The sequence below is a fragment of the Lycium ferocissimum genome, chromosome 7 (genome assembly GCF_029784015.1).
Source record: "Lycium ferocissimum isolate CSIRO_LF1 chromosome 7, AGI_CSIRO_Lferr_CH_V1, whole genome shotgun sequence".
In the NCBI taxonomy this organism is placed as follows: domain Eukaryota; kingdom Viridiplantae; phylum Streptophyta; class Magnoliopsida; order Solanales; family Solanaceae; genus Lycium; species Lycium ferocissimum.
In genome coordinates this window covers 23,502,486-23,573,634 of record NC_081348.1, presented here as the reverse complement: position 1 = coordinate 23,573,634, position 71,149 = coordinate 23,502,486, and the positions used below count along the sequence as shown (strand labels likewise).

General features: G+C 36.1%; 6 protein-coding genes and 1 pseudogene across 6 annotated transcripts; 4 read left to right on the top strand and 3 right to left on the bottom strand.

Annotated features, from left to right (window-relative positions):
• Positions 1 to 10,669: 10,669 nt before the first annotated feature.
• Positions 10,670 to 24,872, top strand: LOC132063904 (signal peptide peptidase-like 4). The gene is made up of 14 exons (XM_059456651.1): positions 10,670 to 11,011; positions 15,422 to 15,580; positions 15,690 to 15,801; positions 16,124 to 16,243; positions 16,406 to 16,557; positions 16,703 to 16,885; positions 17,297 to 17,331; positions 19,090 to 19,252; positions 20,088 to 20,141; positions 21,053 to 21,145; positions 21,262 to 21,404; positions 22,264 to 22,334; positions 22,836 to 22,919; positions 24,305 to 24,872. Exons 1-14 carry the CDS (start codon positions 10,868 to 10,870, stop codon positions 24,406 to 24,408), a joined length of 1,617 nt encoding a protein of 538 aa, XP_059312634.1. The 5' UTR covers positions 10,670 to 10,867; the 3' UTR covers positions 24,409 to 24,872.
• A 3,394-nt stretch (positions 24,873 to 28,266) lies between these two features.
• On the bottom strand, positions 28,267 to 33,193 carry LOC132062032 (uncharacterized; annotated as a pseudogene).
• Positions 33,194 to 34,973: 1,780 nt separating this feature from the next.
• Positions 34,974 to 37,676, top strand: LOC132063903 (aquaporin PIP1-1). The gene is made up of 4 exons (XM_059456650.1): positions 34,974 to 35,382; positions 36,393 to 36,688; positions 36,922 to 37,062; positions 37,402 to 37,676. Exons 1-4 carry the CDS (start codon positions 35,058 to 35,060, stop codon positions 37,495 to 37,497), a joined length of 858 nt encoding a protein of 285 aa, XP_059312633.1. The 5' UTR covers positions 34,974 to 35,057; the 3' UTR covers positions 37,498 to 37,676.
• Positions 37,677 to 44,867: 7,191 nt separating this feature from the next.
• On the top strand, positions 44,868 to 47,951 carry LOC132063902 (glycerol-3-phosphate 2-O-acyltransferase 4). Its single transcript, XM_059456649.1, has 2 exons — positions 44,868 to 45,562; positions 46,888 to 47,951. Exons 1-2 carry the CDS (start codon positions 44,930 to 44,932, stop codon positions 47,764 to 47,766), a joined length of 1,512 nt encoding a protein of 503 aa, XP_059312632.1. The 5' UTR covers positions 44,868 to 44,929; the 3' UTR covers positions 47,767 to 47,951.
• Positions 47,952 to 50,709: 2,758 nt separating this feature from the next.
• On the top strand, positions 50,710 to 57,984 carry LOC132063901 (ascorbate transporter, chloroplastic). Its single transcript, XM_059456648.1, has 11 exons — positions 50,710 to 50,953; positions 52,434 to 53,020; positions 53,455 to 53,562; positions 53,853 to 54,008; positions 54,341 to 54,556; positions 55,021 to 55,230; positions 56,094 to 56,231; positions 56,490 to 56,591; positions 56,680 to 56,745; positions 57,369 to 57,453; positions 57,552 to 57,984. Exons 1-11 carry the CDS (start codon positions 50,899 to 50,901, stop codon positions 57,647 to 57,649), a joined length of 1,821 nt encoding a protein of 606 aa, XP_059312631.1. The 5' UTR covers positions 50,710 to 50,898; the 3' UTR covers positions 57,650 to 57,984.
• Positions 57,985 to 59,344: 1,360 nt separating this feature from the next.
• On the bottom strand, positions 59,345 to 61,965 carry LOC132063900 (cytochrome P450 86A8-like). Its single transcript, XM_059456647.1, has one exon. The coding sequence runs from the start codon at positions 61,455 to 61,457 to the stop codon at positions 59,847 to 59,849; it is 1,611 nt and encodes a 536-aa protein (XP_059312630.1). The 5' UTR covers positions 61,458 to 61,965; the 3' UTR covers positions 59,345 to 59,846.
• A 2,991-nt stretch (positions 61,966 to 64,956) lies between these two features.
• LOC132063899 (origin of replication complex subunit 5) lies at positions 64,957 to 67,939 on the bottom strand. Its single transcript, XM_059456646.1, has 4 exons — positions 67,075 to 67,939; positions 66,566 to 66,982; positions 65,573 to 65,888; positions 64,957 to 65,462 (listed from the first exon to the last, which is right to left on the bottom strand). The coding sequence occupies exons 1-4, from the start codon at positions 67,908 to 67,910 to the stop codon at positions 65,412 to 65,414; spliced, it is 1,620 nt and encodes a 539-aa protein (XP_059312629.1). The 5' UTR covers positions 67,911 to 67,939; the 3' UTR covers positions 64,957 to 65,411.
• Positions 67,940 to 71,149: the final 3,210 nt, after the last annotated feature.

Sequence of the window (71,149 nt, the reverse complement as noted above, 5' to 3'; positions counted from 1 at the left end):
CCAACAAGGTTTTTAACGAGGCAACAAGTATAACATGTTACCTTATGAAAACAGGGAAAATTCTCAAAAGCGGAAGGCCTGCCCTTCGCTGGGGACTCAATAGTGTTTTCTCGACCATACTTCTCGGATAAACACTAGGGGACTATCATACCCACATCAAGGCTAGAATGAGTTCAGCACACCGAAGCAAATGAAGAAACGAAGAAACAAAGCCCACTCCGGAATGGTCTTCGAAATTTATGCTTCTTATTTCTGTGTAAACCCGAACCTTCTGTGTTAGGTTTCAGTGTAAGGACCAAACGATCAAAACGAATTATGTCCGGCTAGTATTTGCTATGGCAAAAACAGAAGGAAACGGATGAAATCCTTATATTATGTACGTACAAACACTTGCAATATAAAGAAGCGTTATGAAAAAATACGTCTCGGACACACCTTTTTATTAAATACCCTATACCGGGGACTATTGTCGAAATTCTGCAAAGGCAACAAGGTCACATTTAACCGAGCCCAAAATATTTTAACACCCTCGAATGGGGACTGTCGTCTCAAAATTTGACAGAAAGCAGGGATTCAGGTATCCGAACCTAATCTATTATAAGTAAACGGTCGGAAAAGGTTCAAATAATTTAAAAACCTCGACCCAAAATGCCCAATGTGATTCGGAGACGTCTGAATTCACGAAGCATAAATAAGCCCCGCGGGCAAACCATTAGATAAAATCCTCGGTCAAAAACCTACCGAATGAAGTAAAAGCCAATACTCAATGAGTTAAGACAGGCACAATTCGGACAAAAGAGGTAGCTCCAAACCTTGATTATTCCTTACGAAACAAATGGTTAAGGCAAATATCGTAACATACATTCGGATAAAATAATGAGGAAAACAACAGCCATAAGGGAAATATGTATTTCATATATAAACAGAGGCTTTACACTTAGACTTTTACACAAGACAAAAACAAAAACAAAAACAAAATGAATGCTCGTACAGGCTCTAGTCTACCCGGTATGGTTGGAGCCGGAGTTCTCAGAAACCGTTTGCTCGGAGTCTTCGAAGTCGGCTTCAAGGGCTTTCTTGGCCCTGTCCTCCATTTCTTTGGCTAAGAGTATCCAGGCCTGGAGGTCCCCCAACCCTTTTTCAACTTGTTTGAGGGTAGCCCTCCGAGATTTTCACCGCTCATACTCGATCAGAATTGTAGAACGAGCCTCGACAGCCTCCATATCTTTAAGAGACTCTTCTAGATTGGCCTCAGCTTTTTTCAATCTAACCTCTAGCTCGGACTTCATTTCAAGAAGAGCGATTCGAACTTAATTGACCGATTCAAACTCGGTCTGAAGTAGATGATTGGCCGCAGTAACCTCCTTGAGCTTGCTCTTGAGCTCATCACTGATCTGAGCTTGAGTCTCGACCTTCTCCTCAAATCCCCTCAGCTTCTCTCTCTCGGCGGCTCTCTCTATTTCGAGCTGATGAGATTTTTCTGCCGCCTTTTCGGCATCGGCCTTGAGCGAGTTAAGCTCACCTCGAAGCTGGGCGATAGTAGCCTCAAATTCGCCGAGCCTCATAGCAAAATTAGCATTTTCTCGGCCAAGGTTCATGTTATCCTGTTTCAGGAGCCGGTTCTTTTCAACCGCATTATTAGGTTCAGCCTTTAAACGGAGGTTATCAGCCTTAGCCGCCTCAAGCTCGACTTAAAGGTTCGGAGGTGGGACTGCCCGGCTCAGCCAGTCTTCTTTCTCCCGCAGGAGGAGTTTGAACTTCTCCGTCTCCCGGCCCTGAGTATCCAGCTGGGCCTTTAAGTCATCAACTTCGTGTTGGGCACGGATAAAGCCTTCATTAACGAGCACAACACTCTGTAGAAGAAGAAGCAAAATAAGTTAGGAAATTGATTAATAAGAGTAGAGAATTGCACATTAATATTATGGAAAAGCGAGCACGAAGCTTGCCGGTTGCTGCGTACATGCCTCATTTATAAGGCAACGCAAGGAACCCGCCATTTTTCCATGTCCGAATCTGAAATGAGAGGCCTTAGATAACTTGCAACCCCCACGGGATGGGATAAAAAACTACAGTCCTCGGGGATGGTGATCACGCCCGACCTCTCCCTTCTCGGTTCTACACTTGGGGCTGGGAAAATAACTACAAGGTTGGAACTCGCACCTGTTTCAGTAGACCGGCTAGCCGCCCTAGTGGCCCGAGGAATGGGAAGATAGCCAAACCTAGAAGCTTCCTCGATTGCAGGAGGGATATCTGAGAACATGTCATCGAGGTTATCGGACCTCGAAGTAGGAGCAGGAGAGACCGGAACGGCTCCATCAGCCCCGGTAGTTGCAGGTACCTCGGACGTGGTAGCTTGATCGGTGCTGGACAATGGGCCGATAGCCATTATAACCTCGTTGTCCAGGAATGATTCAGCCTTTTGATCAGCCTCGGTGTCCGAAGTCGGGCCAGATCTTCTAGGTCTCTTCACCAAAAGTGCCACTTCGGGCGAAGCATCACCTGAAATGTCGATTAATTCAATGGACCTTAGAGGAATCGGAAAAAGAACATCGTCTTCCCCACCTGTGTTCGGGGTTGGAATAGTAGTTTCTTCCCCAGCTGTAGTCGAGGGCAGAATAGTAGTTTCTTTCTCGGGAACAGAGGCGACGAAGGGACCCGCATCAACTCTTTGAAGAATAATATCGGGCTCGTATTCGTCCCTCAGGGTCCAAACATCACTCCTTGACCTTTTCTTTTGCTTCTGACCTTTGGCCGAGGGTTTTCTTTGCCTTTTTTCGGCTGCGGCAATAAGTCGGGATGATCCTGCCGTATCAAAGTCAGAAGCCGGTGTGGCAGGCTCAGCCGTTGGTGTGGATCGTGGCTCCACAGAGCCCTTGGGCAAGCCTGAATAGCAAAAGAGTTATAAAAAGAAAAAGCAAAATCGGAGGACGCGATAAGTCGAATCGCGGGAAGATTACCGTGATTTTGGCCAACTCATGCCACGGAACAGTCCGCCCGTGTCTATCCCCGCAGAAGGTGTTGGGCGATGATTGCCTCGACCCACTCGGTAAAGCTCTCGGACGGCGTCGGTATCCATACCTCACCTGAGATATTGAACTAAGTAAAAAAAAATAAAAATTAAACAAGTGTGGAGGAAAGACAGGCGATAACTTACGTATTATTTCGCTTTTCCGGAAGGGCATGTAATCGCCCGAATGATGTCTACTCCTTACCCGAAATAACGTTCCAACCACCCTCGATCTCATCCTCGTCGAGTTTGGAAAGAATTGGGTTTTTGGCCTTGTTTGGCGACCTTTATCACGCCCTCGGAAGATCCTCGGACTACGTAATCGGATGAAGTGTGTGGCCAGTGAATTCCTTTTTGGCATTATTAGACGATAGACGGAGAGCAGTGCCACGATCCTCTGAACAATCGACCCGATTTGAGCGCACATCGTATGTCCCGCACATCTCGAGAACAATCCTGGATCAATTAGGGGATCGAGTTTGAGGTGAACGGGTACGTGTAAACGTACATGAACCCTTCCTCATGCGTCGGTGTTGGACTTTGTCGGGGGCGGGGGCAAACACTTGTGCGGATCTTGCTGTCCCATCCGCATTCGGTCCGAACCCAAGAAAGGAGGTCCTCCGTAATTGACGAAGGGTACCGCCTCACGTCAAAACCCCTATCCGCAATTTGTACCGGCTTCTCAACGGCAAACTTATGATTATAATTGGGTTTGGACGGTATTATGTCCAGGGCAGATGGTTCCACAAAGGTTTTGCCTTTGGGTTTAGAAGTAGGCTCGGCACCCGGGGAAGAAACCGAGGGTACGTCCTGGGAAGCAGAATCGGTGTTGGCTGACATTTTATCTAAAAATGAATTTATGAAGAAGTTGGTATGAAGATTTGAAGGTTTGAAGATGCAGATGAAGATTTCAAGGCAAGAACGGAATAATGAATATGAAGATTTGAAGGATTGAAGACTCGGGTTGAAGATGCTAAGGTTTTGTTGCAAAAAACGTTGAAGATTCAAGCAAGGAGGAAAGCTAACAAAGGAGTTGAAGATCAAAGAAGTAAAAAATGAAAGTGGAAAGTAAAAATGTAACTTTGGCCTTTATATAGACGATTCACTGCGGCGGTTACATAGGTCGGCCAATCGAGAGACGACACGTGTATGAGAATTAATGGGACGTGACTTGAAGCGACGTGGGTTAAGGCAGTTTCCGAAGCTGGACATTCGGGGTGAGACACGTGGCCGAAGTCAGAAGGACGTGACATAACGGTTCCCACCTATTTTGAGGATAAGAACGAGCTTATAAAACCACCGGTTTTGGGACTTATCCACTTCCTGTCACTCCGATGAAACTATGATCCGGAAAGTGTGGGGACTATCTGTATACGGTAAAAATCGGGTCAATGTGTGACCAGTGAGACCGGAGTCGAGGATAAGTCCAAATGAGCACGAGCGTGTTCGATCTTTTTTTTTCACGGGGTGTCGTACGGATGTAATTGACCGAGACAAGATAAACGTGTCGGCTGGTCGGATAGGTAGAGCCTAAATCAAGGTGTCCATTGGTCGGATAACCGGTTGTGAAAGGTTACCACGCGTCATGAAACCGTTCTGTATTTATGCGAAAACGGCCGTACGGGGTGTTCAACCGTACGTGCCGATACCATATCTTTAGGGTTTTTTTACTCATAAAGGCTTTTGTATTGTATCTGGTTACGCATAAGGCATACCTATAAATAGAGGACATTCTTCCCTTTTTGAGGGGAGCTTTCTTTTGATATTTCATTATTGTAATCATTAAATACATAAGATCTCTCTCGGATTTTGTGGTGTTCTTCCTTAGCTTTGCTTATCCTTTAAATACTACTTAATATATTTTGCATAAATCATCAATCATAGCACACATACATATAGCACAAACTCGTATACATATAGATATAACTGTAAATAAATTCATTGACACTTCACACCAACCAAATAGATTAAAGTTCAATCACATATCCTATACCTCGCTTACAAATTTAATTGTTACCCAAAATTCGGGGTAAACAATATGAATACATGACTCCTTTTTATCATTATAAACTGTTAAAAACTGATAGAAAAAGAACGGTTCAACAATTCAGTAGAATCTTCATATGTTTTTGGACCCATGTTCAACATTGGGCTTTATAACTAGTTTTTTTCCTAAACCACACTCCAGTTCAACTATTTGAAAATCAAGGAAGAAAAGAAAAATGAAAAAGGAGCGAGGAGATAGTTTAAGAAAGTCATTTTCCAACCCGGGGGATTCATGGCTGAGTTGGTTGGCCATATAAAGATATCGGCTCGCGCTTGTTGGTCGAGGTTCGAATCCCCACAAACGTTATTAGACTTGTTCCCTTCCTACCCCTCAGTATCAACTAAAAATAAAAAAAAAATAAAAATAAAAAAGTATTTTGGTACTTGATGAATTCTTATATATGGTTTAGGCGTATACAAATTAATTGAAGATTAAATATTCTTATTCAGATTTCACAAAATCAAAATCAAAGTTTGTCAATACTTAAGAGATCAAACATGTAATTAACTCGAACGCAATAGACTCACCTATTACTAGTAATTAGTTAGTAGTAGTATTTTGATTTAGCTATTCAACCTCCCCCCACGCTCCCCCTCCCCCACAGCGTGATTTAATTTAGCCACTTATTTTACGTGACACATAAGTAAATCATGGGTTGTTGAAGGGTGTGAAAATGTTGTGTAGAATAAATTATTTTCTGGTAACCAAACTTCTTCTAGAAATTCATCCTATCACCATTTGGTAGTGTTTGGACAATACTTAACTGTAGGTGGGAAAAAGAATTAAAAGTTTAATCAGCCCATCCACCATGGTTGGGCTAAATTTTAGAAAAAGAAAAGAAACGAAAAAAAGGTATTAAAAATTTAGTCTAAAAATCGTATATAGATGTTAAAATTATTTTATTATGCGAAAATTTACAACCGCTGAACTTTAGTATTAGCGGATTATATTGTGTGCCGTTTTCAATTTCGTCAAATCCTACAAAAACTGTTTTGTTTTACTACTCACTCCGTTCCAATTTATGTAGCACCGTTGGCCTAGCCACAAAACTTTAAAGAAAGAAAAACTTTTAAAGTTTGTTATCTAAAACAAATCTTAGACATTTGTGTGGTTATAAATCATTTATTAGAAGAAAAAAAACAAATTAAATGAAATTATTTCTAATTGTAGATCTTTATCAAAAAAATTATCTCTAATAATAGATATATGATATTCTTTTTGAGATAAACTAAAAAGAAAACTACCACATGAATTAGGACGAAAGGAGTATCATTAAAGCTAAAAATAGTATATAGATGTTAAAATTATAGTTGGACATAAATTATACTATGACATAAGTTATGCGATTTACAAGGCTTAGCGGAATATACCCTTTTTCTTTTAATGGGGGTAGGGAAAGGTGAAAGTTACAAGTCAATTGTCACAAAACTTATTTTTTACTATTCATTCTAATTTATGTGGCATTGTTTGACTAAACGTGAAGTTTAAAAGAAAGAAATGCTTTTAAAATTTGTGATCTAAAACAAATCTTGTTGGGTTTTAATGATTGGTTGAATGGGAAACGAAGGGATGAAAAGATGGAGGGAAAATAAAAATTTTGAATTGTCCCTTTATTACTTTTTGGATGAAGCATTTCTGGTAACATTGGAAATGAAAAGAAAGTTAACGTTATATAGAGAAAACGCGTCTTCTTGCTCATAAAGAGTTGAGAAGAGGACTGCCTGGCTTATTTGTCGTCGTCGGCTATTTATTTTAGGCCGGTCAAATGATTTGATTGATAATCTTTTTGGACCAAATTTATTTCGTTTTAATTATTTAATTAATTAATTATTCAAATCCTGACCCGGTTAGTGACCCGGATCCGCGCATCTAACCCATTTTCTTTCCCGGATTATTTTAAATTTCCTGCCCGTTATTACATGGCTTTTTCTGAAAGGTTGCAAACTTTCAGAAACAGTGCCTCAAATGGCTATAAATTTCGTTTTTCCTCAGATTTTTTTCCTTACGAAATTTTCTGAACTTCTAAAATTCTCATTCTTCTGCACAACAAAATTCTAGTGTGATTTATTGCCTTCGAGTAGTTCGCTGTTCGCCGGCGTTTTAGGTACCGATACTCCAGTGAGTAAAATCGTTCTATCCTGGGAGGATATATTCCATAACCTCGGGTACTTGAGGGGAATAATTTCCTTAAGGACATACTGTACATTCAGTGGGCTCGATTTCATTCCTAAAAAATATATTTTGGTATTAATTTTCTGATTTTTCCGATTCGTTTTAGAATCTTTGGTTTTCGTTTTCATTTTTGTTTATTGTGTTTTCTACGTTACTGTTTCAAAGTACTTTTGCAATACAGATTTATAACAAATCTTACATATCTATATGTTTATAAATTATTTTATTAAAGGTAAAAGAAAAATTTTAAATCTAAATTATTGTTCATTGCAGAAATAAAACATTCTTTTAGAAATAAACTAAAAAAAAAAAAAAACCTACCAGGACGAAAAGAGTATTATTAAAGGTAACTTTTGGATTATCAACCAATAAGTTGCTAGGAAAAAAAGGAGACACGTGAGGTTGAGTACAGGTGATGGATACCTGAAATGTGAATCTCATCACTAAAACTCAGACCCATTACAATTATTATCGTACGGCTTATACGGATACTTTAGTTTACGGGTCCCATACGTAGCCGGTAACAACCACCACTTTTTACCTACGCGCTTACAAATTTTTTTTACATTTTTCTTATACAGCACGTCTATGAGATAACCATAAATTAAAGTGAGAAAATTTTACTGAAAAATAAAAGAGAAAAAGCTCTAATCCTTTTATTGCCGATTTTTCAGTTTCAATCAACAGAAAAAGATACGTATGATTCTGTTGAAAAGTTTGGCACGAGAAAATGTGATGGTGACAGTTTTGGTATTTGGATACAGGGTTTGTTTGTGTACGTATAATAGAACGATTGATTTTAAAAAGTATTGAAAAAGTTTCCCAAAAAAACAAAGAGTAGTATTTGGAAGTCAAAACAAAATGATTTTCGTGAACTGAAATACTCCATTAAATAAGTAAAGCTTTAACAAAATTAATGTTTGTAGAAGAGCATTTTCTTGAAGGTAATTCAAGCACACACAATGACCTTTTTGGAAATTATCCTGAAAACTAATTTATCATCAATCGTCAAGAACTAAACAACCATTTCAGTCACTTTAATTTAGTTTCTACTTTGTTTGTTGTATATTGTGAGTTTTTATTTTATTGCAAATTTTCATATGATTTGGCAATCTAAAGTAGAAAAGAAAATTGTCTTAATATTGTTTTGGATTAGGATTACTTATGTAATTGCAAAAGATACTACGTATACAAAAGTGATACAAAAGTGTACGTGCTTAAAACATTTCAAATGTAATAATTGCCTTAAATATTTCTCATGGTAAAATAATGCTATTTTCTCATATAATGTTGTACGATAGGTGATCATGATTCATGTGTGTATTATATTTTCATAGTCTCCACCTAATTGCTTAAAGAGGGAATATCAAAATATTAGTTAGATTATTTCTTTGGTTAACTTCGATTATGAACCGCATACTCTTCATGGCAAAACTCTCTCATCTTCATTCTTTAATAATATTCTTGTTTAGAAGAAATTTTTAGAAGATATACTTTAGTTCTTTCAGGCAATATGAGATGAAATGATCTTTTTCCAAGAACTTCATAGTTAAATTTTAAAATAAAAACATCAAAGCATACACACAAAAGAATGTTGACATAAAAACTGGAAATAGATAAATAACACATAAATAGAAGAGGCAATGCATCCTTGAACTTTATGAATTTGCATTAAAGATAAACCGACAATCTTACTTAACCTAATCACAAGCTAGCATTGCATGATGGGTGAAAAGAATGAGAGAGAGAGACACACACACACACACACACACACACACACACACACACACATTGTGTGTTATTAAACAAAACTATGAGAATTTCTTTTAATGACTACATTGTGGATGCTTTTCTGTGTTATTTATGAGAAGAAAATATCTCCTATTTATAGAGGCCTAAAACTTCTCCAAGAAAAGGATAGATTGACAGAATCATTTTCCACAAAGAAAACATCTACATCAAGAAAATATTTTTGAAGTAAAACACAATTATGGTAAAATTCAAATAAGATAGGATATTCAGGGCAAACCCTAACAAGCATAGCATGATAGCTGAAAAGAATGTTGTGTGTTATTAAACAAATTTGTGAAGGGGTAAAGACTCTGCTTAATTGTCCCATATGGTCAAGAGAGTCTTGATCATCATGAAAATGGAAAAAAGTACATTAGACTATTGCTAATCCGTGGAATTAAAATGACCAATGTGTAATACTACAAATCTACATGTAAATCGTTTTCTTTTTTCAAAAGAGTGCGAAGAGAAAGTAAAGATATTTTGTCCTATTTACTTTTTAGAAAACCCCTTTGTCCTAGAGTTTTATCCTCTTCTTAAGAATCTGAATTAGTTTAAAACATTTTACTAAATTGTCTGATGTTATCTCTTTTATGTCACATTTATTCTCATTCGACTTTTAAAATCATATATCCAACTATGGATTACTGGTCGAAAAAGTTAAAACATACCGTTAAATATAGTAAAAGATTTGTCTCTTTTATGTCGCGTTTATCCTCATTCGTCTCTTGAAATCACATTCAACTACGAACGGTAGGTCGAAAAAGTTAAAACATATTGGTAAACATAATGACAAACGATTTGTCTCTTTTATGTCGCGTTTATTCTCTTTCGACTTTTAAAATCATATTCAACTATGAATTTCTGATCGAAAAAGTTAAAACATACCGTTAAATATACAACAACAAAAGATTTGTATCTTTTATGTTGCGTTTATTCTCATCCGATTTTGAAATCACATCAAACTGTGAATTGCTAATCAAAAAAGTTAAAACAGAACATTTGGACATAGTTTGAAACCCCAAATCATGCCTTTTTGGATGATTTAAGATTTCATCCCATGGTTTGAAACCATGAGTGAAATTACATGTCCAAATATTGATATCAAACTATGATTTCAAATCGCATCTGCAATCGCCTACTAAATATGATTCTAAAAGAAACAGTTTGATGCACTTGAAGGTGTTCCATATCTCAAAGGCAAAGTCACCTTTCGTCAAGAAATGACAACACATAAATATACCCTTTCAATGAAAAATTCATACAGTGATAAAGAAAGGTTCCACTACACAATTGACTTAGAATTCATGACTTATAAGCCAAAAAAAAATAAGTTAATAAGAAAGGTTCCACTGCATTTTATTGAGGTGACTTCAAAAAAGCAAAAAACAGCTGGTCAACTTAGCATGGTCAACTACCTTGAAAGGACGTATGGTACACGCGTCATTAGCGAGAGTAGAGAAACCCACACGGGACAGAAAACTAAAAATAGATCAACAGTTATAAAGGGGAAAAGCAACAACTCATTACTGCTATGATTAAACCAAAAAAAGGAAAAAAGAAAGACCAAACAGTGCTTTAATTGAATATATTTTTTCTCATTTCTTGTTTTCACACATCATAGTACTATGGTACCATACGGTGAAAAAAGAAAGAAAAAAACTATAGTACTATCCCCCACACCTTCCACTTACCATGTCTCTCTTCACATCTTCCCCCAAAAAACAAAGTACAAAGGAATAAAAAACAACACCACCCATTTCACTCTTTACCTTTGATCTGCAAGATTTGAGCTAAAAAAAAAAAAAAAAAAAAAAAAAAAAAACGAAAAAAAAGGGTTCTTGAATTTCATGGAGTTCAAGAAAGTAAACAGTTGTATTTGGGGTGTTTTTGTTGTACTTGTGTTGTGTACTTCTTTGGTTAGTGGTGGTGATATAGTTCACCAAGATGATACTGCTCCAAGTAGACCTGGTTGTAGCAACAATTTTGTTCTGGTAACTTCTTGCTTCTTGTTTTAGCTGTGCCTTTTTTAATTTTTATTTCAAAGATTGAGTCTTTTTATTTTGCTAAAAGTTAGTAGTTCATTTTCTGGTTCTCTCCATTTGTTTGAATATGCCCTTTTGAGTAACTTTGTTCTATCTGTACTTTACTGGTATGCAAGTTAAATTTGGAATTGTAGGTGCGTTTTGTTGAGAGTTGTGATTACTCTTGTTTTTTTCCTCCTCTTCTTCTTGTGGTGTTTATGTGTGTCTTTTAACTTGTCTTAGAAGTCAAATTATTTTGTACTGAAATCAAATTGACCTAACAGAGTGAAATCGATATAGAGAATTCATATAGCGTTAATCAATTGAGACACAGTTGCTTGATCTCAATTGAGACACGGTTGCTTGATCTGTCTGGCTATTTATCAGTGCACAACTCATTGTTTTTTATTTCTTAGGTCAAGTGAGCCTTTTTTAGCTTGTAGAGGTTGGATTTTGTTTTGAGTCCTTAACGTTTATAATTGCTATTCATCTGCTATATGTGTTTAATTGTATTAGAATTTAATCAATTAAAGAGAACTATGGCATTAGCACCCAAGGGTGTGAGCTAACGGTCGATAAGCTGGATTGAAGAGACCAGTAGAGGTGAAAAAGTTAGGCGATTTTTCCACCTATCTAAATCTGGATGGATAAAGTTATCCAATATCTGTACCAGGCAGGTACCCTGCGACATAGTTGGAGTGCTCCAAAAACCACCTTTATCCAAATCAACATAAACATTATTTGGTTCATGTTTTCTTTGGTTTGGTGCTGAACTGCAGGGTCTCTCGAAAACTAAGTTGCTTGTAGCGATATGATGCATTGTATCCCTATTTTATTTTAAAAAAAGGGGAAGGATGCATTGCTTTGCTAAGCCCTCCCATCATGCACTCAATTTCTTTCCTCATTATCCTATGGCATGTAAATTAAGAAATGAGAGTTTGAATGAAGTGGCGCATTTAATTACCAAAAATGAAAAAAGAAGTGGCAAATCTAATTACCAAAAAAAAAAGGAAGTGGCGAATATAATTTATCGTAAAAAAAGAAGAAGAAGAAGAAAGAAGTGCTGGATATTTTGAATCAGTGGATGCAGATTATTAATGCACCCCTACACTTTTCTTAAAGAGGGTGCAAATTTAATATAATCTTTAGAATTTCTTTAATACAGTCTCACACATATAGGTTGAGCGGTGGGCGCTCCCACTTCCAGTTACTTGCGATTGCCCCTGATTGAGTGGTTTACCATTTAAGAGTTATGTAAAATATGACGGTACTTCCTCAATTCCTCTTCAGTAAAATATGATTGTACTTCTCCAGTTCTTCAATTAATATATGATTATAGTAAATTGAATGTTGAAAAGTGGAAAAGTTTGTTACCAAGATGTTATATCAAGACAAAATGTGATATGGAACTCTGCATCCTCAAGTTGAAAGTCCTTTGGTTAGACATTAAAAGTAATGGACAAACTTTCTTAGACAAGAAGCCCCAACAGGTGTTATACGATAAAATGACCCATCGAATATCATTTTCCCTTTTCCTAATCCTAAAACATTGACTATGTCTCTGCATGTTCCAGCATCTAAATAACATATACTTTTTTTACTCTTTTCCCAAGTCGATGTTGGTTAATCACTTTCAACAACATGGAAAGACGAAAAGTGAAGAATAACCACTCTCGTTAATATTGGTTCTTTGACCAATCTCTTCCTTCCACTTTGGGATGTAAGAGTTCAGGTGATCTTAATTTTGATGCAAGCCCTAATTGTAACGCTTGGCTATTGTGTCTTATGCCTCATATTTGATGATCTTTGCACAAAGTTATCAGTCCAAAAGCTTTGCACAAAGTTATCAGTCCAAAAGCATCTAAGGGGTGAACAAGATTGTACTGTGCAAAAGGTTGGTAGTTGTGAAGCTTTGTAAAGTTGCTTCTCTCCCTTCAACCTATCGGGGTTACCTCTTGGAACAAAACATTGCTTTTTTTGCATAGCCTGAGTTTTGGAAATTTTTGAGGATAGACTATCCACTTGGAAGAAACAAGTTTATAGATAGAGTGACACCAAGAAATAGTGTACCACATGGTTTTCTCTCTTAAACAATGTGACTACTAAGGAAGGTATAAAAGCAACTGGATAAACTGGGTAGAGTTCCTCTAGGAAGATAACTGCCAATAAGAATATCATTTTATAAGGTGGGACAAGGTGACAAGGTCTGAAAAGAGGTCGATTCATACCTTTGTTGTCTCCCTACGCTATTTGGTTAGGCAACTTTTCTCCCTTGGTTTCTTCTTGACAAATTACCTGATGTGGAAGAAAGAGACTAAATTAATTGGAGTATACATAATTAAGGCCTCCTCAAAAATAGCACTGCGGATACTACAGGAAGAAGAGGCTTTATGAAGGAAAGTGATAAATGCTAATAAGTATGGCACTTGATTATTAGACACTGTCATCAGAATTCAAATCCTTTACACAATTTTTACAATAGGGAATGGGCTACAAATTAAATATTTAGATGGATGCTTGGATTGGAATTGGACATGCTCCTGCTTGTGTGGAATCTCCTGAAATCTTTAATATAGCAGTAGAACCTGAGGCAACCTACAACTGTTGCTCAGATCAGATCTAAGTAATTCAAATACTATTTTTAGAAAGAATTGCTAAGATTGGCAGTGCGATTTCTTGCTTCAGCTGTTAAGCTGACTCCATAGGAGTATTACTGGGTTAGTGAAGGAAAAAAATCATTGAGATGGACAAAGACAACGAGGGCATCTTTATAGTCAAGTCAGCCTACAAAACTTAAGCTTCTGCTCCAAGAATAGACTGGTGATGGAATATGATTTGGAAACCAAAGTGTTTGCCACGGTAGCATGTTTTGGATGGATTGCAGTAAATGAGCCCCTTCTCACTCAAATTTAATGAAGAGGGTCTTTTCATTCTCTAACAGGCATTGCATGTGAAGCTAATATTGAGACAGTTAATCATCTCTTTCTTCACTGCTCAGTCGCAAGACAAATGTGGAACCTGTTTCTGAATCTATTCAGCTTCAAATGGGTGAAGCTCAAAGACTTAATACAAGCTTTGTGGAGCTGGAGAGGGGCTAAAACTCAAAGTATCGTAGGAAATTTGACTCACAATTCTTCCTCTCATATTTTGGGTGATACAGAATTAAGGAAACCTCAGATGCTTTGAAGTCGAGAAGGCAGCAAGGCCTCATGCTTTAGCTCTTGTACTTTTGGTGTAAAAATTGAAGTGTCTACAATACAGAACAAATGTTAGCCTTTCCTTCCCCATACACGGCTAAAGGGATACCCTATTTTTCTACTGTATCTCTCTTTCCTAAAGCAGCCTTCTTGGTGCTACAATCTATATAATTAATCTTACCTTTCTCACCTATCCAAAAAACAAAAAAGTACCTTTCCTTCCTCTGAAAATTAAAAAAAAGAAAAAGTTGTGCCCAATAGTACGGTCAGAAGAAAGCTGGGTCACTGGTATGGGCAGGTAAGATGTTATATTTATGCGCAGAAGGAAATTTAGAAGATGTCAGGGGGACTGTAATGTTATTCCAGCTTTTGACCTTGTAAAGTCCCTGCTGTAACTTGTTGACATGATTGAGGGATCCACTTGCCTGTTTTATTTGTCTTCACACATACTGTCTAAACCTCATGACCCGGCCAGTCTGTTGTACTAGTTGCAGCTGTGGAACCAAGAGCATCAGAAAAGGAGATGAGTTTAAAAATTTAGTTGCTTCTTAAGTTAAGGAGATGAACTTTATGTGTTTTCAGTAAAACATCGTTCAGTATGATTTTCCAATCAAAGGGACAGCTTTACTATCATCAGGTCGCCTGCGGCTTCTCCGTAGTATCACTTTATCACCAGATCCAATGAAAAAGACTTACAAAAGGATTGAACTGAGAGAGTACACCGTATTAAATCCTGCCTGTTGTGCAGAACCCTGATGGAATAAGATCTCGTGGAAATTACATATTCCTGTATTGCTTGACCATAATTTATTTTCCTAGATCATTATATGAATTGACCTGAATAACTCAGATGCCATAGTGTTGTTCCACACATATGTGCCATGCTATTTGGAAGAGAGATTTCTTGTCTTGTCGCATGGATTGGGGACTCGCCGACTCGGGGATGTTAAATTTGAAAAATTCTGTTTTCTCCTTTCCCTCCTTGTGAACTGTCTGAGAAACTCCCCAGCATAACAGTAATTAGTGTTACGGTTGGTTTGGTCAATATCACGTGGAAGCAGACCACTGTTTAGATGTTAATAGTTTTTGCTTGGTCAAATATTTTATTTGTATATGTTATTGGAGTCTCTTTGTCCCACACTAGTAGTTGGACATATTATCTAAATAGTGTTTCCTGGAATAGGTCAAAGTTCCGATCTGGGTTGACGGTATAGAAGTAACAGAGTTTGTTGGTGTGGGGGCTCGATTTGGCCCGACAATGGAATCAAAGGAGAAGCGTGCTAATCAGACAACGCTGGCCTTTGCAGACCCTCCAGATTGTTGTAGCACACCTAGGAATAAGGTTGTTTCACATTTATTTCTCCTGTTGAAAGCATATTTGGTTGGAATCCTCAAAAAAATTGTCATTTTGTATAGTGAACTCAAAATTTTAGGTTTCTAATATGTGATAGCTCACTGGTGAGGCCATCCTGGTGCACCGAGGTAATTGCAGTTTCACTACCAAAGCTAACGTTGCAGAAGATGCCGGTGCTTCAGCTATCCTCATAATAAACAATCAAACAGGTTCAATGCTCTTCCTAAGTATTATCTGTATTGTTTTCCATGTTCCATTATGAATTAGCTCATTCTTGATGGTCTTGTGGAAACTGCAATCAGCCAACCAACAGTCCTGATTTATTTTTTGAACCACAGGCAGTGCTATTTCCTTATTATCAAATTTCAGTGATCGATTTTGGTGTTGACTTGGAACGTCATTACAGTGTGTCCTATGGAAAAAACTAAAATCATCCGATAATTTCCTGTATTACCACCCTTGCTTAATGTCTTCTTGACATGCACATGCAGAGGGCTACATATAACTTTTGTTCTCTCAATTGCTATGTAGAGCTCTTCAAGATGGTTTGTGAAAAAGATGAACCTGACTTGGACATTGGTATCCCTGCTGTCATGCTCCCACAACATGCTGGCACAAGCCTGATAAAGTTTCTTGGAAATAGCTCTTTTGGTGAGTCCCATGGTATTTTACTAATTTTGTAGGTTTCTTTGGGAAGGGTGGGGGGACACAGCTTATAGCTCCATCGGCATAGTTAGTTGAGATTATTTGACATGGCTCTATCATTGCTGATTTGTTTCCGAAATAGTGATTAAAAGATCTTCCATCTTTCAGTTTCTGTGCAGCTGTACTCTCCAAAGCGCCCAATGGTTGATGTAGCAGAAGTATTTCTATGGCTTATGGCGGTTTCTACCATATTGTGTGCTTCTTATTGGTCTGCATGGCGTGCCAGAGAAGCTGCAATTGAGCAGGACAAGCTCTTAAAAGTAAAGTCACAAAGATTCCTCTCCGTCACCTCTTTATTTTTCCTGCTCTTTAGGCAGTATTCCATGTGTTTTACGATTTTGAAGCATGAAACTCACTGCATCTTTCGTTAGCAGTTTGGTTGAAATATGTATCTTTGTCTCACAGGATGGCTCAAATGAATGCAATGGCACAGAGATGTCTCGTTCTGGTGTTGTGCTGGAAATCAACATAATATCAGCAGTTCTGTTCGTGGTGGTTGCATCCTGCTTCTTGATTATGCTTTACAAATTGATGTCCTCCTGGTTTATAGAGGTTCTGGTGGTTCTATTCTCCATTGGGGGTGTTGAGGTATGTCACACCAAAAGGAGGAGCCTTAATTCAAGGGTAGCAATACATAAGATTTTACGCAAATAACAAGGCCCTAAATATGAATGGAAATCAGGACCTTTTCATTTCCATCTCTCAATACCTTTCATATTTGTTTTCAATATAATTTCATCCCTAGGTGATCCCTTTCATTGATCCATCTGAGTTAAGAACTTGCTAGCACATCATTCCCATCTCTCAATACCTTTCATATTTGTTTCCAATATAATTTCATCCCTAGGTGATCCCTTTCATTGATCCATCTGAGTTAAGAACTTGCTAGCACATCATTCACATATAGGAAAGATATGAATAGATTGAATGAGGTTAAGATTTTTGTGTCTTCATGCGGACAATATTTGAAATAACACTTTTCTCACATTGTGCTTACAGGGTCTACTAACTTGTTTGGTCGCTTTGCTATCATGGTATGTATCTTATTCGTGCTATTCATATATTATTTTCTTAGCTACAGTGCGTCAAATGCTCCACCAAGCAAAACCACGTTTGCACTGTTTTCAGGAGAATTTTCTTAGAAAAGTTTTCTGAAAGAACTGAAGATGTTTGTATAGTTGTTTTATAGAAGTTTGTTAGAAATTAATTTTAAAAAAACTTCTCCAAATATCTTTTTGATAAACTGTTCAAGCAAACACTACCCAAACTAGAAAAGTTAGCAAAGCTTTCCAGCTAAAATAAGCATCTCCCCTTTTGTATTATGTGGGAGGGTTGAGTAGGTTGGCTGATTTCATAGCCGCATATCATTGTCCAAGAGAAAACAAAGGAAAAACATCTCTTGCTTGACGCAAATGCTCATTAGTCTTACTTTTCCAGCTGGCACTCAGTGCTCTTCTTTTTGGCTTCAGAAATTCAGTAGTAAGACTGCTCCAAGAAAGACCACGAATGAAAATCAATCTGTAATTAGGCAGCTGTGCATGGAAAACAAATACAAGTTTCACATCAACTTATACCATTGCATTTTCGGCTCTTGTTAAAATTCTATCTAGGATTCAGGGCCTGAAGCCTAATTAGTTCGAATGGTAATAAATTATATTTAATAGGGATATGCCATCTTGTTCATCTGTTTCTGACGCTCTGTAATTTGTTCTGCAATTCTGGCCCTTATTAACACTGACCTGTGGTTGCATTGTGCATAGATCTTGATCATGTGATAACAAATACAAGTGACATTCTTGCAGGTTTTGGCGGACCTGAATGTAACTTTATTTTGTTGTCTTTCAGAACTTTTATAATAGCATGAAGCTATAAGTAAAAATCTGAATTGTTGAATAAGATTGAGAAGTGTTGTAATATAGGTCATGGCATGGAGCAATAAATAAGGAGTCTTTCCCAGAAGTCAACAAATTTAATGACAAAATGGAAAAGGAAATTTCTTGCTCTTTAACTTGACATGTTGTCCACCTCAATGTTTTACATCACACTTTTCAAGCATTAATCACAATTAGATTTTCTAATGGCCATAATCATACACTATGGTAGTAGTCACATTATCATTACATGTTTGTTCTTTCAAAAACACCGACCATTTATGAGTGGCAAAAAAGAAAGATTACGGTTGTTTTTTCTCAAAAGAAAACAAGATTACGGTTGTTGCTGTAAATCAGGCAACATCTGTTGTTTAAACAAGATCACAAAATACAGTAACATATGATGGTCCTTTCACTTAGTACTTAATGATTTGAGCATATGAGATGCCCCCGTTTCCTATTACTTATCATATCAGGTTTAAAGCATTCAATCTAGTTGATTTTTTTACATCCTTTCATGTGTAATGAGTCTATTAGTTCCGACCAGAGTAGTAGTTATTAAGGCTCCAGTTTTGCATGCTTTGGTGAAAAGAAGGATGAAAAGCATACATGGTAATGCTTCTGCACAGCTGTACTTTACAGTGAAGATCTAAGCCACATTTACTATCCTTTTGCATGCTTTTTATCCTTTTTTTGGTGGGGGGAAGGCGTACATAGAACCTTGTACTCTTTCAGATCACCCTGGGTGTGTGCTCTTTTGTCATAGTGCGTTATGGACATCTTGTCATTAACTGTGTTTGTTAGTCGTTGCTATTAAATTTTATTTTTATTTTCTTGAAATAAGATTGAAGAACATTTTACATACCACAACTCTGGTTGCTGGTGGTTCTTAGAAGTGTAGCTAACAGTCATTATATATAGTTTCAGATGGTTTGAACGTTTTGGACAGTCATTCATTAAAATTCCTTTTCTGGGACCTGTTTCGTATCTGACGCTGGCGATTTGTCCATTCTGCATAGCCTTTGCAGTTCTGTGGGCAGTTTACCGTCGTATCTCCTTTGCTTGGATAGGTCAAGATATACTTGTAAGCACTGTTACAATGGTGTACTTTTCCTTTGTCTAACATCATCTCAGTTTCTTGTATCTCCTTTGTTTCTTTTTTTTTTTTTTCCCTCTCAGTTTCAACCCTGACCGATTGGTTAGAGAGTTGCACTAATCTAACCAGGGTTTTCTTTTTTCCTTTTCTTTTATGGACTTGGGTGGTTGGATGTAGAACCACTTCTTACCCTAACAAACTTATAGAAACAAATTATTACCTGAAAAGACATACCTTATTCAACAAATTCCAGAGGAATAAATCCTTTCTGTGTGCTTCAAAAGAAAAAAAAGATTTTTTTTTTTGCAGTTAATGTTGTCTTAAAGATGGCACAATATGCTTAAAAAGAGTAGACATGTATTTTTTCCGATTGATTCAGTAGGTATGTGTTTAAAACGTGGTTATGAGGGATAAAGATGGAAGTAGCTTCTCTATTATCAGAATACGGGTGACATCTTTGCTCTTGATTTGACCTTCCTATGTGCTTGGATTCTTTTCATCTTTGGATTTCAAGAGAATATTGGCTTCTGCCTTTTTTTTTGGGTGTCCTTTTGTTGAGTTTTCAGGTTCTCTTCTCATTATCTTTTGTTCTCTTGGAACTACTGTACTTCTGGGGAAATTTCCTGTTTTCTGTAAGAACTTGATGAATTAAATCTGTAAACATTTTATTCTTTTCTGTACACTTGGAAATATGTTTTTTTGTTCATCCTGCGACGTGGAGGTGTGTTAGCCTGTTAGGTATATTTTTCAGTGTTGGATAGCTCTATTTTTGTTCATATTAGTAGTGGCTGAGATGATGGATTAACGATCTCTTTTTACGTAGGGTATTGCATTGATCATCACGGTTCTCCAAGTTGTGCAAGTTCCAAACCTCAAGGTAAAACAATTCATGCTGCTGGTTTTTATTGTGTTGCAGCTCGACAGTTTTATGTAATGTTTTGCTTTAGGAAAATGGTATATCCATGGACCTTCACTCGTTAGTGCTTGAAATTTTATTGTGGATGAGCAACGTCTTCGTATTGTCGTATCCTGTTCTTTACATCAACTATTAAGTAGATAAGTGCTCCTCAAAATCCTAAATTCTACAGAAGGCAACCTTTTGCTTCAGTGGAAATTCTGTTTTTGCTTTTCGATTGTCAACAACTAATAAGGAATGAGGAGAGATACGGAGAAAGTTGCCAAACACCTTTGACTGACTTCCTTATATATAGAATTAAAATACATAGAGTTACCACTGTGTAATCTCAAATTACCCTTAGATGGTTATTAATGTAACTCACTTTAGAGCCACTAAAATGTTTAATAAAAAATCAGCAACCTGCTCTATTTATATTTGGAGAAGAGGGTAGCTCAAGTGGAAAGCGCCTCCACCTCCAACGTTAAGGTTGTGGGTTCAAGTCACCAAGGGAGCTAATTACGATATACAAAATATTTGTAGAAGAGGTTTAGAAAGCTGAGAGCATGGGTTACAGAATTCATCGTTTGTAGTTACCCCACTTCTCCTCCTAATGGAACAATGCTTCACGGCTGGTTTTTCTGCAGTTTATGTTGTATCTCGTTTGTCCTGCAGTCAAACAACTATAATAAACAACTTTCTCAAAAAAAAAAAAAAAAAAACCAACTATAATAACAAGCAACAGTAACAACTAATAATTTGGTTCAGGAATAACCTTCTAGTGTGATTGTTTCTTGGTCCTTCGTAGACTTGAATTTTTGCTGAGTAGTCCAAAGATTATCAGTATTACTGGCTGTCTGACATTATCCCATTTATTTCCTTGACTGTATCAGGTGGGAACAGTTCTTCTGAGTTGTTCTTTATTGTATGACCTTTTTTGGGTGTTTCTTTCCAAGCCGTTGTTCCATAAGAGTGTGATGATAGTGGTAAGCTCTTTATTTGTTTATAGAGTTTCTTCTCTGTGTTGTTTGTGTACTTCTACCCTGCTATAACTACCAAGGACTATTGCTCCTGAAATGTGATCATTTTCTCCTGTGTGTAGGTTGCACGCGGTGATAAAAGTGGAGAAGATGGCATTCCTATGTTACTCAAAATCCCACGAATATGTGACCCTTGGGGTGGCTACAGTATCATTGGGTTTGGTGACATAATTTTACCAGGTTTACTGGTAGCATTTTCTTTAAGGTTTGACCATTGGGCTGAATGGAACTTGTTGTTTTTTACATAACGTGGTTCTATCATCTCCTATATTTCAATCTCCTATATTTCTTGGAGGCTTCCAATTTTTTTTTTTTTTTTTGAAGTTTAATTATTTTTCCATCCTCCAAAAGAGCCTGTTCAAAACATTGGCTCTAGCACATCTGATGGAAGGTTCTAAGCCCTATGGATGCCTCTGTGAGACCCATGGATGCATATAGGGGTGACAAAATTAGCCCTTGAAGACATGACCCACCGAACCCGTTCAAGTTTGGGCGGGTCAATTAACCCGCCCCAGTTATTAGCTCAGCCCATTTTGACCCGCCCAATTTAGCCCATAAAATTGGGCTGATGTGTAGCCCAAATTGACCCATGAGAAACCTTGTCAAAATATAAAAACATTCTTTTTGTTTGTACTTAATAAAGAAAAACAAGTTTTATTAGGTACTTAAAAAACTATAAAAGAACAAATAAAGATGTTAAAACATAGTAAGAATTGGGCGGGTTTGGTTATGACCCGTTTTTTAGCCCATTTTAGCTTAACCTATTTCAACCCAAGTAACTTTTGGGCGGCTCACATTTATTAACTCCACTTTTGACCCGGCGAAATTCATCCCAACCCGCCCATTTTGCACCCCTAGCTGCATAATTAAATTTCCATGTTGGACATTTCTGATTCTTCAGATGAGCAATTTAAGTAAATTTCAAGACTAAAAAGAAAGGTTGAAGGTTAGGTTATCATTTAAATGATGAATGCATGTAAGTTCAAATATTAAAGCAGTCAAAAGAAAGCTTTATACCCTTTTCTTGTTTTTGTTTTTCCCATTGATTTTACTCTTTGTTGCAGGTATGACTGGCTCTGTAATAAGAAACTTCGAGAAGGTTACTTCCTGTGGGCTATGATTGCTTATGGTTTAGGTATGGATTCTTCAGAAAATGGGAATAAACCTATTTACTTGACATGTAATTTTGATTGTGACCAAATGAACAGCATTCTTGTTGTCGATAAAACTGCATTGCTGGTTGGTGATTTTATGTTTCATCCCTCTCTCTTTCTTCCTTCTATTCATCTGTTCAGTCTGAAAGCAGGGGACTGTCTCACGGAAGTATGGAACTCGATCCTGGTTAGGTGATGAACTGCAGTCATGACGATTATGCCCATTTTCTTAATAAATAATTCAATCAAAAGTATGTTAATCAGTAGGAAAAATTTGAGGAGTGATATACTTGTCAATTGTCAGTGTCTGAGCTTGATATGTCTCTTTTACCATGTCAAGAGAAGTTAATATGTTTGTGTAAACAGCCGAAATATTGCATATCTTTATGTATTAGCATCCGTTGGTACTGTTGATCAGTGTTTTCGATTTAGAACCAATGCAAGCTTCCATTACCTGTTAATTCCTTTTTTTTCTTTTACAGGTTTGCTCACGACATATGTGGCTTTGAATTTGATGGATGGTCATGGTCAACCTGCTTTGCTTTACATTGTTCCTTTCACACTAGGTATGTTACAAGAAGCACAAAATGGCATCTCCTCGTGATGGAGCAGCCAAACCTATAACATCTGGTTGTTACGACAGAGTCCACCACCGCACACTAGAATCTACCACCACAAACACACATTGGGTGATCACCTTTGGGTCTGATCACTGTAAATAAATAAAATGGACATTGGACCTCACCCAATGAGGTGAGGATTGCCCAAGACTATGTCATTCCCTCAACTAATCCCCCCCGCCCAACCCCCCACCCCCTGCCCGCCCTTGGCCCTTGGGCTGGACATTATAAAACCCTTCCACAATCTATGATGGGCAAGTGTATTTTGTAACAACACCCTTCCGTACGTGTAACCTGTTCTAGGTTTTCTCGTGGACTGGAGATTTTTCTTTTTCCTTTTCTTTACTTGTTATTTTGATTTGTTTTTGTTTTATTTGAGAGGAGAGTGGGTAAAGAGAGAGAACTAGTTGAAGAGTGAATCTAGAATTGAAAAAGAGTATGTTCAACTTGCTGAAGAGTGGAATCGGAGCAAAGTCAATAGCTAGGTGGCTGAGAGAGATGAGGGACGCCCCGACCGATAAAGTAGGTTGAGAAACGGTCATGTAAATGGGAGTGTTATTCAAAGATAACCTGGAGGTAGCGAATTGTAAACCCCCAGTTTCCAATTTTCTACAAATTGGTTTCTGATATCCCTTTTCCCCCTCTTTTTAGAGGTTTATGGATGAAAAGAAGAGGTAAAAAATGTCAGCATCTCCAGTAAATTTTTATTGCAAATTGTTCACTTGTTAAGTCACAATAAGTTGCAAAATTAATATCAAAAAATTCTTTCTAGTCTCAACTCTGCCATAGACAAAAATCTGGTAGTTAAGTGGAGAAGGGTAGATAGGCGCCATTATCGCCTGATTTTCGAACTCTGTGGCACTGGTGCTCAGGGATTTCTCGATTATTTACAGAGAGAAAAAATGGTACCCATATCCGCCTCCTTTGGTTTTTTTTTTTTTTTTTTTGAGGAGGATATCTGCCTCCTTTGTGCTAGAGGTCAAGTTTTCTACCCAACAGATTGATGTTCCTTTGTTCCTTATACGCTCTGTAGCGACTTTCTGGTTCTGTGTCTGACCTAATTTCCCATACTTTCGTCATGCTTATCTTGTGTCGTCTCTGAGAAATGTCATATTCAAGGGAGAGTATGAACAATCACCTATCAACCCAAAATAAAATGAACAAATTGAGGGGAGTATGGATGCACTCTAGATTTATGTTCTGGTAAAGCTGTTGACATGGGACAATTGCTTCTTACATTTTCAAATTTTGGCTAAACAATAAAAGCGTGAACCTTTCGTTTTCTATGTTAAGCACTCATCATTTTAAACATCTGTTATTGCTCATGTTAGGGACATTTTTGACGCTGGGAAAGCAAAGAGGTGATCTCAAGCATCTGTGGACAAGAGGAGAACCACACAGGCCTTGCCCGCATGTCCGGCTTCAACCAGAGTAACTTGATAATAGACGAGCCAAATCTGTAATCCACTTATAACTCTGATTTCTCCAAATACAAGTTGGCGTACATAAGAGTGAAATTGTGCAAGAGGGTGGAATTCTGAAGATAGCACGATATTTAAGTAGGCTGCCCTTGTCAACACCGAGCAGACACTTTACGGGTATGTATCAAAGCTGAGATGTAGAGCCTGTAGTTTAAGTAGAGTTGAAAAGTCGTGTACTGCCTGTGCAGCTGCCTTGTAGCCTGCCAAGCTTCATGCCTTAAGCTGTTTATTAAATCCGTCACGATCAGGCAGTAGCTGTAATAGCTTCTTTGGAGGGAAACAAGTGTGCAGTAGTTTCATCTATAGTAGGAAAGACAACTTTTGTATGATACAACTTGTCTTAGCAACTGGTTAGCCACTTCAAAGTACTGGATGTATTACTAACTTGGGGCCTGTTGTGTGAAGAGTATGTTATTAATCTGTATTGCAAAAACGTTGAAACAGTAACTTAGAAATAATTTTTGAAAACAGAAAACGGAAAACAGAAACTAGACAGATTCTGGATTAACCAGTAGAAAACGGAAAAACAGAAACTGGAAAAGTAATAACAGTCTCTGAAAAATATTTAAGAATGAAAATCGAGCCCACTGAATGCCCCACTGAATGCCCCACCGAATGCACAAATACGTGTCCTGGGCGAAATTATTCCTCTCAAGTACCCGAGGTTAACGGAATATATCTTCTCAAGATAGAACGATCTTACTTACCGTGTATCGGTATTTAAAACAACGGTGTCAACGAACTACTCAACTACAGAAACTACACTCGAATTTATTTGTGCGAAGAAGAAGTTTTGAAGTTCGAAAATTCGTAAGGAAAAATCCGAGGAATCAAACGAATTTATAGCCATGGAAGAATACAAGTTTCAAGGTTTGCAACCCTTCGAATAGTCAATTTAAAAATGGGTGGGAAATTTAAATAAAATCTGGGAAAGAACTGGGTCGCGGGTCAGATACGCGGATCTGGGTCACTAACGGGTAGGATTGGATAATTTAATTAATTAATTAATTAAATAGTTAAAATTAAAGAAAATTTGATCCAAAAAGATTATCAATCAAATCCAAAGCCGAAGCCGAACCGAGCGACGATGACAGCGTGAGGGGAGACCCTCTTCTTAACCCTTTAGCAACAAGAAGGAGTACTTCTACTTTTAAGTAGGAGAACTTTTCTTTCCACTACCGATGAGGGACAAATGCTCATTTCATAAAGCAAGAGGGAATAACTCATTTTCCCTCCACTTCTTTTCCCTCCATTTCCCATTCAATCTATCAATTAAACCCAACAATCCCCCACATAAATGGGGAATGGCTATAAGATAAAGGAATGCACGGACAAGTGTGTAATTTACAAGCAAGGATTAATTGCATCTGGATAAGTAGGTTTCCCTTTGAACTTTCCGTAGTGAACATATGTCGGATATACTCGGTCAATCGGTAGATTTGATATCTTTGAACCGTCGAGCTTTGGTGTATACCTAGACAACCACATGTCACACAGTCAATCCTTTACCGTATATAGTTCTTACGGTTGTGTTCGTTTCAGCCACGAACACCCCCTGGTTTCATGAGTGTATAGAGAATGGGCTTTTTACCATCATCCTCTTTGAAGCGGCTTACACTTCACACTCACATAGGTGATTCCTAAACGTGTTATCGCGTAGATAGACTATTTGGTCAAACATGCCAAACTTAGAAACCATTAAAAACTTAAGCTTTATTAGCTTGTTAAAAAGCCTTAACGTTTTATCCTTGTTCCTGAACATTGTCTTCATCACGAGAATGGATTGAGTTATTTGACAATGCCGAACCGTCAATCACAGCTTTGTTTGATCTCCTAGCTCTTGGAATCTCCAGTCTGCTAGGTAGAGTTACCGCCATGATGACTTGTCCTAAGCCTTAAACCCATTCCTTAGATGATCTTTCAACCGCCTTTCTAATTAGGCCTTTTTTGTAGTGGATCCGACACATTATCTCTAGACTTTACATAGTCAATAGTGATAATTCCACTAGAGAGTAGTTGTCTCTCGGTATTATGTCTCCGTCGTATACGACGAGATTTTTTTTCGTTGTACATAACGCTCCCCTCGCCCTACCTATTGCCGCTTGACTATCACAATGTATGCATATAGGTCACGCAGAGGTTGGGGGAATGGAATATCTTCTAAGAAATTTCGAGCCATTCAAACTTCTTCACCGGCCTTGTCTAAAGCTATAAATTCAGATTCCATCGTAGAACGGGCGATGCACGTCTGTTTGGATGATTTCCAAGACACTGCTCCACCCCCAATTGTGAAAACATATCCACTCGTCGATCTAATTTGCATCACTATATCCCTCAATCACGACGGGATATTTGTTATAATGCAAAGCATAGTCTTGGGTATGTTTCAAATACCCCAAGACTCGTTTCATTGTCATCCAATGAGTTTGATTAGGATTACTCGTAAACCGACTCAGCTTGCTAATGGCACATGCTATATCTGGTCGTGTGCAATTCATACTATACATCAAACTTCCCGAAACTCGTGCATAGTCCAATTGTGAGTCACTTTCACCTTAATTCTTTTGAAGTGCAAAACTTTCATCAATTGGAGTTTTTGCAACATTGAAATTTAAATACTTGAACTTGTCAAGTACCTTTTCAATATAATGTGACTGTGATAATGCTAGACCTTGTGGAGTTTTATGGATCCTAATTCCTAAGATCAAATCAAAGAACCCCTAAGTCTTTCATGTCAAATTTGCTAGCATGCATACGCTTCGTAGCATTTACATCGACAATATCTCTACTCATTATCAACATGTCATCAACATATAAACAAACAATGACTTCATGATTTGAAGTATTTTTAATGTAAACACATTTGTCACGCTCATTAATCTTAAATCCATTTGCCAACATTATTTGGTCAAATTTCGCATGCCATTGTTTAGGTGCTTGTTTTATTCCATAAAGAGACTTAACAAGTTTGCACACTTTCCCTTCTTTACCAGGAACCACAAATCCCTCAGGTTGTTCCATGTAAATTTCTTCCTCCAACTCTCCATTTAAGAAAGTCAAGTCTTAACATCCATTTGATGGATTTCAAGACCATGTACGGCCGCTGCCACTAACACCCGAATAGATGTTATCCTTGTTACTGCGAGTATGTGTCAAAGTAATCAAGGCCTTCTTTTTTTCTATAACCTTGACCACAAGTCTTGCCTTATATTTGTCAATAGTGCCATCGACTTTCATTTTCCTTTTAAAAATCCATTTTGATCCTAAAGGTTTATTTCTAGAAGTAAGATCAACCAATTCTCATGTATGGTTGTTCAAAATTGATTCAATCTCACTATTGACTTCTTCTTTCCAAAATGCTGAATCACAAGAAGACATCGCCGCTTTAAATGTTTGAGCCTCATTTTCAAGCAAGAATGTCACAAAATCTGGTCCAAAGGAAGTATATGTCCTTTGACGTTTGCTACGCCTTGGATCCTCTTCACTTGGTGTACTTTCCTTTGGTTCTTCCCGCGGTCGTTTAGATCTTTCACTTGACGACTCACATTCGCTTTATACGGATAAATGTTTTCAAAGAATTCGTATTATCCGATTCAATTACCGTATTAACATGAATTTCGGATTGTCGGATTTGTGAATCAAAAACCGACAAGCTTTGCTATTTGTAACATATCCAATAAAAACACAATCCACAGTTTTTGATCCGATTTTTACCCTTTTGGGTAAAGGAACTTGTACCTTTGCTAAACAAACCCGCACTTTGAAATATTCAAGTTGGGTTTTCTTCCTTTCCATAGTTCATATGGAATAGATTATGTTTTGCTGTGGGGCACCCTGTTGAGTATTCGGTTAGCTGTAAGGATAACTTCCCCCCACAAGCCTACGGTAAACCGGAACTTATTAGTAAAGTATTCATCATTTCCTTTAATGTTCGGTTTTTCCTTTCCGCAATTCCATTTGATTGTGGTGTGTAAAGCGGCGTAGTTTGATGAATAATTCCATATTCTAAACATATCTCCCGCAAAAGAGATTCGTATTCTCTACCCCTATCACTTCTAATCATTTTTATCTTTTTATTCAATTGATTTTCCACTTCGTTCTTGTATTGCTTAAATGCGTCAATTGCTTCGTCCTTACTGTTAAGCAAATACACATAACAATATCGAGTACAATCGTCAATAAAAGTTATAAAATACTTTTTTCCACCGCGAGATGGTATTGACTTCATATCACATATATCTGTGTGGATTAAGTCTAAAGGATCTGAATTCCTATCAATAGACTTATATGGATGTTTAACAAACTTAGATTCAACACAGATTTCACATTTTGATTTATTACGCTCGAATTTACGCAATACTTCTAAATTAATCAATTTTCGCAAGGTTTTGTAGTTGACATGTCCTAAACGAACATGCCATAGATCATTTGACTTCAATAAGTAAGACGAAGCTGAATTCTTATTAATACTGTCAACAACCATTACATTAAGTTTGAAAAGGCCCTCGGTGAGGTAGCCCTTTCCTATGAACATCTCATTCTTACTTGTTACAACTTTCTCACTAGCAAGCACACACTTAAACCCGTTTTTGACGAGTAGTGCGGCTGACACTAAATTTTTCCTAATTGTGGGAACGTGCAAAACGTTGTTGAGAGTCAGCACCTTGCCAGAAGTCATCTTCAGAAGTATCTTCCCATATCCTTTAACCTTGGCTGTTGCAGTATTTCCCATAAAAAGCTCCTCTTCGGGTCCAGCGGGAGCGTAGGTTGCAAATGCTTCTTTCACAGAGCAAACATGTCGTGTGGCACCAGAATCAAGCCACCACTCCTTTGGGTTTCCAACCAAATTGCACTCCGATAGCATTGCACACAGATCATCAATGTCATCATTTATCTTTTCCACTATGTTCGCCTGACCCTTGTTCTTGTCCTTTTTCGGGAGACGACAATCTGGGGCTTTGTGGCCAGCTTTCCCACAATTATAGCAGTTGCCCTTGAACTTTTTCTTGGCTTGCTCCTTCTTTTGTCCGGTGGACTTCTTTCTTTTCTTACTTTTTGGGCGGCCTCTTCAACGATATTCGCTCCCATAACCGTTGAATTCCCACGCGACTTCTTCTCGGTTGTTTTGTTATCTTCCTCAATCTTGAGACGAATCACAAGATCTTCCAACTTCATTTCCTTGCGCTTGTGCTTTAGATAATTTTTGAAATCTCTCCACGAAGGAGGCAACTTTTCAATCATTGCAGCCACTTGAAATGCTTCGTTAACTACCATGCCTTGAAAGAAGAATAAGGTCATGAAAAATAAGTTGAAGCTCTTGAACTTGGGTCCAAATCGGTTCATTGCCTGTCATTTTATAGTCTAGAAACTTGGCAACCATAAATTTTTTCAAACATGCGTCTTCAGTCTTATACTTCTTCTCAAGTGCATCCCACAATTCTTTAGAAGTTTTCATAGCACTGTAGACGTTGTACAAATCATCCTCCAAAGCATTTAGGATGTAGCCCTTGCATAGAAAATCTGCTTGTTTCCACGCCTCGAATCATAAATTTTTCATTGGCGGATATCGGCGCAGTACGGGAAGGTCTTCGTTGGTGAACTTCTGCATACCAAGAGTGGTAAGCCAAAAGAACACCCTTTGCTGCCATCCTTTGAAGTTGGCTCCAGAAAATTTTTCGGGTTTTTCCACCGGTGGCACAGCAGTTCGGCTTGTTTCGCAATGTCGCAAGATAGTAGCGCTTTCAATTGCCATTTCCTTTTCACTGTCAAAATTGACAAACTGTTTTAATAATCAGAATAGCAAACTTTTCACAACAACAACGACGAAGTTTTTATGTTCTTCAAATCGTTGTACAAGTATGAACTTTAATATTCCAATGAAGTTTTTATATCTTCAAGTCAGAATACGAAATTTTATACGGAGTAGAAAACCACACGGGTTTTAGTCTCCAAAACAGAATACAGATTAATATATAAAATTTAATTTCCTTAAGATTGTTATTAATCTGTATTGCAAAAACGTTGAAACAGTAACTTAGAAATAATTTCTGAAAACAGAAAATAGAAACTAGACAGATTCTGGAAAAACCAATAGAAAACGAAAAAACGAACTGAAAAGTAATAACGATGCAAAAATATTTAAGAATGAAAATCGAGCCCACTGAATGCACAGTGTGTCCTTAAGGAAATTATTCCCCTTAAGTACCCGAGGTTAACAGAATATATCCTCCCAGGATAGAACGATCTTACTCACCGATGTATCGGTACCTAAAACAACGGTGTCAGCGAACCACTCAACGGCAGTAAACTACACTGGAATTTATTTGTGCAGAAGAAGAAGTTTTGAAGTTCAGAAAATTCGTAAGAAAAAATCTGAGGAATCAAACGAATTTATAGCCATGGAAGTACTGTTTCTGAAGGTTTGCAACCCTTCAGAATAGTCACTTTAAAAACGGGTGGGAAATTTAAATAAAATCTAGGAAAGAATCGGGTCGCAGGTCAAACACACGGATTCGGGTCACTAACGGGTAGGATTGGATAATTTAATTAATTAATTAAATAATTAAAATTAAACAAAATTTGGTCCAAAAAGATTATCAAATCCGAAGCCAAGCGACGACGGCACGAGGGGAGACCTTCTTCTTAACCCTTTAGCAACAAGAATGAGTACTTCTACTTTTAAGTAGGAGAACTTTTCTTTCCACTACCAATGAGGGACAAATGCTCATTCATAAAGCAAGAGGGAACAACTCATTTTCCCTCCACTTCTTTTCCCTTCATTTCCCATTCAATCTATCAATTAAACCCAACAGAGTAGGTGTTTATTTACTAAAAATTACGGTGTTGTTTCTTCTAGAGAAATCAATTTATTGGTAAGCTCCATTTACACTATATTTCTAGCAATCGTCATTTGGTAAGCTTGCTAAAGTTGAAAAAGGTCCTCTCTTTAGACTATGTTTAACATCCCCTGTGAAGGATCACACGGAAATTTTGTTCAACTTCATATACCAAAAAAAAATCAAGAAACAATGGTCAAGGAAATAAACTTGAGCCCAGAAGTGCCCTACTTCAATGTTGTAAAGGAAAATTGATTAGCACATAGCTAGGCAGGAAAAAACTAATTGATACATGGTGTTTACACCAAAGCAACGAGTGCAATATACATCTTGCATTTAATATCTTCACTTCATTTTGTGAAGTAAATTTCACTTAACCTTCTTCGTTTTTTAAGATATTAGAAACAGTACTTCCTTCATCTTTCGACCGAGACAAAAAATTCATTAATTCAACGGTTAAAAAGGAGGTGGGTCATTTACATGGGATTATGGAAGTTGTCATAAATAAAAGAGAGAATATCTCTGTTGCCATTTTGACCCCAAGATTTGATATAAAGGCACTTCCATCATTGTTTCTCTCTGGATGTTGTTATCCTTTGTGTATTCTTATTGTGAAGAGGAAATTTGCTGGTTCAGTCCATGACTGGTTGGGTTTTAAGTTGTTTGTTATGATGATTCATGATGATTTGGAATTTGGACCCTCATGACAAACCTGCTTCCACAACAAGGAGAACATCCAAAAACACAAAAGAGTTATTAAACAATTTATGACAAATTTAAAATTATATATTACTCATGTTATGATTTCAACATATGAGTCGTGAGTACGGTCACACTTAATAATTTTGGCTCAAACTATATATAATATGCGTACTTAAAAATTTTATCGGAACCATTTTTTTGAGTTTCCCATCAGGTGTCCGGCACCCGCATTGGAGCTCGATTAATCAGGATTCGCGCCACTTAGAGACCATCCAAGGGAAGCGCTTCCTACCAAAGATTTTTTTGTAAGCTGAGATCTTTGGTAGGAAAAGAAAGAACTCCATCCGCTGCACTACATTCTTTGGTGATTTTCGGAACTATTTGATTCTAAAGAAAAGTAAGTAACTAATAAGGGGGAGAACTAAAGCAATGACATCTTTGAGTAATTGCGATCAACGCTAATCATTACTATTGAGTTGCCAAAGGCCCCAAAGTTCATCAACGGCATGTGCGACCGTTGGCTCGAATTTCGTGAAACACTTTTAAATCTTTCTCTAACGGCCCAAAAGTCTTAAAAACTATATCCTCTCTACTTTATTAATAATTTCAACTTCCCACTCAAGGATCCTTTTGCTTTTGCTTGTCTTCCTTTTTTCTTTTTAATCAGATAAGGTATACGAGCAAAGGGTTTCTTTTAAAGAAGATTGAACGTTACAATTTGATTCAGTTTGTTTTCACTTAATGTAGATTCGAATTTAAATAATTTAAAACTTGTCCATTGTTTTACAATCCCTTGTTTGCTTTTAATGGGTCTGGTAAAATCATTAAGATGTTATCATCTAAAGATTCATGTGAATGTGATTTTTTCCCGCTATTTTATCCATTACAAGTACAACCCTCAATCAGTGGCGGAGCCACATAGCTTAAAGATGGTAACTTGGATATCCTTTGCTGGAACATTACAATGTATAAACAATTTTATATTTTGTGTATAGAAAATTATACAGTGTATGCATGTTAAATAATGTTCATATATATATATATATATATATATATATATATATATATATATATATATATTAATTGTTGATACTCGTGAGCACCCTTAAAGAAGCTTTTTGACTCCATCACTGCTACCAATGCTAACCTTCACCGTAGCCAGCATCACACAACCACCACTGTCAACCACCTCCATCAACATCTACTTACACCACTAGCGATCACTACTAACCACCTTCACCAGCATTCACTAGAGGTGGAATCTGTGACGGCGGAAATATCTTCTAACAGTGTTTCGCTTGAGGATAATTAAATGTATGTCTATGGTTATTTTCTTAGAACAAAGTGTGTATAAGTTAACATCGCTTAAAATGAAAATGCAAAACGAATTAAATTCTTAAAGCTCTATTGACCGATCCAAATCCGTGGGCAAGTGACAACAAGTTGACACACTTGGGGGTAAAATTATGTGCATGCCACTCACTAGGTGAATAGAACTCTGCACCAAATGATTTTGAAATTGTGAATCAGCTTTTGTTAATTAAAATAGTTTAAAATATCTATGGACGCCCTTCACTTTTACTTGTCCACTATATTAAAATTAAATTTTCATTTTTGTTTGTCCACTTTAGCATATCAAGAATTTTTTTTTTTTTCTTGTTTTACCCTTAACATTAATTAATTATTTCTAAATCATTCTCCAAGTCCAATTCATATGGGTATTATGGCAACATACATACTTCATTTATTAAATTTTAAGGGGCGTGTAAAGTCAAAAGTGGACAAGTAAAAATATACGGATGGAGTAAGATAAACAAGATTGGCCCATTACGTGGTGATTAGTACAAATTGTGAAATGGCCGTCAATGGATTATAACTTTAGAAAAAGGTCTGCAACATGAGTATGATAGCTCATCTTCTTCTTGACCCCTCACTTGTTTCTTTTTTTGTGCTATACATACTTTCCAGAAACATCCTGCCTAATGGGGCTCTTTATCACACAAAACGAAAGAGAAAAAGGTAAAAAGAAATGGGAGAGGACCAAAAAGACAAATATACTTGAGTACGAAAAGAAGAACTTACCTAAAACTTCCCTAATTCATTCTTTCTTTTTCTTCATGTCCTTTTCTTTTTCACATTTACAGTTTACTCCACCCTTTTCTTCCTTGTTTTACCAGCTAAGCATTTGCTTTCTATTTGCTTGTATATTGTTCCAAGCCCTGAATTTTGTCATACGCCTCAACACTTGTCTTATTACTTGAAAGCAAATATGGCAAAACGTTGATTCTTTAAGCAACTATTTTTATTTTCCCTATTTATGTCCTTATTAGAGTTAGCTTTTTTCCAAATATCAATATATTCACACATTAGGTGATTGAATTCACATAATTCAAGGATGGAATTCTATACATTACCTCGCCAACGAAAAGTACATTGAAACACAAAAATATAAGTCATCATTTTAACTTACTTGCCTCGAGAATTATAGCAATCGCATTTAGTAATTAATGATCAGAATTTGCTCTAAAGTAAATTTATGTTTTGTATAGATAAGCTTGAGCCTCAGAATGATAGTATAAAATATCAATGGAAGAAGATAATTTGTTACTTCAATCGTAACTAATAAATTGCTAATTTGTTACTTCAATCGTAACTAATAAATTGCTACCGACAATTGACAAATAAAACCTTGCTTTATGTAGACAAAGAAACTGAAATGGGAGTGTTGTTTTTTAAATAGAAATAAAATATATATACTTCACTTTGTTAAATTACACTAACATGGAATGATTTTAAATACATAGACTTAATTAAGTAACTTAGAAACTCAAATAGAATCCAAAATTGTCATATTCTCATAAATTGAATACTTGTTGACAAAATCTGAAACCTCAAGGGGCACAAAAGAAAATTAACCAAATATGAAGACCTTAATGCAATATTTATCATCAATTTTCCCTCTATAAAAAGAATCAACCCCCACTATCTTGACAACACACACACAAAAAAAGAAAAAGCAAAAGCTGTTTTCTGTTTGCATAATCTTGAAGAAAATTTTTGCAAGAATGGAAGGGAAAGAAGAGGATGTTAAGCTTGGTGCAAACAGGTATTCAGAAAGGCAACCATTAGGGACCTCAGCACAAAGCAAGGACTACAAAGAGCCACCACCAGCACCATTATTTGAGCCTGGTGAACTGCATTCTTGGTCCTTTTGGAGAGCTGGTATTGCAGAATTCATGGCTACTTTCTTGTTCCTTTATATCACTGTTTTAACTGTGATGGGTTACTCAAGGGCTAATAGCAAATGTAGTACTGTTGGTGTTCAAGGTATTGCTTGGTCTTTTGGTGGTATGATTTTTGCACTTGTTTACTGCACTGCTGGTATCTCAGGTATACATACATATCTCTGACTCTTTTTTACCTCCATAGTTTGTGTGTTCAGCTAGAGTTGTGTGTTTAACTTCAAAGTTAAGTCTTTTATCATTTTCATTAGTGATATTTTGCTTCAAAGATGAGAGCTTTAATGTGTCCTTTTTACCTCCATAGTTTATGTATTCACTTAAAGTTGTGTGTCTAGCTTCAAAGTTAAGTTTTTTTATCATGTTCATTAGTGGTATTTTACTTCAACGATGAGAGCTTTAATATGTCCTTTTTACCTACATAGTTTATGTATTCACCTAAAGTTGTGGGTTTAGCTTCAAAGTTAAGTTTTTTTATCACGTTCATTAGTGATATTTTACTTCAAAGATGAGAGCTTTAATATGTCCTTTTTACCTCCATAGTTTATGTATTCACCTAAAGTTGTGTTGTTAGCTTCAAAGTTAGTCTTTTATCATGTTTATTAGTGATATTTTGCTTCAAAGATGAGAACTTAATGTGTTTTTGTGACTAATGAAGAAGGAAACCCATCAAGTTGCATTCTTTACCAGTTTTGAGTTTCTTGTTAATAGAAGAATCCTGTAGAGTTTCATAATACATCAAAATTAACAGTTTCCTTTTGGACATTTGGAGAATAAAATTCTTTTGTTGTGGTTTTTGATGCAATGTTGTTATGGGCTTTTCAGCTATACTAATAGCAAATCTTTGTGCTAGAGCTGGATTAAATTCCAAGTTGTACCTTAGTCAAAGATGGTCAGATCCTCTGAACAATTGGTTCTTAATTAATTGAGTTTTGAGTTCTATTCACACAATCATGTTACTTAAAAGGTAATTACAAGCAAATATTTTTGATAAACGTTAAGTGGTAACCAAGTAAAAATGGTACAAAAACTTGCTCAAATAGGTTAAACTACATTAACAGTGCAAGAAATCTTTATTTGGCAGTGTATATATAACTTAAATACTTTTAAATTTGTTCTTTGTGTTCTGACCTTGAGAAAATTCTTGGTTTTGATGATCAGGTGGACACATTAACCCTGCTGTGACATTTGGTCTGTTTCTGGCAAGAAAATTGTCCCTAACCAGGGCAGTGTTCTACATTGTGATGCAATGCCTTGGTGCAATTTGTGGTGCCGGTGTTGTCAAAGGGTTCCAACCATCTTTGTATGAGATTCAGGGTGGAGGTGCCAATGTTGTGAGCCATGGTTACACCAAGGGAGATGGACTTGGTGCTGAGATTATTGGCACGTTTGTTCTTGTCTACACAGTCTTCTCTGCTACTGATGCCAAGAGAAATGCCAGAGACTCCCATGTCCCTGTGAGTACACTTAGTTGACTTCTCATTTTGAGCTGATTTACAAAATAGCCAGCTAATGTATGGGTTTTGTATATTTAAGTGTAAATACACAAATAATATACATATCGTATACATAAATATACATGTAATCAGTATTTTGTATATTTTGGCTAGCACCCGTAATAATTTCGGTTGACTGGCCAAAGAAAGCCCTTTATTTAATATGTATACTTACTCAATGTTGTGTTTTACAGATTTTGGCTCCTCTCCCAATTGGATTTGCAGTGTTCTTGGTTCATTTGGCCACCATCCCTATCACAGGCACTGGCATTAACCCTGCTAGAAGCCTAGGTGCTGCCATTATCTACAACAGAGAACATGCATGGGATGACCATGTAAGTTTTACTTCTATGCATGAATGGACGTTGTTATATTATTCGAATGGAGTATAAGTTTTCTTAAAAGATATAGTTATACTAGATAACTAAGATGAGTTTAAATGGAGCAAGATGCACGGTAAGGATTCATAGAACCAATGACAATGGCAATTTTCTTGAGATTGAGGCATAGTCGCTGATGTTTTTGTGTGGTTACACTAAATCTGTGCCACTATCGTAGTAATAACGAATGCAACCTTATTCCGATCCATTAACTTAAACTCCTAGCTAATGTGTTTGGTTTTATAAGTAGCTAATGTTTTTTTTTTTTTTTTTCCTGGTTTTGAATGAATGCAGTGGATTTTCTGGGTGGGACCATTCGTTGGAGCTGCACTTGCTGCCTTGTATCATCAAGTTATCATAAGAGCCATTCCATTCAAGAGTGAAAACTGAGGAACACCAAGGCTTAACTATGGGCTATGACTATGTCTTGTTTCAGTGTTTGGTTACTTTGCTATGATTGACAATGATGTTCAATGTTGATTATGTACAAAAGCTGTTGTAATGCTTTATAACTTATTACTATGTTGCTTCTTGAGTTGATCTTATTTATTCTAGCTTCTATTTGAGTATTGATTATTATGTTTGCAATCCTTTTTGTTTAGAGCGTAACTTCTATCAATATTTTCACAATCAGATCACTTAAAAAATAATAATTAGTAATTCTTCATGATAAGTAGTACCTTTTTAGATATGATAATAATTAATTGACTAGTTAATTTTACATCATTGTTAACTTTAGGAATTTTTACTTGTAGCTTCTTTTTAAGACATAATTATTAAGAATAACTACCCTTTCACTTAATTATAATTAGCAGCTACACCCAAATACATAAGTTGGAGTGGCTGAAGTGGTATTGGGCGAGGCTCTCCCCCTGCCCACCCAGGTTCGAACCCCCTAGCAACATTTATTTTCTTACATATTTTACACGAATTTGAATATATATGTATATTTGACATACACACTCAAATACACAACAACAACAACCCAGTGGCTCAAATACACATAGAAACACACAAAATACACGCGAAAATACACAGGCTTATGCGTGTATGTTTGCTACGCCCTCTAAATTAGAAAAGGTAGCTATGGTTGGTAAGTTCCGCTTTTAAGATAATTATTCCTCAAAGTTTGCCTTAACTTTATCATGTAGCACATTTTTAAATGTTCAAAAACTTGGAAGGCATCATTTTGGTGGGTAAAATGGGCCGATGTCTAAATTGGCTATATTGGAGCCCGTTAAAGTAGCCCAAAGTTTCTCTCTTTTAATTTGGACCAGACTCAAGATTCCAAATAAAGACTCATTTACATAGCCACAGAAGTACATGTAATAGCTCCGAAGTCATTTAGAGCCCGTTTGGATTGGCTTATAAGGTGCTTATAAGTTGTTTTTGAATTTTTTTTTAGTGTTTGGTATATATCTTGAGGGCAGGCAAAATCCATTTGAAATCATTTTGTCTTTATTTTGAAATTAAAAGTTATGCATGAAAAAAATAATTGAACCGTTTGGCTTAGCTTATCTAAAGCGAACATAAATTTTATTTGAAAAACAACTTATAAGATGGGAAAATATTTAAAAGCACTTTTTTAAGCCCATCCAAACAGGCTCTTATTTATGGAAGAATGACTAACCTACATATATAAAAGAATAGGTTATATTTACAAAATATGATGATATTTTTCAGTTTACAAAATATATTAATAAATTTGTTACAAAAACATGTACGAAATTTCTGCTCAAGTTAGGTTTTTTTTGTCAAAAATATTTTTCTAAAACATATATTTTTCAAAAATATTTTTTATTTTTTTATATTTTATTTTAATTTTTTTTTAAACAAATAATTTTTTTTAGCTCAAGACTTAAAAAAATCGCTCAAAATTTTATGTGTGAAATGTGTATATCTCGCTCAAGACTTAAAAAATTCGTTCAAAAGTGTATGAAATGTGTATATCTCGTTTAAGGCTTAATTTTTTTTAAAAAAAATTAGTTTAATTTTTAAAATTTTTCTTCGCTCAAAGCTTAAAAAATTCACTCAAATTTTTGTGTATGAAAAATGTATATCTCGCTCAAGACTTAAATAGTTCACTCAAAATTTAATGTATGAAAAATGTATAAAACGTGTATATCTCGTTCAAGGCTTAAAAAGTTCGCTCAAAATTTTGTGTATGAAATATGTATATCTCGCTCAAGACTTATAATTTCACTCACATTTTCGGTGTAAAATTCATGTTAGGTTTCTGAAAATTAATACAACTATAATAACATTGTATACAACTTTCATACAATATTCAAGGCTTAAATTTTCCGGTCACAATTTTGTGTATGAAAACTGTATTAAAAATTTCTCTCACAATTTAGTGTACGAAAACTGTATAAAGTTTTTTGCTCACACATACACATTTCATACACAAAAATTTGAGTGAAATTTTTAAGCTCTGAGCGAGAATAAAAATTCAAAAAAAATTAAAACATAAAAATTAAAAAAGAGTATGAAAGATGAAGATCCTTTATATTTTGTAGAACTATTGTTATGTTTTGTAAATAAGAAAAAATATCGTCATATTTTGTAATATAGAGTCTTAAAGTAGGAGTGTTATGTCATTTTATTTATAATACAAAGCTGATCTCCGACTCTATATCTTTTGTATTTTTGATAAATATGTGCTAAGATTGATTATAAGTTCGACTTTAAGGTTTAACTCATTTTTTGGAAAACAGATCAAGTTCAAATTCATTAGACTTAAAATGTTTTGAACTCAATCATGATTTGAAGCTCACCGAAGACTCAAGTTGCGGTCAAACTAGATCAACTTGACTTTTGTAAAACTTGAGGTGAAACCTAAAGAAACACGTTGAAAATTAATATCCTACGGTCCATGGACCACGGTATCCAGTCTCTTATTTATGATTCTTGAATATGCACCAAAACTAGTAGGTGCAAAATACCAATCACGTGGATAACTTAGAAATATGTAACAGAAGAGGTTGAATTAGAGAATTCGATTGCATTATAATATCTCAATTGAACGGATTATTATAGATCGCATAACGTGAAACCTATAAGGCCCAAAGCTTCAAGGAGAGTAACAAAAACCCATATACCCCCGATGCCCTGAAGCGCAAGTTACACTATCGAATAAAATTTCTCATACTTTAGACCCAAAGTAACAACAATTTTTTGTGCGGAGTGTCCTTCAAATGCACTGGTCTTTAATTTTTGGCCCCTCAAAATGGTGGTCTTTAATTTTGTCAATTTGGCCTAATATCATGAGGTTTGGGGTTCGAACTAGGGCTCAGTGAAAAGAAAAAAAAAAAAAAAGATAATTTCATAAGGCAGAATTTTGTAGCAAAGTTAAGCCTGTTTGGGTCAAAGTTAGGCAAAACTCTGTCTTATGAATCCAAACTCTACCTTGCAATTTTTTTTTTTTAATATTTAACTGAGCGGGGGTTCAAACCCGAAACCAAGGGGTTCTAGTGAAGGACAAAAATTAAAGACCACCAATTTAATGGGAAAAAATTAAAGACCACCCCAAAATAAGGACAATCTTGCGAATTGCCCAAGTAACAATAAGAACGTGTGAAAGTAGCTCAATTGGTTGGTTACCTGAATTCTTTTTTTTTTTTTTGCTCGCATTGCCCTTCATTTGGGGTGGTCTTTAATTTTTGCCCTTCAAATTGGTGGCCTTTAAGTTTTGCCCTTTGCCTAATACCTCGAGGTTGTGGGCTCGAATCCCCACGTTGTAATCCCCTTCCACTAACCCCACCCCCCCACCCCCAAACCCCCAATGTAATAAAAACAATTTTAAAAAAAATGTGTGAAAGTAAACCCATTAAGAGGAGTAGAAAATGCTGCCATTTATAATTGCAACCTTCCAAAGAAGAACTTCCCCGCACATCAACCAATTCAACTTATCATAATTAAGTAATTTAGTGAAGTAAAAATATACACTATTAACTATAGTTAAATAATAATTGTATATGTTCAAGCACATATCATGTATTCATTGGTCAGTGTAAATAACTGGTATCGATAAGTTTTTACCTTCCAACAGTAACTTAATTTTCAATGTTGATTTTTTTTTGTGCCTCGTCAGATTTGATATTAGTAGTCTATTTCGCCCTTAACTGCCTTTTCAAGTGTCAATTAGCTTTGAGAGGTCCAAGGATTTAGGTGGTAGCTCATATGCCTAACCACGGACAATCCATTTTTCAGCAACAATGTTGAATTCACGCACAAACATGCATATACACACATTAAACGCATATCATTGTTACACAAGAATAATGAATATAATGTTATAAAACTTCGCGTCAGTGGCTAAAATATTTGAATATATATATATATATATATATATATATATATATATATATATATATATATTTATTAGAAGAAAAGAAAAAGTTGAAAGAAAGACGGTATTAAAAGAAAATAAACAAGAAGGAAAAGGAGGATGAGAAGTGGATATTAATTAATTAAGTGAGGAGGCAAATGACATATATAGGTGGAAGTTGGTGGAGCTGGGAAGCTGCTGCATCCATATATTCAAGTCAAAAACCAAATTAGATATACATATATATGTGGGAAATATGTATGGTCGATGGTTGGTGCATCTAATAAAGTACTCATACAATAGTCAATTAATGAATCAACAAGAAAACATGGGGACCTAGCTTCCTGTTTGATCATCCATTTTACTGCCCAACTACTTCTAATCCTTTTCAACACTCAATTAGACTTCATATCTATGTCTCTCACCACTACCATTGGTTCTCACTAGTTCATCTAGTGATTCATTGTATTTTATACCTCATCTGGATGTCAACATATATAGTAGGACTTCCAAGATTAAATTGTTTTTATTTGAGCTGAATTTTTTCTTCGAGAACAACAATTCATTTCTTTAAAAAGAATATTTTTCGTCGTACATAGTAGAGCTCAAAAGACATAGTAGTATATATTTTCCTTCACTGAGTCTAAGCTTTCAAATTGCTTTTTGGTTCTTCTTATCTTTTACCGGAAACTTCGAGGTGCGCAAGGTAGTCCGGACATTACCATGTTAAGAAGTTGAATAAAAAATAATAAGTTCCCTTCATCTGTTTGTATTTGCACTATTTCAGAATTAAATTTTTATACCGTGAACAACGTAAAGAGTGTGTATATATATTATCAAATTGTTTTTTTAAAACGACTATAAGCAACTAGTTAAGCTAAATGAGTGTGAGCAGTAATCTGAAAAATAGGTAATTAAGTACTCCTAACTTGTTATAACGGATTAAGCTAATAATAAAATAAATGTACACTACCACAATATATAATCCTTGGACGAATTTTTCTTCGCATCTATAGCAGTAGGGCTCTTCAGTTAATAAATAATAAACTCATATGCTCTGTTGGGATAGAATGAGTAAATAGACACAAAAAGACCTAAAAGTCATCGTATTATTTGGTGGTAAAAGAAAATTGGAACAAGTAGCCTATGTTAAATAAATAGCTAGCCAACTACAAATACAAATAGAAACACCAACCTGAACTACTTATTAGACTTCCATGTACTCAAACAAAACCAAAAGAAGAATTAAAAAAAAAAATTAAAAAAAAAAAAAAACGTTTCTTTTTTTATCAATCCGCCAGTGGCTGGCATGTTGATCTTATAACTAAGACTTATACATAATAATTTCAACTTTACAAGGCTAAATTGAATGAGGAATAAGTTTATTGGAGCCTAGCTATAGATAATATCGTGTCGTGATGGTAAATTGATATGCCCAGGGTTTTTTGTTAAAGTGGATAATGTATATTTTAAGTAATTGATTCTTCTCCCCTTATGCGTTGCTCAGGATTTTTCTTTCTCAAACTAGAAAGATCATTTCTTAAAATAGTATTGCTCGCATAAGGGGAGAAGAATCAATTACTTAAAATATACATTATCCACTTTAACAAGAAACCTTGGGCATATCAATTTACCATCATGACACGATATTATATATAGCTAGGCTCCAATAAACTTATTCCTCTTTCTAGTAATTGGTTCTTCTCCCCTTGTGTGTTGCTCGGCATCAGAATAAAAACATTGCTTTATTCTGATGCTTCATTTCACAAACTTTTCTTTATTTATTATTAGCACGTATATATATATAAGGCAATAATATAACTACAAATGTTAATTTTTTGTATTAATTTGGCCCTTCAATTTAATATATTTACCTAGAACTATATATATGGAAAAGAAGAAAGAGAAAATGGAACAAAAGTTGTATATGTGATCTTAGCTTGCTACTATGAATCACTAACAAAGTTCAAGATTAAGGAGCTTAACTTAAACATCTTTTTATAATTGTGGTGTTCGGGTCAGCTTGCCTGCACCTCAATTAGTTCAAATGGTACCTACTATGTCCAAAGTCTCACTAGTACATGTACCGCGTAACTTTGTTAGATAGATAGAAAGTAATCACCTAGTGTTTTTGCCTCCGTTGAAATTTGCACCTAAGATCTTATGATTCTCAACCCACTTCGTTACTATTAGGCAACACCCTTGGTGCTTAGCTTAACACATGATTGCTCTTGTAATTTCATTTATTTTTCCTTGAAAAATTAAGGCAAAGCTCCACAAAATTTGATAAAATTTGCATTAAGTTAAGGATATTTTGGTCTAAATATGCTAAAAATTAACACCACTAACTTTTTTTATTTGAATGAGAGGTTCATTGATTTTTACCGAAGAAGAGGATAAATCTAAATAATTGCTGCACATATTAAAACATCTATTTTTCTGCATCAAGAATAATACTACTCCATTTACTTATGTACTTGGGATTACTACTTCAAGTTCATTGGCCAAAAAGCTCAAGTACACGATCAGTTTCAAAAATAATAAATGACCACCAAACATGACAGCTTTGCAATTAATAGCACCAACAAATTAGAAAGAAATAATGCTGATAATGAAATTGAAGGACATAAAAGTCTAGTCGGTTGAGAAGTGAGTCTAGAGTTGTCCCAAATCACACTCAAGAAATTGCCGATATGCTTGGCAAGAAGAAAAAAGATTATTGCTTTATTTACATCAAATTGGTGACATTGACAACAAAGAGGAGAACACAAAAATTCAATTAACATTCATACCTGAATATTATCTGATGTAATATTGAGTGTGTGAACGCTTTTTAAACGGTAATCCAATTTACTTTCTTTCACATTTCATAGTGATCAGTTCCTTTGTGTCATTATATTCCTAATTTAGCAAATTTTCTTAATGTCAAATCAAGCATGATTGCTTCCCAAAATATGTAAACACACGTCTTATTTCAACAAACTAAATTCATTTACATCACTAATTATATAGCATTCATCCAAATGTAGTATTTATAGTACCAATTTAACTTCTATTAGTATAAAAATCTCAGTTATGAATATATAAGTAAAAGTATTGAGAAAAAATTATGTCTGAAACTCTGAATTCACACCAAATGTTGTAGATAAGCTTGACTCTGGTAATTCAATAAATTTCATCAATTTTTAAATATGCAAGTCAAATATAAATTTAATTCTCATCTTCACAAAAGATACAAAAGCACAACCAAACACCAATATAGCATTAAATTCAATCAGGGACATTTCCGTCTTTTACCTAATCTTACCTCCAGAAAATTCCCAACTGTAAAAACCATACCCGTGTCCCACAAGGGACATTTCTGTAACTTCATACTCAACCACCTTCATTTAAATCAAGACCTTCCCTCTCCTCAACCCTCCATTATTATTCATACAAACCAAAAAAAAAAAACAAGAAAAAACTCTCTTTTTTTCTCTCTGTAACACAAAAATGTCACCTCCAAAAATCAAGAAAACCTTCCCATCAGTAACAACATGTGATACCACCACCATGAACAACCGCTCTGTAGCGGCTGATCTTGACGGAACCCTATTAATTGGCCGTTCATCTTTCCCTTACTTCATGTTAGTAGCCATTGAAGCTGGTAGCCTTTTTAGGGGTCTTATACTTCTGCTTTCATTCCCTCTCATCGCTATTGCGTATGTTTTTGTGTCTGAAGCATTAGCTATTCAAATGCTTATATATATATCTTTTGCTGGACTTAAAGTAAGGGATATAGAGCTTGCTGCAAGAGCTGTGTTACCGAGGTTTTACGCGATGGATGTGAGGAAAGAGAGTTTTGAGGTGTTTGATAAGTGTAATAAGAGGAAAGTCGTGGTTACTGCAAATCCCACTATTATGGTTGATCCTTTTGTGAAGGATTTTTTAGGTGGTGATAAGGTTCTTGGTACTGAGATTGAGGTGAATCCTAAGACTAAGAAGGCTACTGGTTTTGTGAAGAGTCCTGGGATTTTGGTTGGGAAGTGGAAGAAGTTGTCGATTTTGAAGGAATTTGGAGATGAAATGCCTGATATTGGATTGGGTGATCGTGAATCTGATCATGATTTTATGTCAAGTTGTAAGGTATTAGCACTAATTTAATTGCAACTCAATAGTTTATTTTGATTAATCTCTCTATTCTTATTTTACTTGTCACGTTTGTCTTTGCAAGTGTTTAAGAACACTTTATCCTTTGTTTTACACATTAATCTGTTTTTAATAATGAGAAGGATTAAATAGAAAACATAATTGGCCTTAATTCTTTCTTAGTTTTATAAAATAACAAGCATTTTAGAACGACTATTTCTGAAAAACATGACGAGTAAATAGGAATGAGAGGAGTTTGACATTATTACTATTCGAAGAGCGGGTGATTGTCTGGTGATAGAGAGTTGGATTATGATTTTATGATACTTTTTATCTAGTTTTTAAAGATGCAAAGTTTATTTTAAAAAGACTTAAAAAATTTGTATTTGAATTGAGACCGAAATAAATTAAAAGATTTGACCCTTGTACTCTGAACTTGTCATATTGAAGGAGTATATCTTTATTTCTTTAAGAGAAATCTAAACTCCTTAACCTTTGATTAGTATGTACATAATTTCATTAACCTTTAGATTAGTATACTGAAATTCTATAGACAGAGAATGTGAATGAAGCTTTTGTCTCATATATGTGAAATCTAACAATATTTAAATCTTTGACGTTTAGCTTTTCCATTTCTATTTTTAGCAAATTGTATTTAATACTGATATTTAAAAGTGTACTTAATTAGAGCTTGTTCCAACTTGTGCATAATGTTGTTAACCAAACATAGCTAATTTTGCAAGCACAGTCCACAAAGGGACCTTAAACTTTTCATATTATTGTTCTTTATAATATTCTCAAGTGGGGGTTGCGTGAAGAATTCTTATAGATGTGATAATAATAATATATCTTAAAATGGAACCTTATATTTGATTTCTTGTAAGAATCAATAAATAGAAAAATGAGCCTCCAGTGAATCTGGTTTTCTTAAAACTTTATTGACTAATAACTTAAAGTATCTATGGGGCTGATTGGTTACAATGCCCATTTAATGTAGTGGTTGAGCCAAACATGTGAAAAGTAAATTGTGAGGGGCCTCAGCAATTAATCTCCTACCTGCCACTTAGCAGAATTCCAGTGGTCCTTCACCTTAGACATTGATATACATGTGAATACAAGTTGTAAATGGACTTGATTTCTTTTTTGTTTGGTCATTTATGGATTGTTAGTAGTTGGTTTTTCTTTATTGAAAATAATAAATGCACCTGAAAACCATATTGTTACGTCAAGATTTCATTTGACCTTTGTGTAATGTGTCAAGTTCTAACCAACAAATAGGTGATATACATCGTGTTTTATGCTAACGTATGGATGTCAAACAGGATGGTTATATGGTACTCCCTAGCAAATCAGCACAACCAGTACCACTTGATCGCTTGAAAAGCAAATTGATCTTCCATGACGGTCGCCTTGTCCAGCTCCCAACTCCCCTCAACGCATTAATCACCTACATTTGGCTGCCATTTGGATTTGCCCTCGCGGTGTTTCGTGTATACTTCAATCTCCCTCTCCCGGAGCGCATTGTTCGTTATACATATGGGATGGTCGGGATCAACCTTGTGATCAAAGGCCCTCGACCACCTCCACCATCACGAGGAACCCCAGGGAACCTCTACGTGTGCAATCATCGTTCAGCCCTTGACCCCATCGTCATTGCTATTGCACTTGGGAGGAAAGTGTCTACTGTCACGTACAGTGTCAGCAAGCTCTCTAGATTCTTGTCACCAATTCCAGCTGTTGCTTTGACACGTGATCGCGAAGCTGATGCTGCAATGATCAAGAAATTGCTTGAGAAGGGCGATCTAGTTGTATGTCCCGAGGGGACTACATGTCGCGAGCCGTTTTTATTGAGGTTCAGTGCTCTTTTCGCAGAATTAAGCGATAGGATCGTGCCAGTAGCAGTGGACTCCAAGCAGAGCATGTTCTATGGCACATGTGTCCGCGGGGTGAAGTTTTGGGATCCATATTTCTTTTTCATGAACCCGAGGCCAACTTATGAATTGACATTTCTTGATCCATTGCCAATGGAAATGACTGTCAAGGCTGGTGGAAAAACATCAATTGAAGTAGCCAACCATGTGCAGAAAGTGTTGGGTGGTGTTCTTGGTTTTGAGTGCACTCAGTTGACAAGGAAGGATAAGTATATGTTGCTTGGTGGAAATGATGGTAAAGTGGAGTCCATGTACTCCAAGAAATCCTGAGTTAAACTTCACTGGAGATGGTATTATAGATGATTGATTTGGGGGATTTTGCTTGTAAAAGTTGTGTTTCAACATTATATAGAACTATGCTGTTGAAGGGGCTTTGTTTTTACTACATGATTGGTTACTGTATTCGTATTCAATAGACAATTATTAATTGAGATCAAATTTGTTCCTGGACCAAATTCTCTTTACTGTTGCTGTGTTTTTCCTCCTTAGTTTTCTTGTTTCCACGCTCAAGTGCAAAATCAGGACTACTAAAATGCTTTTTTAATTGTGACTAATGTAAGAATTTTACACATTTTACATGTAAGCATTGTTTAAACTTTAGAAACCTTCCACCGGAACTCTTTCATTTTTTGAATTACAAAAAGAAACTTCATTTTATTTTTCAAATAAAAATAAATTATCATACCATTATAATTAGTCCAATATGTTATTATAACATATAATCATCATCATCTATTACAAGTCTCACATGGGTACAATAGAAGAACAAAATCACTAAGTTTAAGCTTTACCCACTGACAATGTAAGTTTAAGCTTTACCCACTGACAATGTACAATATACGATTCAATCAAGTTGACCTACAATAACAAATAATTACTTATATCAAACCAAATTCGGTAACTTGAAAAATAGAGTAGATAATCTGTTATAAAAAATAACTATGATGATAGTGTAAATATTTCCAATATATATAATTGAAAAAAGATGTCAAAAAAAGTAAAGGTGAGAGGAATGCATGAAATTAGTTTGGGCCTAAAAGATGAAGCCTGATCCATAATTGGGTTAGGTTGGAAGCACATTATTTCAGGATTTTACACCAATGACTTTGAAAATGGGTGGTCAAAAGTAAAAGTTTGTTAAACTTAAAAGTTTTTGTCCGGGCCAAGAGAGGTCAAAAGTTCAAGACCACCCATCTTCAAAGTTATTCTTGTAAATCATCCGGAATATTTACATTGTATGACCTTTTTTAGGCTACTATTTAATTTCTGTCCTAGTTAGCCAAAATGAGCTAGCTACATCTTGTCTTTAAAAGTTGTTCGGTGAATTTTTCTTTTTGTAGATAAAATTTAACCCATTAAACTAACAGTGCCAAAATTTAAATAGTGTCATCAGAAAGGCCATTTGTGCAAGTGCCTGATCCTTAGCCCCTCAGGCTTATTAAGGTGTAGCTCGATTTTGTGTTACTAGCTGTCAATGGTATGACTTTGTCCATGACAATCCGGCATCTGAAATTGGATGTCCCACATGCAATTATTTAACATGCAATTGGATCACAACTTGTGAGATAGAACAAGTAGTTCATACACAAGAATAATGAAGTTCTTACTCTTCAAAAAATTAGAAGTGCATCGATTGGAAAATACAATCAGAGTATCCTTCTTTATTTATGTTTTACTTTTTGATTTATTTAAAAAAGGAAAGAGGTGTCAGTTAAGCAAATTAACATTTCTATCGTGATAAAAGTAAGTTACGTGTGATTTAGTAGGTAAAAATTTCCTCTAATGCATAATGATTTGGTGGTGAAAGGATGAGGTGCTTAACTAGTTGGACATAAGTTTTGAGTCCTACATAAGAAGAGTTGGTTACGAATTGAATTAAAGGGCGGTTCATAAAAAGGGACTCAATTAGTATCATGTTAACTGTTAAGAGTCACCGATCGACTTGTTTTTTCGGTTTTTCTTCCAACTACAACCTATTACATCACATGACGTTAATCATACAGTAGTTCATTTGATCATCAAATTATAAATTCATAAATTTATCCCATTCTCTTGTAGCTCTTAGAATATAGCTTAGTTGATAGAACTCCGCTTTTTATTGTTGTTAATGATATCATATAGTTGACCTAATAATTAAATTATAAATTCATAAATATATCCCATTTTTATTAAAGCGTTCAATAGATCTTTGTGGTCCGATCATTTTCTAGACCCCGCGCATAGCGGGAGCTTATACATAGAACTTTAGTGAATAAACTTGTTAATTCTTTCACTTGACTCGAGTTAATATATAGCTCAGTTGACAAAACTCTGTTCGTTCATTAAATAGTTATCATTGCAAATGATATTGTGTATCTAAGCTAGTCATTACTTATTTTACCTTAGGTCCGAGAAAATCATTTGCTTCAAAAAATTTAGCGTACATATAATCAAATGAAAAGAGTATGTACTTAATACTCCTTTTTTCATATAGTTAGGAGGCTTACCTCTTTAGATATGTAAGAGGAGTGAATAAAAAAATAGCCGCGAAAAAAAACAAAAGTTAAGATTCAAAACCCCCTTATGACATAAATTTTGTTTTCTTTTATTTGATGTTTTTATTTGGTTATATGTTTGATCGAATTTTTTAAGATGGCTTTTAAGTTCAAAAAAATTATTTTGATTAGTTTGTCAAGTGATGTTTTTTTCACTCACAAAAATTCTATTTTTTTCCAATTTAAAATGTATTTTCAGACATAACTTTATATATCAAATGTTTTTCTTAATTTTTTTCGAGTATTTTTTTTTTTTTTTTTTAAAGTTCATATTTTTTATGTCCAAACGATTACATTTGCAAATGATGACCTACACTTGAGATTTCATGTGTAAAGAAGAGTGGATAAAAAATAGCCACAACAAACAATAACATTCTCATACTAATGACCTTTACTTATTGTAAAGCTCACGTCAATCTATTCCCTTATGTGGCACCCATGAAGGGCTTTTAAGTAAAAGCGATAGCACACAGCTTTCATTTGAATACCCCAAAATACCCTTAACGTCGCACCTTGTTTTCATCGATTTTTGGGTCAAACAGGCAAGGGTATTCACGAGATTATTGCTTCTTCGCATAGATAACTCTACAAATCGCAGTGGATGAAACGCCACGTGTCAGTTTCTCAGCCCTCTGTTACACTCTTGCTTTGGGTTGTATCGACGCCCACTGAGATTATTCTTTTTTCCCGCTTCTCAGAAAAAGAAAAAAAACAGTAAATATAAATAGGAATATTCCACTTGTAAATTGGATGAAAAACATCACTCCTGTTGTTATCTTCAGAGAATTTCAGATTTTTAGTTTCTGAAGAGAAAAAAAAATTCAGATTTTTGTGGAGCTGAGAGTGTTAAAAGTAGTGGCGGGTGACAATGACTATCGGTGCCGTTGTTTCTAACCGGAATTTCGGTTGTTTCATCGGTTCTGGTAAACAACTAATTCTCTGTTGTTAACTCGTGCTTTGAATTTTTGTTACTTAAGTGTTTCTGCTTAGCTGTTAATTAGCTGATTAACAGTTCAGTATACGGTAAGTATGAATTTTCAGCTCTGTAGCATTTTGAGAATTTGTGAAAAAAAGTATTGGATGGCGGATGCATGTGGCAATTGATTGAATTTGTGAATGTAGTTTTTTATGATTAGAAATAGTTATAATGGTCAAAAACAGAGCCGAAGTATCACTTTTTTTTTTTGCGAGTTTCCTACTTGAACTATCAAGTGTTTGGCGTTTCTTACCTAAACTATCACAATTATTTATCAAAACACACCTCAAAATTAATGAGTCAGCTGCCACGCGGATGAAATTTTATGAGCTAATTCAACACAAACACTTGATAATTCAGGTAGGAAACTCGCAAAAAAAGATCATACTTTAGAAGTGTTTTTGACCATTATCTCTTAGAAATACTTCACCTGATAGTTTCGCCGGTTTGATTTCGAGCTGGCTTCTTGGATTTCTGTATATGTCTTTTCGTGCCGAAAGTACTGTTTTGCCTCAATGCTTGAGTTAACCTGTAGAGTTATATTGGTATCTAAAGGAATCTTTTGCATGCAATTGGATAATTATAAATTTTGTGTGACAGAGATTTTACTTTTGGTCATTTATGTGATTAAATTAGATATATTGGATGAGGAAGACTTAACAAAATTAGCATTCATTTAAGCGACTATATCGAGGTCGATTCTATAAACTGATTTAACTGAGACAAAGCTTAAATTAGTTACGGCTCGACGATGTGTAACAATCACCATTTGTTTCTTTATCTCATTAAAAATCATTATAGAATCTATTTTTTAATTCGTGCCGAGACTATAAACAGGATAGACCTCCTATTCTATCAAGATAAGATTTGCAGTGTTACCTCTCTGACCCCTTGTCATCTAAAAATCTCTTGCACACTTTCTAAAGGAATATCCTTTACCGCAAACTTAGGCGAAGTAATGGAACATTTGATAAATAGTTGTTATACCTTACAAAACTGAGGGAATCTTGACTTCAAAATTGGGATAAATAAATGTACATACACACATTAACTCATGATTTGACTCAATTATTTGGAGATCTATGTGAACAGTACAAATTCAGGGAATTTTGTGATTCTTGTTGATCATGGAAAATGCTGCAATAAACTAAGTTAACCTCGGGATAAAGCTAGTAGTTCTCAAAAAGTGAAGAGCAGAGTCTTCTAACTTTTTCTTTTTCACTTCACTTGAAGTTTTCGGGGAGCACTTTGAATAGTGAAGTGATGTAAATATCAGAATGTTAGGCAGCAGTTGTAGCTGCAAAAACTAATTTTTACACTTCACTGAAGTCTTTTCCTGATTTTCTCATCTACTTGATCTACTCAGTTCTTAGTATCTTGCATTTTCATGGTGCCTTAGTTAATAAAGCAATGAACTATGTCAACAGGCAGAGAGCAGTGTACAGCACATCACCATGGAGAGCGATTGGGGTTTGCTGCTTTGAAGTATGTTCAGAGGAATATGTTATATAATGAGCGGTGTCTCCCAAGAAGTGGCTTATCGAACTCGGGTTGCATATATAGGTCACATGCCCAGTCTATTGGACCTTTGGATGATAAATCTTTCGGATCAAAATCACCATTTTATGTTGAAGGCTTTCACGCTAACCGGTTTAGTGGAAAGTATCATGTCATCAATCCTAAGCGAAGAACCAGAAGATGGGAATGCTATCTTTCCTCTTCTGACTCGGGTAACAGTTGGATTCAACCAAGGAAGCTGGATAAACTTGGTTTCATAGATGGACAAAAGCAGCAGCTAAAGCATGCTGCAATAAATAGAACTCAAGCCGACTACAAGTCTGATGAGTATGACATAACTGGAGCTTTGGAGTCTCTTGTGTCATCGGAAGGGGCAAGTGAAGCCATTTTGGTGGAAAGCATTGAGCAACCAAAACCTTGGTGGGAGCAATTTCCAAGACGATGGATTGTTGTACTGCTGTGTTTTGCTGCATTTTTGTTATGCAACATGGATCGTGTGAGCAATTCATCCAAATTTTATCTTGATACTTTGCTTTCCATTCTGATATAATGACCCCTTCTAAGATTGGATATTATAATGCCTTTTTGGGATGTTTGAATGTAGTGTTCATTGCTTAAGCTTTTTTATTCAAAAACTAAATACAAGCATAATTGATTCAATAGCTTAACACATGCCAAACTTCATGGTCGCTATATCAACTATTGCATATCCTATGCTTACAAACATGATCCTGAGATTCCAGCTACCTTGCCTTCAAGCTTTTGATTATAGATTACGTCACTAAAATTGTTGAAGTTCTTTAGATTGGCTGAATGAAAACGAGTTTCCTCCTTCCATACCTTTTCTATTCATCTGTTTGATATTATTTGATACAAGACCAAGTTTGACCATTTATTACTGCCCTAACTCAGCTTCCACTTTGGTTTTAGGTAAACATGAGCATTGCAATACTTCCGATGTCAAAGGAATTTAACTGGAACAGCGCTACAGTTGGTCTTATCCAGTCTTCCTTCTTCTGGGGCTATCTTCTCACTCAGGTTTTCTTCATTTGAACATTGTATTGGTCTCTTTCTGGTGCATGGATTTTTTCCAGTTCCAGTACTAGTATTTGATCAATTTGTTGCATGATGGATGTGGTTTTCATGTATTCTACCCATGTCTCGACCTAAGATTTTATCTATCATTATGTTCTAAGCCTTAGAATTCTACTCTAGGTAGCCATTGAAGAGGGACGAACAAGTAGGAGAATGAATTCAATTTCTTATATGCTATTCTCATGTGCTGGATAAACCAATATCTTACTTTTGTTTACATGTTCGATATGCAGATTGTTGGAGGGATATGGGCGGATAAACTTGGTGGGAAGGTTGTGCTCGGCTTCGGAGTTGTCTGGTGGTCGATTGCAACTGTTTTAACTCCTTTTGCCGCCAGACTTGGACTTCCATTCTTACTTGTCGTGCGTGCCTTAATGGGCATTGGAGAAGTTAGTCTCTATATGCTTTTTCCCAGTTTCTTCCAAAATCTTAGATACAGCTGATTTTCCAAACATTGAAAGCTGTCCTTAGACCAGTAAGTAGCCTGAAAATGTTCTCGTTAGGGACATTGAAAGACACACCAATTGCTTCATCTTTAGCTATACTAAACAGTGGATTTAAGAAAAACTGAGATTTAAGAAGATACATCTCATAAACTTGTGGATCAATTGTGGGGCCCCACCACACACTGATTCTTTTGTACCAGAACTGTAGTTGGTAAGGAGTTAAATAAGTTATCACATGCATAGTCTCTTGTTCTGACTATGTAAGTTCTCGTCAGGGTGTCGCAATGCCTGCCATGAATAATATGCTCTCAAAGTGGATTCCTGTCTCAGAAAGAAGCAGATCTCTCGCTCTAGTGTATAGTGGAATGTATCTTGGTTCTGTTACAGGATTAGCTTTCTCTCCTATTTTGATCCAAAAGTTTGGATGGCCATCAGTGTTCTATTCCTTTGGTTCCCTTGGAAGCATCTGGTTTGCACTGTGGTTGACCAAGGTGAGTTCGCCTGCTTTTTCTGTATCTTTGACTTCTGTTATTTCTATACTCTCTCAAAATTTTCATGACTTATTGTTTTTTGATAAGGTCATGACTTATTGTTTTTATCAAATTGGCTTAAGATTAAAAAAAAAAAAAAAAAAAAAAAACTTTGTGCTTCTAGTTGTGAAGCAACAGAGTTATTAGTTTTCAGCTTCCAAGATCATTATTTAGACCTAAAACTTAAGTGGATCTTCTTCATGTCAACGGATCAAAGATGTCTGGTTGTTATTTTCTTTCCATGATTTTTCATGGTTGAACCATCACTCTGTGATATAGTTTTAGCTACACTAATTTGCGGGTTGTGGTGAAAAAGGTGAGCTCTTGGAGTCCAGTTCTGTCTGATTTGTTTTTTCTGTGCCGTGATATCTGAGTCCTAGCTGACTAGTACTCTTTTGTTATACATTAACTATTTTACTTTCCAGGCATATAGCACTCCGAAAGATGATCCAGGGCTTAGTGAGCAGGAAAAGAGGCTGATCATGGATGGAAGCGTCTCTAAGGAACCTGTCACTAACATCCCATGGAAACTAATTTTATCAAAGGCACCTGTCTGGGCCCTCATTATCTCCCATTTCTGTCATAACTGGGGAACATTTATTCTACTGACATGGATGCCTACATACTACAGTCAGGTATCTGGTACTGCTGTCTGGCGCTATCATTCTTGAAATACATCCTTCTCTTTGATATTCATCACCATTGAAAATGGAGAACAAAAAAATAAACAAATTTAATATTTGTCTTGGTCCAAGTGGGGATATTATTAGATTCATGTATCATTTCCTGAAGACCAGCGGAACTTTAGAGCTCAGAAGTTGTATTACTGATACAGGATGCTGTGTGGTTTAAGGATTGGTCTGGAATGGCCACTTAACATAATATTTTTTGTTCATATTGGATTGGTCTCTGCTAGTCTTCTAACATTCCATTCTTTTGTGCATCTGTGTCTTTCTTTTTCGTTTTTCTGTGGAGTGTGACGTGTGACGTGTGACCGCCTTAGAGTTTCCTTGCCAAGATAATAATAAATCTAAAGATAAGTTTAAGCACTTTCTGGGCCTTCTATATCAGTCAATTAATCAGCTATGCCTCAATATCAAATTAACTGGGTTTGGCTAGTCCATTCTGCTCTATTCATTATCAAAGTCCATATTCTGGCTTTCTAATATAAATATTTCTCGTGGCATCATGAAATATTTGTCTTGCTATCGTTCATGATCCTGTTAGATGTTCAGAATCTTCAAGGCTCTAGAATTTGTAACTATAATGCTGAATCTGTAGAAATAATCTCCTGAAAATTGCAGTTATACTACAACTTGAATTTGGATATTGGTTTGTTTTGTCATACCTTTAGAACCTTACTAGCTCTAGTGCATCTTTAAACTATCTGAAGTGACTCAATGCTCATTGATTATCTAGAAGACAATTTCGTATTTAGAACAAACCTCACTGTGCAAGCTGATCAAGGTCTTCCTTTCCAATCTTCTTTTCTCTTCAGGTTTTGAAGTTCAACCTCACTGAATCAGGACTATTCTGTGTATTACCATGGCTGACTATGGCCATATTTGCAAATTTAGGTGGTTGGATTGCGGATACACTTGTGAGCAAAGGATTCTCCATAACATCAGTTCGTAAGGCAAGGACTCGGAATTCTTATATACAGTATTATACAGTGTATAGCATCATAGTTTAACCATCTAATGATGAGCATTATTAGTTAGCTCAGTTGGTCATCTACTTGAACTTTCACCTTATTGGTGAGGGTTCGATTCCCTACCTTGTAATCCCCTTCCCCATTTCCCCTTCCCCTACCCCCATTTTTACAAAAAAATAATAAATAAAAATTGTCTTCATTTTGTTTCAAATAAATAACTCCCCCTAAATAAATTTGCAGATTATGCAATCGATTGGTTTTCTGGGCCCTGCTTTTTTTCTTACCCAATTAAGCCATGTCAAGACTCCTGCATTCGCAGTGCTATGCATGGCGTGCAGTCAGGTCGGTGCTATAGATAGTGGAATGACATGCTTTTGGGAGATTCTTCCAAGTCTGTTGATTAAAATAATATAATTTGATTTTTTTGCAGGGATCGGATGCATTCTCTCAGTCTGGCCTCTACTCTAATCACCAAGACATTGGACCACGTTACGCTGTAAGTACTTCTACTTCATATACATGGCAAAATGAAAAAGAAAAGCTTTTATGTTGAATGTTGTGTCTGGAATTGTTTGTCCTACTATTTTCCCTGGTTAGTAGGCAACTGTGCTCTCAGGATGCAACTCGGGGACTTTTATCTTAGCACCATTACTGGGAGTTCTTGTCTGGGCACTGTTAACTACTACTCCCCTCGTTCCTGTTTTTGGGACACAGTTTCTTTTTTAGTCTGTCTCGAAAAGAACGACACACTTCTAGATTTGGAACAATTAACTTTACACTTCCCATTTTATCCTTAATGAGAAGCTTATAAAACCACACAACTGTTATCACGTGCTTAAGGCCCCTAGTTTCAAAAGTTTTATAGCCACACAAATGCTATGGTGTGTTTATACTCACAAGTTTCAAAAGTTTTTGTTTCCTTCTTAAACTCCGTGCCGATTCAAACTATGCTACCTAAATTGGAAAGAGGGAGTATATTTTATGAATTAGTAATCATGAAAGAAATTTTACGTGTGTTATCTTGTTGGTTTATTTATTGAATAGAACAGTTTGGACATTTCATACCTTGTTTTTTTTAATCTAGATGTTTGAAACTTTTGTATACTTCCCCTCCTGCAGGGAGTGTTGTTGGGATTATCTAATACTGCTGGTGTGCTAGCTGGTGTCTTCGGTACAGCTGCAACTGGATACATACTACAAAAAGGTATTTATATTGTATTTTTTCTTATCAGCTTGGTGGTTCTGAATGATAATGTCGGCTTTGAGTTTATCCAGTGATATTCCTGTATTTTCCTTGTGCAGGGTCTTGGGATGATGTATTTAAGGTGGCCGTTGTATTATACATCATAGGCACATTGGTCTGGAATTTCTTCTCAACCGGAGAGAGAATCCTCGAGTAGATAATGAAATTTGCACAAAGGAAGCCCAGTGAGAAAGTGCAAATCCATCCAATACCTGGAAATGAATTTTACTACAAGCATAAAAACCAGTTAAGAGAACAAGGTGATAGTGCCCCCAGGTTTATACCTAGAAGGTCCCCCTGCAACGAGGTCCTAAAACAATTTTCAGAGTTGCCTTTGGAAAGTTACTCTTTAAAGGTGCTCTCTACTTGCATAAAACTTTGGATCATGCTTAGTCAATAGCTATCTGAGTAATTTGACCCTGTAAATGTTAGTGTATTTACTGGCATGGACTTTCCATAGAAAACCTTATGTGAAGTCTGGATATTTCTTTAGCTGAGTATTTCCCTTCAACCTTGATAATGTTTGCTAGTCGGGTTATACGGATGTGTTATTATGGTTCCATGGTAAAAAAATTACCCACACCTGCTGCTTACATCAAGATGCATGATATGTGTTTGTACATAAGACTTTTAGCACTTAACCATTGTTAATTAACATACATTCTTACCTCATTAAACCACTTAACTATAGGAAATTAACATTTTAAGATGTCTCAAGATGCTGATCTGACACTCAAGTGATGGACACTGAAAAATTCAGGAAACTGAGATAGGATGGTATCAAATTTAACCAAGTACAAGTACTGTATTACCCTTGTCAAATTAAGTCTTTGAATTACTTATACTTACTTGCACGCCATTATTCGTTTAACTTATGTGCTAGATTTGTAAATTGAGCAAGTCTTATTTTTTGCGCGGATTGTGCTTCTTTTGGGGTGGTCTTTAATTTTTGTCCCTCAAATTGGTCTTTAATTTTTGCCCTTCACCTAATGCCCCGAGGTTCTGGGTTTGAACAACCCCAAGAAAAAAAAAAGGAATTTCGCAAGGCAGAGGTTTGGATTCGCAAGTTTGAAACTCTGTCTGAAGCAGGCAAAACTCTACCATGCAAAATTGTCTTGCGATTTTTTTTTTAAAAAAAATTTGACTGAAAGGGGGTTCGAATCCGAAACCAAAGGAATTTTTAGCAAAGGGCAAAAATTAAAGACCACCCAGCGAAGGGCAACCTGCAAATTACACCCTTAAGCACTGGGTGTGATGTGGACTCTTTCAAATGAATATAGATCTTGTCTCATCAATCGATTAACAGAAACATTTAAAGAGAGATGTTTAGTTTCTGGTCCGAAGATCAGGATACGCAGCAGCAGACAAGATTTCGCAAAATCCTGGAAAAGAACAGAGTTGAGTTTATAAAGAAAGACACAAAACAGATTATATAGCCTTCAGCCCTTCACCATGAGATTGAGATATAATTAAACTAAGGCCCCATTTCCATAATAGCTTTGAGACATCAACCTCTTCAAGACTTTAAAATCTTGCATTTTTTTGGATGTTCAATTCCAGTTAACATGTGACTTGCCATTTGAACGAATTTCACCTTTAAATGAGAAATGATTTGCGGACAGTTAGGTTTCAAATCCTGGTTGGAAATATCATTTAATTTTGAAGATATTCAGTCATTTTAGCTATAACTTGGTTGTGTACGATCTTCCAAAAACTAATCTCAACCAAGAATTTTACAGAAAAGTTTTAGGTTGTGTTATGCTTGACCCGTGATCCACTTCTCTCCTTTTGCCATTGAACAAGAAGCATTTAATTGTATTTTGTGGGACAAGAGGGGTCAGAAACAAAGAAATAAAACAAACACCATTATTCAAAATAATAACAAGATACAAAAGAATTAACATACCAAACAAAAGTGAAAGTGTGCAAGCTAGAAAATACAAAGAATTGAGGCACAATAACGAAACAAAGTAAAAGGAACAAATAAAGTGGTCAGCTTTAGGATACTAAAATAATTAAAAGAAGAAAAACAGTGCTAGCTAATACTTGTACAACTTGTTACTGGTAAAATTATTCAGAAATCTCCCACCTCTTCAACCTCAAAATCATTTCCAATTGTGCCATCTGCCCCTCAATAAAACTTTCTCCCACAATGAATGTGATGTACCTCAAAATCGTGAATACCACCATTTCTCCTTTATGAAAAAAGCTGCCATAATTGAGCATTCATGTGAGAATTCAACCACCATAATAAGCTCATCCAATTGAACTATACTTCCTTACAATCAATATTTGCCAACACCATTCTTTAATTCACCTCAACCACCCCCTACCCCTCTCCCCACTATGAACATTCATTCATCTTTGTCCCCATTCAATTTTTGGACTAATTGGACCTCTCTTTCCTTCTTTACACTATTCACGAATGGTGTGAGGTCTCTTGGACGAAGATTGACTTTAAGTCCATCTTTCATGAACAAAGTCAACGACATTTTTTGCTCTACCTTATGGCCGGGAGCCACCATGAGCCGGTGGCGGAGCAACACTGCAGCCGCCACCGACTTCATTTGCAAATATGCCAAGTCTTTCCCTAGACATATCCTTGGACCAGCATTAAATGCCACAAACTTGTATTGTTCATGCATTACAAACTTTTTACCATCCGGGCTTAGCCACCTTTCTGGCTTGAATTCTAAACAATCTTCTCCCCACGTAGTCTTCATTCTTCCTGCTGAATATATGGAATATGTTATTGACGAACCCGCCGGGACAAATGTCCCGTCTGGCAACACGTCATCGACCACCACGTGCTTCGAGTCCTCGGGGACCGATGGATAGAGCCGGAGAGTTTCCGACAATGCAGCTTTCAAGTAGGTTAGCCGATCAACTTCCTCGAATGCTAACGGCTTATCGAGCCACAATGACGTGTCAATGCCACGTGTCTCCATCAAGGCCGTAGATATTTCTTGTAAGATTTTTTGTTCAACTACTGGATTCTGGATGACCAACCAGAAAAACCAACTTAACGCGACTGATGACGTGTCACGTCCAGCTAGGATAAAGTTAAGTGCCACTTGTTGCAAGAACTTGTCCGTGTAGGATTCCTTCTTCTTCATGAACCTTGATAACAAGTCATCATGTGGGTTTCCGTCTTTTTGCTGACTCATCAACTCAAGCTTACGTGTATTGATGATGTCAGACATGTATTTGTCCAGCTGTACAAGGCTTCGGTTCAAGCTGACTTCCATTCCAAGCCCAAGCCATTTCTTCAGCTTCCATATAACTTCTGGCAATATGAAACGCTGCAATGACGCCTCCGTGGCTCGGTCAAAAGCCGAAGCAAACGTATTCTCGGGCAAGCCGGGTGCCAGTGTTTGAGGGTCCTTACCAAAAGCCAAGCCACAGATGTTATCGAAAGTGAGCCGAAGCAAAAGATCTTGCAAGTCAACCGACTTTCCCTCAAGCTGAGCCGTTTCAAGAATAGGACAAAACCTAAGGTCAATGGCTCGATTGACCCACCGAGCCATGGCTTGACGGAGAGTTCGCGTTGTGAACTCGAGCGCAGCCGTCTTCCTTTGGAAAAGCCACGTGTCACCATCAGAGTTAAAAATCCCTTGGCCAAGCAGCTCATGGAAAACGGCTTGCCAAGTCGGACCCTTCGGGTAATTCTCGAATCGGGTCTTTAAAATATGCTCCAAATTCTTCGGGTCACACGTGACAGTCACGAGGCCTTGCTTACGGGCCAAGAATGGGATGGCACATATGCATGTCTGGTACGTGCCTCCACACGCGCGTAGGTTGTCCACAATCCAGTCATGCATACGCTCCGAGTTCTCGATCAAGCCCGGTAAGCTGCCCAATAAGGGCCAGACACGTGGACCCTTGAGAGATCTTGAGATGAAGGTGAACCATAGAAGATAACATGTTATGGCAGTAAACAAGAGCAAAGCTATGGCAATGTCCATATTTTGAGAGCATATAAAAGAAGAAGAAAAAATGGCCAGTATAGTTATAGTACTCAGTGGGAATAGTAGTAGACAGTAGTATTATGAGATGTAACAAAAGAAATTGAGAACAAAAGGGAATTTATAGGGAGGAAAATAATAGTAGTTGAAGTAGAATTGAGGAGCAATAACTAAGCGCCAGACTGTTTCTTGAATTTCACCATCTAATATTTTTTTTCCCCTCTGTCAAAAACAATAAATGCATACCGGAAAAGACTATATTTAAGATTTGTAGCAAAAGGACAATCAGTGAAACCACTATACACTCAAAGGAAAAATACAAATGAGGGTGGTGGGGGGTAAGGGGTGGAGGTTGGAATGAAAAGCTCCCCAACTAATTTTTGCAGAAAGGAGCTGGTCTTTAAATTCGAGCATTGAATGAAAGGGTAGTGAATATAATGAAGTAAATGAGATTAGTTGAGAAAGTTTGGAGAAAGAGAAAAACAGATGTAGATTCCATTGAAACAAAATAAAAGGGAAATGAACATACAAAGGAATAGGGAGTTATAGTTATGGAGATGCTATATTTTTATTTTTATTTTTATTTTGGGGTGGAAAAATTTATAGTTTAGAATTAGTAGAACAACCATAAATGGAACACGGTGTGTGATCATGCAAGCTGGTTAAGGGTTCGGTGAACGACCTGCCACCAACAAATTTATAGCCAAGTACCTCACGCTACTTGACTATATCCCATCCAACTTTTTTTTATCCCTTTTTATGTATATCCTTTTACCACTAGATATTACGTACTATACTAACTCCTAACTCAAATATTAGTCGTTTTGGCACATGTGATTTGTTTCAAAACCTAAATTAAGTGATATGTTTAAAGAGAGATAAAGGATATTTATAATTTAGCGTGTTTAACTTTCATCCCTATTGTTTCACCTCAACTTTCACTACACCCTTAAATATAGATGGAAAAGTTATCCGAGGGATGTTTTTGGTTAAGTTCAGGAAACTTAAGGGATGTTTTTCGTTAAGTGAGATATTATAAGGATGTAGTGGAAGTTGAGGTGAAACAACAGGGATGATATTGATCAAATCCTCGATAATTTTCTTAAGGAGTGTTCAAAAACTTTAAAGAGTTAAAGAGACTGATGATATAAATAAATCGGATATAGTAAAAAATAAAATTTATTTACCGCGGCAGGAGTTGACTTTGACTCTCTTGAATGAAGAATGAGACAGAGGAGCAAAGTCAACGACCCTTATAGACTACTGCCATGGTTTTCTGGTTCTGAAAAATGAAAAAAAAGTCAAAGGGTGCAGAGGTTTTTCGAACAGAACGAAACCTTAGCCGATTGATTGGGAAATCGAGCCTTTCTTCTTGCAGAATTGCAAGTTAAGATAGATCCAGCAGGCATCAAATGCTATCTTGAGGTCAACCGTCAATTTCTTTCTTGATTTTTGTTATTTTTGTTTTTGTTTTTGGGGAGTTGAAAATGGAAAAAAAATTATTCCCTCCGTTCCAATTTATGTGATACTTTTCACTATTCGAGAGTCAATTTGACTAAGCTTTAAAGCTAACTTGAATTAGATTAACTCAATATTTAAGATCGAAATTTATATAATTGAAAACTATATGAAAAGTTCTATAAGTTGCAACTTTTCTCATATCAATTTGGTGAAAAAATATATCTTAAAATGTTGGTCAAAATTCATACAATTTGAATTTCGAAAAACGATAAGGATCACATAAATTGGGACCGAGGAAGTAGTATATTTTTCTATTGATAAAAATGGCAAACTTTGGAAGCTTCTAAAGTTGATGGATTAGCAAATGTATCTTCTTAATTTGGGTAAGTCACTTCACCAAATTCCTTACTTGTTTTGCCAGAATTCTTTTTCTGAGATTGGTGCAACTGTCTCCTAATAATTTAGGTGATAAACTAAATCTCATTGACAACCTTCTAATCCTGAGAAAGACCATAAAGAACTATCAATTGATAGTATATTCTTATACGTACAAAAACACACACTTAGCGATAGTCGATGTTACATGGGACTCATTCTTGGGTAAAAATAGTCAACACATATAAGTACTCGTACGAGTACGTGTAGTATTTTGCTAATTTTCTAATGTATGTAAAGAACCCGAGAAATAGTCACACCCGCTTGAGTTTGGATGAGTCATTTATTAACTCAAACTATTTTTACCCGTCCAATCAATCAATATGTCAAGGTGATTTTGGCTAAATATGTAACCACAATTAACCGATGAGATATCATCTTTTTTTTATTGTCATGTAATATATGCAGTACATTATAAAGAAAAAGATTATACTAGGTAAATAAACAAATTATACAAAATAAATAAAGAAATTGAAAATTGGTAAGAGCTGGGTGGGTTGTGCTATGACCCGCTATTTACCCCACTTTGACCCGGTTCATCTCAATTCAAGTAACTTTTTGCAACTAATAGTCGACCCATTTATTAACTCAACTCACTTTAACCGTCCAAACTAACCCGCTCATTTATTAACTCAATCCATCTTTACCCATCCAAATTCAATACAACCACCTATTTGACACTCATAGCTTAAATGCTTCCACATATCAGGAAACATTATCCAGAAACAAATTCAATTGGACAAAGGTAGCAGTAAGAATCGACTCTTCCTAATGGTGACAATGAAACAACCATCTTTAGAACATTTCTCCCTGCTATATAGGTCTCTAATGCAGGTATTTAACAATATTGAAATCAAATACATGCACAAACTACCTTTGGACTTTGACAAATAAAAGAGTTAATAAAAAATAAAAAAGAGAGAACCCCAATAGGCAAGCGCTACAGAGAGAGCACTATGGCGTAAACTTAGCAATTAGCACCAAGAAAACCCATCCATCAACTGTAGAAATGGAATTTGCTACGGCCAACGTGATATAAAAGAAAAAAAGAAAAAAAAACTTCTTGATCTGAATTATTGAGCTTTCCTGTCCCTCAAAAGACCTATATATTGCATCCCATCCAAATTGGGCAACTACATTATGCAGCATGATCACACTTACTGTTCTATTGCGCTAGTTTTTCTCATGCAAGCTTCTTCAGAGACCACAAACTGTCCTCGACATCACCCACGAAACGCTCAAAAGAAGGAACACATGTATAAGAAAGTATCGAGTAATATCGAGTACCATGGAACTGTACCAATGATAAAAAAAAAAATTAAAACATCCCCTTCCCCTTTTCTGAGGACCCATTTCTAGTCCATAGAGCAGTATGAGAGAAAGCATATATTCCAAGATCAACAAAGCATTATAAAGATTTCACATTGAACAAACCAAAGAGAGTACCTAGCTATTTCCAGACATCCTTGCACCTTGCTTGATATCACCAGAGTAGTGTAGCCAAGAGTTGTGCACACCTCAACTATTCCTCCAGGGAAGTATTCAAAAACAGAAATAATGGGTTGCCACCGGTGCAGTTAGTTTGGAAGACCACAAAAGTACCTTCCGGCAAAATATACATGCTTCATGATTCTATAGCACCAATTACAGCAGATATCACTGATCATGTTCAAAAACATAAAAAGATTTCAAGAGGAATCGAATTTGAATCATGTAATGAACTAGCTAGATTCTTGAACACGAAAAATCCTAGAAAGCAACTAACTACTAATCACTTGGGTGTCGTCATATGTTCCATGTTAGTCGATTATTTCAATAGATGATACTGTTTAATTGTTCTTCATGGAGTACACCCAATCAACTTACATTTAGCCTCTCAACACCGAGTATACAAAAATGAGTGATACATATAAGTAGAATCTTAATCGCACATTCAACATGCCACCGGGGTTGGTTAGACATCACATTGTTGCTGCATCATGTTGCTCTTTCTTGACATGCAAAATCACATTAACATGAGTGGCTCCATGTAAGTTATGCGAAGGGACATCTTCTATATCATCCTCTATATAAATACTTTGCCAGAGGAACTTTTAGACTCTTTGCAACCTGCAGAAGTTGAGGAACAAAACGAGCCACAATGGAAGGTGAGAACAGCTTCTGAAAATATGGCCATTTTTTACTTTAGACAATTATGCATACAGATTTTGAAAGGTTACCTTAAGAGCCATAGCTTCAGACACCATAGATCGGTACCGATTAGCCCCTTCCAAGGGGCAACTTCCACCTTTACTGATAAAATTAGCATTACACAGACTTGATAATTCCAAAAGAACATCAGACAACAGTCCGTTAGTCCAACTCTCTCCTTCCAATCCACCATCTCCTTGTGCTTCTTCATCAGGTAAGCATTCTGAAACAGATACGACACACTGAAATATGGCTAATAATCTTTCCAAGGGAAACGTTCCTGGTCCCTTCAAGAGCAATTCTTGTTCTGCAGTTTCCTTTTTCTCAACTGACTTCACCGAGCTCCTAAAAGCAGGGATCATATCTTTAGGCATGTAAGGGCAAAAGAAGTAAAATGCTCAAAGACAACTAAAATATGATTTGCATCAGATAAATGTGAAACACTTTTAACTTTAAAAGGGATTGAGCTCATCAAATACCAGGCAGGTAAAATAGCAGTTTCACACAAATTCTTGAGAGATATTAGTGAAGAATAAGAAGTAGCAACACTTCACATGCCAATAAGGATTGACTAACAAACCTAATCGATCCTCTAACAAACCTAATCATCAGACAACATCGCCACTTCTTCAAAACTTAAATTCCCTTAAGAACTCTCCTGAACGAGCCAATAGGACTTTAAAGCTTCATAACACTAGGAGAACGTTTCAAACAGCTTCAATGATAAAAAAGATGAAAAGGAAGCAAATTCTCAGTTTCACATCTGGTTATTCCAGTGATTCCTCTGTCAAGTAGTCCAATTTATCACCCCTGATAATTTCAGTAATACCTATGTCAAAGTATTCCGATTTATCACGCAACAAAAACTCACTATGTTTGTTCTCTGACGAATTGAAGAAAAATGGAGTTATGCCCAAAGCACTCATGTAAATGCGAAGAAAACCATCAATACAAGCAGTTTGTCTAGCAAATGAAGGAACTCGATATAACAGCTACGTAAGAAAAACAGAATTCAAACTTACTTCCTCTTTCGTTTTGGGTTAACGGAGCCTCCAGTTGAATCAAACAAGTGTGCGTCAAGGGTAGCAGGATTCCTTGAAGCAATGAAAGCACAAATAAGAAGGTATTTGGCACAAGCAGACATATGAAAGTCTATCTCATCGGAAGATTCAAAAACTCCACTTTTCTTGGCAATGCCTTTCCATTTGTTCGTCTTAGCTGAGGCTTCAGAAGAAAGCCTGCTTTCAGCTTTGAATGTGTCATTCAGGGATGGTCCAATATGTGGCTGAAGATGAGAAAATAGTTTTCTTTTCATATCTTCACTTGGAACAACGCCTAAATCATCCAGAGGTTCACAATATATCTGATATAATGATGAGAAGGATGTTGACAACTCATCAACTCGTCTAGTAACTCGACAAAATGGCCTCAGCACCACTCTGTATTAAAATAAGTCAGAATATGTGTTGCTGGTTGAATTTGTAATAAAGCCACCAAAGTGATGAAAATCAAATTGCAAACTCAAACTTACTCGAGAAATGAGGAATATAGCTTTGGGTTTTCCTGGTTTTTCATCAAGATTTGACGAAGCTCATCCTCAGTGTAATCAGGAAAGTAAACAGGAATGGGTTCTACATAACCAGTGTCTGAGTAATACGTATCAGGTGAGGCATTACTGAGAAAAATCAAACCCACTTCTGGCATTTTCAGAATATCATAGAGCTTAAAGAGAAAAGGCAATATATTGGAACTCTTGTCCCATTCACGAGCAAGCTCCAAGTTATCAAAAACCAAGTAAACCATTTTCCCTCTAGCCCCTCCCACCGACTTCTTCGAGCTTGATTTCACCATGTTCCCCTTTAAACTATCTACCACACTACGAAGAGCCTCCTGCAAAAGATTTACAAAATCGGAAGGCCTTTCACAGCGTTTCGTACTTGAATAACGATTGCTTTCATTCTTCCTATGAAGCAATAACTGGTTCAACACAGATTCAAATAGTATCCTCGGGCTATAACATGTTATACAACTGCAGTAAACAAACGGACGCTTTAGGTGCTTGAATATCTGAAGAATCGTACTTGTTTTCCCGGTGGAAGCACCTCCATATATGAAAACAGGAAACATTGGAGAATCCAAGGGGCCCAAAAGGTGTAATAATTCAATTATTTGCGAGCGTCTACCAGGTAAACTAGAAATCAAGTCATCTAAACTAATTGATTCATCCCCATAAGCAAGGTCATGTATTGTCAAAGGTTGTTGATTACACGATTTTAACCTCCCTGTAGAAATATTCGGATCCGATGTGCTAGACAATGATGCTCTAGTGGTTCTTCTGGGAGTTTGTGGATTTCCTTCCTCACCCATTTCTTTTAATGTGCTCAAAATCCTGGAAAATTCAAAATAACAGAATAAACCATTCAATTACAGTGCCACCGTAAAGCCTAAGGGGTTGTTTGGTTTGCGGACTAAGTCATCCCGGGATTATAGTCCTAGGATTATAATCCACTAATTTATCCCACCTAGGAGGTGGGATAAAATAATACCAAGTTTGATGGTATAAGGTGGGATATCCAGGATTAAGTTTGAGATAAAATTTTACTTCATTTGGTTGAATGTATAAATTTATCCAGGGGCGAATTTACTTATAAAAATGGGGCACGTGAACCCATGATCTCCCATATTTTCTAGAATTGATATAATATTAACTGCTGGCACCCATGTTCCAAAAAGTTTGAATGGTGCACTTGGTTAAATGCACGTAGAGGATTAGGAATCAATTCCCACTTGCTAAGAAATCCTAGATTCGCCTCTGGATTTATCCCAGGATAATTGATGAATTTATAACTTCAGCCAAACAAAACATAAATTTAATCTCACCCTTAATCTTGGGATATCCCACCTTATCAGATGAACCAAACGACCCCTTAACAGTATCTATATCATAGAAATTACAGTAACTGAATACAACTTAATTGAACAATGAAGAAACTGAAAGAAAACAGAGAAAGTCGTCATTATAATATATGCAGCTGAGGACTCACCTTAGCACAGAGGTAATATTTGCTCCGCTGGTGAAGGAAGAAATGGAGTTGAAGAGGAATTGCAGAATCTTTAGTCAACCCTAGGTTATGACATCTAATTTTCCCGCCAAAAAGCCCATCAATTTACAGTGTTTGGGTCATGGTTTTTAATAACTTTCAAATATTAGTAATAATAGCAGTATTGGATTTTACAATCAAATAAATGTTACAACAGAAATATAGATTTGTTTAATTTTATCTCTTTATTACTAACTAGTACGGGAATGTGATTTTTGTATAGATGCTTCAACGAAGTTTGAACAAACTTCCAAATAACATATATAAGAATAATAATATTACTATCGGATAAATTTTATCGCACATAATTTTCCATGTTGGATCCAAAATTTGTTGGTAACTTATTAATGATCCCATGGAACTAGTTTATGTACGATATAACCTATGTATGAATGTGTTATTTTATGTAGGAAAGAGTACATCTACTTATTGCTATATAATTTTTGTTGTTCTTTCATGAGTAGTAGTATTGCTGATCATTTAAACATAGTGGAAATGTTAACATTACGAACTCAAATTCGAAAGATCAATATGGTTCAACTCTAATTTTGATATTTTTGTTTAAGTTCTCCTTGATTCCACGTGATTGTTTCCCTCCCGACATTGTCTCAATCCACTTACGTATCCATGTACCATGGTATGTAGCAATTGCGGAGATTCACTTTGCTTTAACAAATTCATCGTGTAGATAAAAATGATTTGACACCTAATTTTGACCCTTTTTTCTTCCATTTAATGTCTTTGAGCTTCTTGTCATCAATAATTTTTAAAATACTATATTTTGCCTAGTTTGTCGACAATTTTGTTTAAAATAATAACTTGCTAGTATCTCTTTAAAATTCTTGATATTAAGCTATTAATAGTTAATCCTTTTATTATTATATACGATATTATACCTGTTGAAAATGATTTTATCTCATTCCAAGTTGTAAGAGAGGAATCTCAAAGCATTATAAAAAAGGAAATATTCTTGAATTAAGCTCAAATGCCTTTGCACAAATCTGTCTCTAATTCAGCCTAAAATGGATAGCCCATTCGGTCGAATAAATGGCCCATCTGAGCATCTCTTAAAAAATAGGTCCAATATGCAGCCCACTATTCTTTTAAACCGACCCGACCCGTTTTGTCTAAAAAATCAACTAGGGTTGCAAACACTTTTCATAAAATAAACCCATCAGCTGCGCTTGCTCTCTCTTCATCTCCATTTTTGGCTAAACGTTCTCCTTTTCTTAGCCACGGACAGAGGTTGTTCACCCCATTTCCGTGCAAACTTTAACTTGTTTCAATATTTATCAGAACCCTTTCTATCAATATATAACGTCCATATTTCAAATATTGAATATGGTGACAGAGATTTCTTCAGCTTTTTTCTGTCATGGTCTTGACTGATCTTCAAATGACTATTTTGAAATGCAAATCCTAGACTTTTGAAATCCCGCCCAAATGTTAGCCTAAAAACCCTAACTCTTCACGATAAATACCAGCATTTTCTACTCATTTAAGAGAAGCTTTGAAGCCGCCACATCTCTCCTTGAAACTAATTAATCTTCTTCCTATTGTTCTGGCTCAAAGCACTTAGTATTCATTCTCTTGTTATTTCTGCCGAAACCGCGGATCTGAGCATCGTTTGGGTTTGAGCGTAGATCGGAGATCTAAAGCCCCGTTCACTGCACCCGCAAAAGGTATACCCGCTCCTTATTTTCTCTGTTTTGTCTATGTGATAAGATGTTGTCCTTATTTTAAGAAATTATGTCCTAAGAGCATTTCCGTTTAGCTGAGATGATGATAGAAACTGATGTTAAAAGGTGTATTTGGGATTTTTTTTTTCTTCTTTCATTATCATTTAGGAATACATGTCTTTATGAGCAGTTGAAGTAGAAATAGGAAATGATTGAGTTACCAACTTTAAGAATTTACCATGAAATCTAATATAGTGTGTTAAATCTAAAACATATCACTGTTAGCTATCTAAATAGTCATGTGTTTGGCTTACTTTATTCCAATGAGAACCTTCTGGTTGTGAAAATGATTTTAAGATAATTCGAAGTTATGACTATGTAGAGGCATGAAGCATATTGTGTTGTTGTGTCCCTTTTCTATAAGTCGAGGAGGTCATTTAAGGTTGTTAACATTTTTAAACTAGAATTACTTGTAATTTTGAGTACTGACGATATATTGGGATTCCCAAGAAGAACATACTTAATGTCTTGGCTATATGAAATATTTAGTGTTTCTTGTTTCCTTTGCAAAACCAGAAGATAACATTATCATGGTTCCACCTATTTCATCTTCATATGCTTTGAATTTTGATTATCTCTTCTAATCCCATCTTCTTTTTATTTTTATATGATCACCAGAGCCGAAAAGTTTCATTTGAGACTCAACGACGCCGACGCTGAACGGAGACAACACAACCTCATTTCCTCATTATTTTCTGTTGAATAACGAAGCCTGCCGGGCAGTTTACCATCTCTGGAGAACTAAATGGAAAACATGCTCATCATC

Excerpts from the sequence above, each read along its gene's own strand:
- LOC132063903 (XM_059456650.1), top strand. The coding sequence starts at position 35,058 with ATGGAAGGGAAAGAAGAGGATGTTAAGCTTGGTGCAAACAGGTATTCA. Across the intron at positions 35,383-36,392 it reads CTGCACTGCTGGTATCTCAG|GTGGACACATTAACCCTGCT; the intron begins GTATACATACAT and ends TTTGATGATCAG. Across the intron at positions 36,689-36,921 it reads CCAGAGACTCCCATGTCCCT|ATTTTGGCTCCTCTCCCAAT; the intron begins GTGAGTACACTT and ends TGTGTTTTACAG.
- LOC132063904 (XM_059456651.1), top strand. The coding sequence starts at position 10,868 with ATGGAGTTCAAGAAAGTAAACAGTTGTATTTGGGGTGTTTTTGTTGTA. Across the intron at positions 19,253-20,087 it reads GGATAGGTCAAGATATACTT|GGTATTGCATTGATCATCAC; the intron begins GTAAGCACTGTT and ends CTTTTTACGTAG. Across the intron at positions 20,142-21,052 it reads TGCAAGTTCCAAACCTCAAG|GTGGGAACAGTTCTTCTGAG; the intron begins GTAAAACAATTC and ends TGACTGTATCAG.
- LOC132063902 (XM_059456649.1), top strand. The coding sequence starts at position 44,930 with ATGTCACCTCCAAAAATCAAGAAAACCTTCCCATCAGTAACAACATGT. Across the intron at positions 45,563-46,887 it reads ATTTTATGTCAAGTTGTAAG|GATGGTTATATGGTACTCCC; the intron begins GTATTAGCACTA and ends GATGTCAAACAG.
- LOC132063899 (XM_059456646.1), bottom strand. The coding sequence starts at position 67,910 with ATGGGTGAGGAAGGAAATCCACAAACTCCCAGAAGAACCACTAGAGCA. Across the intron at positions 66,983-67,074 it reads CTATATTCCTCATTTCTCGA|AGTGGTGCTGAGGCCATTTT; the intron begins GTAAGTTTGAGT and ends ATTTTAATACAG. Across the intron at positions 65,463-65,572 it reads CTGAAGCTATGGCTCTTAAG|GTTGCAAAGAGTCTAAAAGT; the intron begins GTAACCTTTCAA and ends CAACTTCTGCAG.
- LOC132063901 (XM_059456648.1), top strand. The coding sequence starts at position 50,899 with ATGACTATCGGTGCCGTTGTTTCTAACCGGAATTTCGGTTGTTTCATC. Across the intron at positions 53,021-53,454 it reads TGTTATGCAACATGGATCGT|GTAAACATGAGCATTGCAAT; the intron begins GTGAGCAATTCA and ends CTTTGGTTTTAG. Across the intron at positions 56,592-56,679 it reads TATGCATGGCGTGCAGTCAG|GGATCGGATGCATTCTCTCA; the intron begins GTCGGTGCTATA and ends ATTTTTTTGCAG.
- LOC132063900 (XM_059456647.1), bottom strand. The coding sequence starts at position 61,457 with ATGGACATTGCCATAGCTTTGCTCTTGTTTACTGCCATAACATGTTAT.